Source organism: Monodon monoceros, unplaced genomic scaffold (genome assembly GCF_005190385.1).
Source record: "Monodon monoceros isolate NGI ecotype Baffin Bay Population unplaced genomic scaffold, NGI_Narwhal_1 Super_Scaffold_7, whole genome shotgun sequence".
Classification (NCBI taxonomy): domain Eukaryota; kingdom Metazoa; phylum Chordata; class Mammalia; order Artiodactyla; family Monodontidae; genus Monodon; species Monodon monoceros.
Genome location: NW_021703784.1, coordinates 18,127,055 through 18,199,143, shown reverse-complemented (window position 1 = coordinate 18,199,143; position 72,089 = coordinate 18,127,055). Strand labels below are relative to the sequence as shown.

Sequence of the window (72,089 nt, the reverse complement as noted above, 5' to 3'; positions counted from 1 at the left end):
TCTAGGCAGAGCTGTTCTTGGCACTGAACAGGGAGAATTTCACAAACACCGCCCGGGCCCACTCTCAGCAGACATGGGAGGCGGACAGCTGGACATTGTATACAGGACACACCAACGGCCAAAGAGGAAGTGCTAGGGGGCACCCTCCCCCCGGCAGCCCCCAGCCTTGCCTGTGCACACAGTGCGCCGCGGTCACCACCCAGTGCGGGGCCAGCACGGAGCCCCCGCATGTGTGCCGGGCTCCCAGGGCCACGCTGGCCTGCCAGGGCCAGCGCCCGGGAGCCACCGCCTGCCCGCCCACTACCTGGGAAGCCAGGGGCCTGGTCCCACACTCTGCAAACAGACAAGCACTGGTGAGATGGAAAGAATGCGGGGTGGGTGTCAGCACTGTGCCAACCATCGAGGCCTGTGGTCCAGCGTGGACGGCTCCCATTTATCATTCCTGGCCCTAAGCATGGGGCGGGAAGCTGGAAATGTTGCTTACACATCCACCTGCCCCATCAGGCGGTGCGCTCGCTGAGAGCAGGGGTGGTGCCTGCATCACCTATGGAGCCCCAGGATCTAAGAAAACGCCTTTCCCATAGGAGGGGTCAAATGGTGGCATGTGGACAGACGCGTGGAAGGACAGATGAAGAGATGGCTAGATGACTGGGAAGGCGGGTGAAAGGAACTCTGCAAACTGTCTCTCACTTGGCCCCTCTTTCCCCACCATCCTTAGTCTCCAGAAGCTGCTGTTTCCCCTTTGGGGCGCCCCCAGAGGCCGGGGAACATCAGAGGCCAGGGCGGGGAGTGAGGCAAGGAGGTCATCCACCCAAACCAGTGGCTGGTGGCGAATGGGACAGAGGTGTAGACAGGGCTCTGTTTGGGCAGAACTCTGTCTGCAAGAAGGGGCCCTGCAGGCAGGTGGGCAAGGAACCCCACCCCAGACCCAGCTGAGCTTCCCAGTGGGGATGTCCCACCCTGAGGGCACGGGGGAGACGCCCTCCTCCCACCGCCTCCTTCCCGGACCCAGGACAGGACTCACCAGAGCATCTGAGGGAAACCATTTGACCAGAAGTACAGCTGCCCCTGCAAAACAGAGGCAGCGCCAGCAGGAAGCTGGGCGGGGCCCACCCCAGGCTGCACACCCACCTGAGGGCCTGGGGGAGGGGGTCGTTGTTGGGGAAAGCAGCGGGGGCCTCTCTGTAGCCACAGCCACCTGCTTCCTGACCCCACCCAAGCCCCCAGGCCCCTGCTTGTAGCAGGTCTGTGGGACAGCAGCTGTGCTCTGCCCAGTCGTCCCGGGCACACAGGACTTCGTGGTCCTCCAGTTGGATTTGGGCAGGGCCCAAAGTTACAAATGGAGCGTTCGTGAATGTGAAAATCCGGCTGTTCCCACTAAGGCCCGTGAGTAATGTGTGCTCAGCGGACGAGTGGGTAAGAGAGTGAGTGAATGGACTCAGTTCTTCGTCCCGTGCTGCGGCCTCAGATGACTCCACTCTCTCCCAAGCCCTTCGCCCGGCCCTGTGTGCTCATATGCCTGCTCTCCTCTTTCCCCTCCTCTTTCTTAGCATAAACCTCAACTCCTGGGAGTTCCCTGGCAGTCCAGGGGTTAGGACTCGACGCTTTCACTGCTGAGGGCCCAGGTTCAATCCCTGGTTGGGGAGCTAAGATCCCGCAAGCCACATAGTGCAGCCTAATATAAATAAATAAATACAATTTAAAAACACACTGTTAAAAAGGAAAAAACATCAACTCCTTTTGGAGCAAAGCCCTCTTTCTTGACTTCTCTCTTGCCCCCAGCATCCTAATGCCTGGATTCTACTAGTTTCCCAAATCCACGGCCCCCCGGCTCTCCTGGCAGAGTCAGTCCCACGCCTACTTCCCTTTGCCCATTAAGGTATCTAAGACAGGGACCCCATGTTCCCCTGATCGGCCCACAGGGGACAGGAGCTGGACAGGAGGGTTCTGAGATTCAGACGGGAACAGTGGTGAAGGGGTGAGAAGGCTTTAGAGCAGGGACAGGAGGAGGCTGCTGGAAAGCTGGAGGACACCCAGGCTGGGTGAAAACCCGCTCAGCTTGCACCCACCCCCAGGATTTGGGGAAGGGGCCATCCCAGAGCCCTCTCTTCTCTGGAGGGTCTCCAGGTTCCAGACAGTTAACCATCTCTCTCCTGAGATAGCAGAATTATCCAAATAAAGTGCGGCAGGGGTGAGAGGGACTAGTTTGGAGACAGGAACCTGGTTTGGCTGCTTATCAGTTCTGTGACCTTGCACAAGGCCCTTTACTTCATTGAGTCTCAGTTTCCCCACCTGTAAAATGGGAATAGGAGTACCATTTCAAATCCTCTGACAATAACACCCAATCCTGCCGTTCTTGTGAGGGGCAAATAAGATGATGTATGTGAAACTTCAGTGGGCAGGGCTCCTGTGAGCTGAGTTAGCAATTTCTAATTGGGAAATATTCCTCTTTGTTGTCCTATCTTACACCTCCAGTGTCCTCGCCACCAGGCTCTCATGATAGGAAGATTTTTGCTGGATTTCTCACCAGGAAGTGAGGGGCATCACTCAGCCCCCTGAGAAGCCCTACCTGGGCTGCCACACCTCCTCCGGGAGGCCTCCCAGTCTAGGAGAGAGCTGAGCAAACTGCCTGGAGCTGTTGAGCCTGATGTCAGACAGGTTCACTGCCTTGTGGTCTGTGAGTCTTGGCAGGAGAAGGGAATAAAACGGGAGGAAATCAGCTTTAAACTGACGGTCAGCACAAGAGATGGGGGTTAAGTATAACCGGAATGTGATACTATACCAGTGTAGTGACTGAGCAAGACTTTGACAATGACCTCTTCAGGGATTTATATTTGTTAAAAATCAAGGATGTTCAAAGGAGAGAAACAGACTGGGGCACCATCATGCCCAGAGGCCAGGAGATGACCAAAATGACCTCCTGAGTACTTTGATGGTGACAGACAGATAGAGGTCTTCAATGCTCCTCCCCCACCCATCAGCTCTCCACCCTTCCCAGGCCCCACTTCTGGCCCCAGCTACCTGAGATGCCCAAGGCTCTGGCAGATCCGCACCCCCAGGGCAGAGCTCCAGCCCTCATGGCAGACCAGGAGCCAGTCTGGCCGGGCCCTCACCTGCACTTCCAGCAAGAAGTCCTCGGTGTTTATTCTGAAAGACACTGAAACCACAGCATGAAAGCCACATCCCACCTGCTGCGGGATGGAGGGGCGGCATGGGCAGGGCGAGCCGGACCTGGCCACCATGGGACCTAAAGAGGCCTTCACGATAGCATCTGGGTCACCCCATATCAAGCTCCCTGTTCCCCAGGGAGCCAGCCGGTTCCGAGAGCAAAATAACCCCTCTTTGCGCAGCTTTTTAGGCTTGTGTTTTAACCAAGTGCTTTTAAACGTGCTCCATCACTAAGTGTCACAGCAACCCTGTGGGGTGAGAATTCCCATCCTCCACATTCTGCAGAGGGAAGTAAGGCACGGAGGTTAAGCAACCCATCCTATGTCACAGGATCTGCAAGTGATGGATCCAGGTCTTCTGATTTCAAATCTCATGAGAATACTAGTGATGGTTCCTGTTTGTGGAGCATCTGCTTTTTCCACGCTCTGTGCTAAGCCCTTTTATTTTATGCTCTTATCATGCTTCCAACTTCATGCGGTAACTATTTTCATCTCCACTTCATGGAGAAGGAAACGGAAGCTCAAAGCAGTAATGGAACCAAAGGCGCACACAGCTAGCAAAAGCAGGCTCCAAGCTGACCCTAACTAACCTCTGTAACTGATTCTACCCACAGCCTTAGCAGCACCGTATCTGCTGACCCTCAACTCTTACCTGGAGGGGAGGGGACAAGGTTTGGGTGCGGGATGCGGAGACAACGTGGCGAGACGTTTCCAGCCCTCTGTGTGTTCTTTGCCCTGGACCCAGGCCCTTGCCAGCCCCGCGCTGGCCCCCCCCCACACACACACACCTGGCTTCTCTTCCCCACACCACAGCCTCACGCTGCCCAAAGGGCGAGTCGCCATCTCTCCTGGCAGCCTGGGGTTTTGGCCATGCCCCCGCTAGAGATCAAGACCGTCCCCCAGGAGTGCTGAAAGCCCTAAATCAGAGATCAGCTCTACAAGGCTGGGCTGTGGCTCCACCCTCACAGTACGGGAGACACAGGTGGGTGGCAGCGAACTCGTGGCCCTTCAGTTTGGTCCTCTTGCCCCCAGCCAGAAGGGAGGATCCCACAGCTGTGCAGGGGTCCGGGGCCCAGGTGGGAGTCCTGCGACCTTGGGGCGCGGCCCACCTGCTCTGGGAAGCGAGGGGAGCAGGGCTTCCTCACCGCTGGCCTCCGAGCAGTTTAAGCTCATATCCTCATCCTGCAGGGTCCCAGGAACAGGCTGAGGGGCAGCCGGCCACAGATACAGCGCTTCAGAGGACAAAGACAAGGAGAGGCTGGGGGAAGGAAGGGACTCCCCTAGGAGGGGGCCAAGGAGCAGAGCAAGGGACCTGCAGCAGAGGGAGGCAAAGGCAGCCTCGGGGGGGCTCCTCACCGCCCTGCCCGAGGCAGGCCCCCCGCAACGTGCAGAAGAGAGACATTGCGCTCTCAATGTCTCTGTCTCTGTCTCTGTCTCTCCCTCTGACTGGGAAAGATCTCTTGGAGAAGTTTGACAAGGGCCTCCCTGGATCATCCACTCGAGCACATTTCTCACTGTAGGACTGAAATGTTCTTTACGGAGAGCCCGAGTCCCTGCTGCTGGCCCTTCACCCCATTTCTACGTGCTGTCTACTCAGACTAGATGGAAAAGACGCTCATCCCACCTGCCTTGAACACCTGCTCAGCACCTGCTCCACTCTCCCAGCGTCCCCCAGATACTGTTCGTTGCCCCTCCCCTGCCACTGAAGGTCCCAGCACTGACCTAGGAGCCAGGAGCCAATGCTTGCACCAGCCAGCAACACCAGGGCTCCCAACGCCGCCCAGCCACGCCGCCCTGTGCACCAGCGCCCTGCCCAAGAGACTGTGGGGGAGGAGGGCAGAGGAGCATCTGGGGACCCTGCCTCCGCCTGCCAGCCACACTTCATCCCGAGGCACCACCCTGGGACCAGGCAGCCACCGACTCGCAGCGGTAGTTTACCCCACTGCACCTGCCCGCCTCCCCCTGCCCCATCATCCTGGGGGGGTAGGGGGCAGAGGTCTGATCACTGGAGCCTCGGAGCCCACTCAAGCCCCCAAATGGAAAACAGCAAAAGCAGGTCTGGGATAAATAGTGAGACAGCCTTTCACCATCAGTCATTTAAGGCTGACCTGGGAAGATCTGGGGAAAAAGAATCTGGAGGATGTAGGAAGATTGTCCCTTCACTGCCCCCACCCTGTCATTCCCCGATGGCCCAGTCTGGCCTACTGGGTTGCTGCCGGGCCTCGGGCCTCCGCAGTGGGTCTCCTGGCTCTGCTCTGAAGATCCAGGATCCTGGACTTTCCTCTGCATACTGAGCCTCCATGGGGGCTTGGCCATCCAGCATCAGGCTCTGGGGAAATAGCTGTCAGTCACTCACCAAGGAGAGAAATCACCACCGACCACAAGAAGTCCCCACTCTCTAACTCCAGCCGGGCCCTCGTTGCCACTTGTGAGCCTTTTTTCATCTTGGGGACTCCATGTGTGTTCCCATAGATGCCCCTCGGGCCTCCCTGCTCTCCTGGAGCCCCTAGCCCCACCCACCTTTCTCTCACACAGCCAGTAAGTTTCAGAGCAGAGACCTGAGCCCAGATTGGGCCAACTCCAATGCCCACACTCTTCACCACCCCCTTGGAAGTGGTGACATGGTGGCATGGAAGACATCCACTGAATCCCTGAACATCCCTCCTCAGATCCTAAGATCCCATCCTTCCTCTTTCCCTCCTATCTTGGAGGAAAAACTGCCCCTCCCCTACGAACCATGCATTCATTCACCCAGTAAATAGTATTCAGCCCAGGTGGACAGTCCACGGTGGGGGATACTGTAAGTTCAAGGTAAATTAACATGGACCTCCACAACCACCGCCTCAAAGAACCTACCTGTGAGTCCTGAAGATAAGTCATGTAAACAAAGCAGCACAAGTTCAGTGACAGAAGAGAAGTTCAGTTTAACTAACATTGGAATTCCAAAGGAGAGCTTACTTCTTGTTGGGGAGATCAAGAAAGGCTTCCTGGAAGAGGCAGCCTCTGAGACAGGCCCTCATAGATGAATAGGGTTTGAACTGACATATATGGTCATTGGGTATTCCAGGAAAAAGGTGTTGAGGAGGCAAAGGAATGGGAGTAAGAAAGCATAGAGTGGGGTAGGTCAGACATTTGCCTAAAATTCATGTGCCATGAAGAAGAGTAATGGAAAGTAAGATCTTGGCAAAAACACTGGACCAGCAGTTCAAAGCTAGGTCTGCAGCCTACTATATGAACTTGGTAACTCATCAGCCCTCCAAATTTCAACTTTCTCCTTTATGAAATAAGAGTGATAACCCCTGCTACGCATTGAGTAGTCTCCCCCATCTAGCTTTGTCTCCATTCCTTCTCCATGCCAGAGCAATCTTTCTAAAATGCAAACATTAGCAAGTTAACACCATCTTTAGAGTAGCTAATGATCTTTGTAGCCTTCAGGGTAAATCCAAATCTCCCTTGCATAGCTCACAGCATCCTCTGTGCTCTCGCCCCTCCTCACCTCTCCATCCTCACCTGGCAGCACTAACTCCTCCACAGCGTAACTCAGGGTGATACTAACACACATGCCTGTCCTCAGCATCCTCACACACTCTCACACCACGGAGGCATGGCACCTGCTGTCCCCTTCCCAGTATACTGTCTCCTATGACTTTGCAAGATTCAGCTTAAGTGTCATTTTTCCAGGAAGCTTTCTTCAACCCAGGTAGCACCTATTGTGACCCTCTATTATGCTCATTTACTTCTCTCTCTCTCTCCTTCCTCTCTGGTCTAGGCATCCCAGAGTCTAGCTCAAGGCCTAGCACAAAGTGGGAATTCAGTTAATGCACACTGAATAAAAGGAAGGAAGGAAGGAAGGGAGGGAGGGAGGGAGGGAGGGAGGGAGGGAGGGAGGAAGAAAACAGATTATGTGGCTGAAAGGGTTTTATAAAGTACAACACAAATATTAAGTATAATAAATAATATATTAATAAGAAATACATATAAACTATGGGTCCTTTCTTTAATGAATTTATAATCCAGTAAAGTAGAAAGAGTCCCTTAAAGTTGAAGTAAGTCCCGTCTCCCCTGCAGACCACCTTCCCCTGTCAACACAGCCTGGTCTAGAGAGAATTCCAGAACATGCTCAGCCTTTCTTCCTGTCTCAGTTTCAAGGGAGCCTGGCTTGAAGTTCAGCCTCTGAGCAAACTGGCCTCACCTCGGGAGCTGCCCCACCTCAACACTCACCTGTCCAAGGCCATGTGGTAGCCTGCAAAAATGGTCTTTAATGGTACAGGACTTCTTCATCCTTTTTTTGAGGAGGAGTTCATGTAATAATGATTTGCTAAGTGCTGCCTACAGGCAAAGTACCTGGCTAGGCATATGGGGGACAAGAGTGGGAAATAAAAGCCACACCTGGGGAAAATCAAACCAGGAGGTTGACCACACAGGTCCCCTCTAGAGCCCCCTCTCCTCTGCACCAGAGCTGCCGGAGGAGATTCCTTCCAAGAGCCTAGAATTCCAAGGGTGGGGTCAGGGGTGGGAGTAGAAAGAAAGAGAGGGCAGAGCAGGGTATGGCCTTACCATATGGGTCCGTGGCACCAATGCAAAACCTCAAGGTCTGCTAGGTAACGTTCTGCTCCTGTTCTTGGATCAGCATTGATTAAATAGCCTGGCCAGCTTGGTTAGAAGATGAGGGCTCCCTAGTTCACACATGGCTTCTCCCTTCACCGTCCTCCACACACACACACACACACACACACACACACACACACACACACACACCAGAAAAACAATGAACTCTGCTCAGAAACCATGAATAGATCCCTTGTCACAGGAAAGGGAGTCAAGGGCTAGCCTGGGCTGGGCAGCCCCAGCCCCTCCCATCAGCTAACTGGAAGCTTAGAAGCAGAGAAAAAGGTTAGGAGGAGGAGGGGAAGCCAGCTACTGTACCCTAGCAACAAGATCCCTTGTGCCAAAAAGTGTGCCCCATGCATGCTGGCACAATCCCCCCACTTCCCGCTGACAGGGCTGTATTCAAGAGACTAATATTAGCATTTGTTCAAATGTTTGAGTCCTCTGGACGATAACTCAATTCTGTGTGGGTTGGCTTTTCCAGCAGTCTGGGGCTATCACCATGTTGAAATTGGGATGTTGATGAGGGATCTTTGTGACCTGTCTCCTCAGGGCTGCACCGCTCACTCCAATGCCAGGGAAATGGGGCCTCTCCACCCCACTTCCCTGGGGACCAGTTCCTATAGGAGACCTCAGTGCTATGTTGCTTCAAAGCACAAGGTGGCCCAGCTGAGCCCGGGATGGGCTGAACACACCTGGGAGCCATATCTCTTTAGTCAAGGAGGAAGAAGAGGTCCCAAGGAAGGGAAAGACTGGTGTGGCTCCCCTTCCTCCAAATGCCTCTCATAGATCCCTCAGATGAGACAGTTAAGAACAGGGGCTTTAGAGTCAGGCCTTCATCCAACCCCAGTTCTGCCACTTCCCTTACTCAGCCTTACATGTAAAGTTATGATAATATTACCTACCTCATAGGGTTTATGCTGAAATTAAATGAGCTATTGAATATAAAATTCTTAGCTTTATAGCTAGTATCTAGCACAGACTCTATTCAGTAAATATTAGCTGCTATTATTATTAATGATTACTGTTGGACCTCACTCACAATGAAGGGACAGAGGTCAGCTATGAGTCATAGAAGCAGGAGGAGAACATGGCGGCTGGAGCTGAGAAGCTCTTGGCTAAGTGCTGAGGTCTCCTAGGACAATACTCTTCAGCCTACAAATCTGTATACTTGCTATGTGTCAGGAACTAGCCTGGGCATGAGGAATAAATAAGTCACAGGCTAGGAGCTTGCAGGCTGGGAGGAGAGACAGGAACAGATATAAAGAACTGTTGTTTTTTTATTTTTTTGTAAAAAGTGAAATAACAGAAGCTTGAACACAGAGGTATAGGAGAATAAAGGAATAGCTGACTCCTTTGCTCAGAGGACCCAGAGAAGCCTTCACAATGGAGGAGACACTTGAGCTCAGTTTTGAGAAATGAGAAGGCAATCACATAGAAGGGCATTTCAAATATAGTGCAGAGATGTCAGTGAAAATGGGCAAAGTCCCCCCCAAATTGTCTCTTCCATAGCAATGAGAAAACTGCAAAAAAATTTGTCAGAATTAACTTTTTTAGAACTCTGGAAATTAACCAAAGGCTTATAACAATATGGAAAGAGTTTATTAGAGAAAAATGACAGACCACAGCTAACGTCATACTCAATGGTGTAAAGCTATAAACTTTTCCTTGAAGATAAGGAACAAGGCAAGGATGCCCACTATTGCCACTTTTATTCAACATAATATTGGAAGTCAAGTCAAGTCAAACTGGGCAAGCAAAAAAATAATTAAAGGCATCCAACTTGGAAAGAAAGAAGTAAAAACTGTCATTATTTGCAGATGACATGATATTATATCTAGAAAGCTCTAAAGATTCCATCAAAAAGCTGTTAAAATAAATGAATTCAGTAAAGTTTCAGGATACAAAATCAATAAACAAAAATCTGTTGTGTTTCCATAGACTAATAGCTATCAGAAAGAGAAATTAGGAAAATGATCCCATTTACAGTTGCATCAAAAAGAATAAAATGCCTAGGAATAAATTTAACCAAGGAAGTGAAAGACCTGTACACTGAAAACCATAAGACATTGATACAAGAAATTGTAGAAGACACAAATAAATGGAAAGATATTTTGTGCTCATGGATAGGAAGAATTAACATTGTTAAAATGTCCATACTACCCAAAGCAATCTACAAAGTCAACACAAACCCTATCAAAATTCCAATGGTATTTTTCACAGAAATAGAACAAACAATCCTAAAATTTGTACAGAACTACAGAAGACTCTAAAATAGTCAAAGCAATCTTCAGAAAGAAGAACGAAACTGGATTTCAAACTATATTACAAAGCTATAGTAATCAAAACAGTATAGCACTGGCATAAAAACAGACACATAGATCAGTGGAACGGAATAGAGGGTCCAGCAATAAACCCATGGTCGATTCATTTGTGACAAAGGAGGCAAGAATATACAATAAGGAAGGGTAGTCTCTTCAATAAATAGTGTTGGGAAAACTGAACAGCTACATGTAAAAGAATGAAACCAGACCCCTTATCTTACGCCATACAGGAAAATCAACTCAAAATTTACTATAGACTTATATTTAAGACCTGATACTGTAAAACTCCTAGAAGAAAACACAGGGAGTGAGCTCCTTGACACTGGTCTTGGCAATGATTTTTTGGATTTGACACCAGAAGTAAAGGCAACAAAAGCAAAAATAAACAAGTGAGACTACATAAAATTAAAAGGCTCTGCACAGCAAAAGAAACCATCAATAAAATGAAAAGGCAACATGTAGAATGGGAGAAAAATTTGCAAATCATATATTTAATAGGAGGTTAATGTGCAAAATATACAAGAACTCATACAACTCAATGGCCAAGAAAAAAAAATCCAATTTTAAAGTGGGAAGAGGATCTGAATAGGCATTTTTCCAAAGAAGACATATAGATTGCCAACAGGTACATGAAAAGGTGTTCCACATCACTAATCATCAGGGAAATACAAATCAAAACCACAATAAGATATCACCTCACACCTGTCAGAATGGCAGGCATCAAAAAGACAAGAGATAACAAGTGTTGGCAAGGATGGGGAGAAAATGGAACACTTGTGCACTGTTGGCAGAAATGCAAATTGGTGCAGCCACTATGGAAAACGGTATGGAGGTTTCTCAAAAAATTGAAAATAGAACTACCGTGTGATCCAGCAGTCCTGATTTTGGGTATATATCCAAAGGAAATGAAAACAGGATATGGAAGAAATGTCTGCACTCCCATGTTCGTTGCAGCATTAGTCACAGTAGCCAAGATGTGGAGAAACCTGTGTCCATCAATGGATGAAATGGATACTGAAGATGTGGTCTATATATACAATGGAGTATTAATCAGCCATGAGAAAGAAGGAAATCCTGACATTTGCAACAACAGGAATGGACCTTGAGGGCATTATGCTAAGTGACAGAAGCCAGAGAGAGAAAGACAAACACTGCGTAGTATCGCTTACATGTGGGATCTGAATAAAAAGTCAAACTCACAGAAACAGTAGAAAAGTGATTCCAGTCTGGGGGTGGGAGAAATAGGGAGAGTTTAGTAAAAGTGTACAAAATTTTTGTTATACAATGAATAAGGTCTGAGCATCTTATTCCTCTTATAATTAATGTAAGTTATAACATGGATGACTATAGCTTATAACGATGTAATATATAACTGAAATTGGCTGAGACAATAGAACTTAAATGTTCTCACCAAAAATGAAAAGGTAAATATATGAGGTGATAGATGTATTAATGAACTAGATGGAAGATACAGATAGCAAATCATGAGGTACACTTTAAATATCTTACAATTTTATTGGACAATTATACCTTAATAAGACATTTTTTAAAAGACTGATTCTAGATTAAACTGAGGTTAGCCTCTTCCTGGCTGTTGTTTCTGCCTGGCTGTCCAAGAAGTCTCTCTTCTTTATCTCTCTGCTACTCCTTCCATCCAAAATGAACCATTCTGGGCTGCCCTGGCCATTTCCCTGGTTTGGACAGAATATCCACCTCTAGAGTGAGGTAGCAGGAGCCTAGGGTTCAAAATTTAAGGAGGCACTCACTAGCAAATGGGCTGCCAGCCCTTGATTACCTTAAGAGTGATGCCTTCTTAAATCATGTGCCCTAGTGTGCCTTATCGGAAACCAGCTGAATCAGAACCCCTCTGTGTTCTTCCCCTGGTAATTCAGATGCAGTCTCACCTTAGTCCTGTCCCTGTTCCCTGGCCTCCTCCCCACTGATACTCCCTGACTCCCCAATACTGCCTCTACGGATGAGCCTCGACTCCTGAGCCTTGAGACCCTTGCTTTCTCTCCTTCTTCAGCCACTACTCTCAAAAACAACAAGGACCATTTGCAACTGCCCTTCAGCTGTGCTCTGACACCTCCAGACAGATAACACTGTGATCTTTCTCCTCCACCCAAATGGAAAGACCCACGTGCAAGTTATACAGAATTCTCAGACGTATAAAATTCTTTTTTTCTTTAACATATTTATTGGAGTATAATTGCTTTACAATGGTGTGTTAGTTTCTGCTTTATAACAAAGTGAATCAGTTATACATATACATATGTTCCCATATCTCTTGCATCTCCCTCCCTCCCACCCTCCCTATCCCACCCCTCTAGGTGGTCACAAAGCACCAAGCTGATCTCCCTGTGCTATGCGGCTGCTTCCCACTAGCTATCTATTTTACATTTGGTAGTGTATATATGTCCATGCCACTCTCTTACTTTGTCACAACTTATCCTTTCCCCTCCCCATATCCTCAAGTCCCTTCTCTAGTAGTTCTGTGTCTTTATTCCCGTCTTACCCCTAGGTTCTTCATGACCTTTTTTTTTTTTCTTAGATTCCATATATATGTGTTAGTATATGGTATTTGTTTTTCTCTTTCTGACTTACTTCACTCTGTATGACAGTCTCTAGGTCCATCCACCTCACTACAAATATCTCAATTTCGTTTCTTTTTATGGCTGAGTAATATTCCATTGTATATATGTGCCACATCTTCTTTATCCATTCATCTGATGATGGACACTTAGGTTGCTTCCATGTCCTGGCTATTGTAAATAGAGCTGCAATGAACATTTTGGTAAATGACTCTTTTTGAATTATGGTTTTCTCAAGGTATATGCCCAGTAGTGGGATTGCTGGGTCGTATGGTAGTTCTATTTTTAGGTTTTTAAGGAACCTCCATACTGTTCTCCATAGTGGCTGTATCAATTTACATTCCCACCAACAGTGCAAGAGGGTTGCCTTTTCTCCACATGCTCGACAGCATTTATTGTTTCTAGATTTTTTGATGATAGCCATTCTGATTGGTGTGAGGTGATACCTCATTGTAGTTTTGATCTGCATTTCTCTAATGATTAATGATGCTGAGCATTCTTTCATGTGTTTCTTGTCAATCTGTATATCTTCTTTGGAGAAATGTCTATTTAGGTCTTCTGCCCATTTTTGGATTGGGTTGTCTGTTTCTTTGATATTGAGCTGCATGAGCTGCTTGTAAATCTTGGAGATTAATCCTTTGTCAGTTGCTTCATTTGAAAATATTTTCTCCCATTCTGAGGGTTGTCTTTTGGTCTTGTTTATGGTTTCCTTTGCTGTGCAAAAGCTTTTAAGTTTCAGTAGGTCCCATTTGTTTATTTTTGTTTTTATTTCCATTTCTCTAGGAGGTGGGTCAAAAAGGATCTTGCTGTGATTAATGTCAGAGAGTGTTCTGCCTATGTTTTCCTCTAAGAGTTTTATAGTGTCTGGCCTTACATTTAGGTCTTTAATCCATTTTGAGTTTATTTTTGTGTATGGTGTTAGGGAGTGTTCTAATTTCATACTTTTACATGTAGTTGTCCAGTTTTCCCAGCACCACTTACTGAAGAGGCTGTCTTTTCTCCACTGCATATTCTTGCCTCCTTTATCAAAGATAAGGTGACCCTATGTGTATGGGTTTATCTCTGGGCTTTCTATCCTGTTCCATTGATCTATCTTTCTGTTTTTGTGCCAGTGCCCTACTGTCTTGATTACTGTAGCTTTGTATTATAGTCTGAAGTCAGGGAGCCTGATTCCTCCAGCTCCATTTTTCGTTCTCAAGATTGCTTTGGCTATTTGGGGTCTTTTGTGTTTCCATACAAATTATGAAATGTTTTGTTCTAGTTCTGTGAAAAATGCCAGTGGTAATTTGATAGGGGTTGCATTGCCCACTCTCACCACTGTTATTCAACATAGTTTTGGAAGTTTTAGCCACAGCAATCAGAGAAGAAAAAGAAATAAAAGGAATCCAAATCGGAAAAGAAGAAGTAAAGCTGTAACTGTTTGCAGATGACATGATACTCTACATAGAGAATCCTAAAGATGCTACCAGAAAACTACTAGAGCTAATCAATGAATGCGGTAAAGTAGCAGGATACAAAATTAATGCACAGAAATCTCTGGCATTCCTATGCACTAATGATGAAAAATCTGAAAGTGAAATTAAGAAAACACTCCCATTTACCATTGCAACAAAAAGAATAAAATATCTAGGAATAAACCTACCTAAGGAGACAAAAGACCTGTATGCATAAAATTATGACACTGATGAAAGAAATTAAAGATGATACAAACAGATGGAGAGATATACCATGTTCTTGGATTGGAAGAATCAACATTGTGAAAATGACTCTATAAAGTTCTTTTAAAGAGACCACTGAATCTACCATCTCTTCTATCAGAGGAGAAAACTGATGCTCTGAAAGGTGAACAAGCCACAGCATATTGGAGGCCATCCAAGCCCAAGTCTCCTGACACCTGGTCCAGGGTCTTCCCCACTCCCATACATGCCCCACAAGCCACTTTTTCACTAAGCAGGCAGGCTTAGAGAGAAGAAATTCCGCCTGTGGACCACAGCTCCGGCCAGTGCCTATGGAGTTCCATCGTGATCATGATCTCCCCTTCGTGTCTGCCAGTGAATGACAGCTTCAGTCCTTGTTTGTAGATTTAAGCCTGCCCGTGATCTTCTCTGACTGCCTCCCATACGGTTTTCAGACTTGCTTAAACAGCCTCCATAATCACTCTCTCTTTATCCTCTGAAGAGGGAAATGTTAGTGCTCCAGGTGGAAAGCATGCATGATGTAAGATGCAGTCTAGAGATTCTGGAACACTCTGTACATCCCCCTCAGTGCCATCCTACTCCCTTCTTTGGCTTTGTCTACCAACAATACACCCCCCATCTTCATCCAGTCTATCTGTAGCATGTATGCATGGTACCCCTGGATCCCCTCAAACAGCCCCCACCTCCTTCAAGTTCAGTTTGGGTCATCCCACTGAGGTTAGTTCAAGCCACAGACCCTCTACTGCCAACCCACAGCCTAATGAGGCCCAGGCACATACCCTTTCCATCCAGCCCTCTGGAGAGTGGTTTTCTCAATGAAGAAATGAATGACTCCTAAGTATAATAAGAGGGAAGCTTTAATGAGTGAAAATTGGGAAAACGCTAGATCCAGTTACCTTATTCCAGACCATTACTGCATATCGATAAGCAGTGAAGAAACCCCAAGTGTCTGTTGCCATATTGCTTGCTTTGGATACAAAGAAATGGATAAAAGTGTATTTAGAAGGAAAAGAAATCTCTGTGGTCTCGTATGGTGATCAGCTGCTTAGTCGTTAGCGTACTGTCTCTGAGCACTCTCTTCTGTCTTGTTACTCTGACTGAAGTCTAGAATAGGGGATGCCCAAGGAAGTGTGGAGGGCAGCCCCTCAGAAGGGCCCTAAAGGGCCTGGAGGTGACACCTCCTCAGTCTTCTCCCCTCACTGCCCCCTTCCCTCTCCAGCAAGACCCCACTGGCAAGAAGTTTGAAGTTTTCTTGGCAAGTAGAAATCTGGAATATCTTGGGCTCATCTTTGCCTGCTCCCAACTCCTCACCTTCCATCAGTCATTCAAACTGGTCATCTCTCAAATCTACCCCTCTCCCAGACCCACAGCCCCCTGCATGACCAGCCACCAGGATCTTCCCCAGAATGACTGTAACAGCCACCCAGTTGATCTCCTGCCTCCAGTCTATTCCATTCTAATCAGTCTGTACCTTTACTTCTTTTCAGCCAATCCAGATGCTCAAGTATCAATATGGAAGGATAAAATAAATGAAAATGGACCCTTCTTTTTTCTACCGTGCTGCCAAAGTAACATTTCCTAGAGCAAGTCTAAATAGATGAAAAACCCTCCATGGCTCCCCAAGCTCCCATGATAAAAGCATTCATTCATTTACTCATTCATTAATTCAGCAAGTGTTTGTTGGTCCTACCAAGTGCCAGGCACTGTTCTAGATTCTGGAGATACATTAATGAATGAGTCAGGCAGAGCCCCTGCCCTCAAGGAATTTATAGTCTAGCTCCGTCAAGCCAACAATTAGAGTGCAGTCTCTGATGGGGAAGAACAGGGTGTGGTGGGAGCACCTAACTTGCACCCAGGGTGTCCTTAGCATGGCACGGAGTGTCCTTTCCAAGTTTACCCAACGTACTTTTCTAGCCTCATCTTTTTCCTCCCCTTAAGCCAATCACTAGTCCTTCTTCGACAAAACCACAGCACCTGTGTTCATGCTGTCCCCTATTCCTGAAATACCCTTCCCCCTTTTACTAATTAATTATTTTAGTCCATCAGTCAGCCAATGTATATTTATTGAGAATGTTCTATGTGCCAGGCACTGTGCAAACACCAAAGATGCAATGCTGAGCAAAACCAGACACGATCCCTGCCTGGTTGGAGTTTGCCGTTTAGTGGGAGGAGACCCACATGAATGAAAGGACCACAGAAAGTGCACAGTTACAGCTCTGAAGAAGTGCTATGAGAGGTACAAGGTGCTAATGAGAGCATGTAACAGGCGTATGACTGGGTCTGAAGACTCAGCAAAGACTTCTCCAAGGAAGGGGCAATTGGGCTGGGATCTGGGGGTGGCCAGAGGGCTCCAAGCAAAGGCAACAGGTAAATTCCCTGTGGCAGGAGAGAGTGAGGTGCCCTCAAGGGACTGAAAGAAGCCAGAGTGGGTGAGTGAAGAGAAGAGATGAGCAGAGGCTGGAGCGGTGGGTAGGCCAGATTAGGCAGAGCCTTTAGAGCCAAGGTAAAGATCGGTCCTTATCCCCAGAGCAATGGCAATCATTTTTAAAAAGCAGCCCAGGGACATGATCAGCTTGCCACCATCCTTTAAGACCCAAGTCAAATGTTCCTCTACCTTCCCAACACCCCAGACAGTCCCCACCCTGGATCGCCCCTCTAGCAGCCCATGTACCACGCACACATGTGACATGTGAGGGTTACTCAGTGACAAGTCCTCAACATCAGGGACCCTGTCCTCTTCATCTTTGTCCTCACAGCTGCACACGTGTCTAGCACATGGTAAGTACTCAGTAAAGATTTGTTGCGGCAATCAACCAATCAACATGTGTAGCTGTCAATTTTATTTCCTCCCCTCCACCGTCCTGCCCAGCCAGGAAAGTTCTACCCTACTGCCTTAGTTCAGACTCCTATGATCCCTCGCCTCCTAAGCAATCTCCCTGCCTCCCTTCTTTCCCCCTCACGATCCATCCTCCGAGTGGCTACCAGGTTTCCTTCCTAAACAAAGGTCAGACCAGACCACTCTGCTCCTTGCATAAGCCTTCACTGACTCCCCATTGCCTGCAGGATCAAATTCAAATTCTTTAGGCTAACTATTCAATGCACTTCATGATCTAATCTCAAACTAATCTTTCTAGCCTCATGTTTCATTGCATCCTTCCTTCCCTGGACCCTACAATCAAAATCCTAGAATATTCCTTAAGCAGACCTCCACTCCCACCCCCATGTCTCTGCTTAGGCTGTGCTTCCCTCATGTTTTCATAATTGGAAAACTGCTGGTGCTTCAAGATATAGCTCAACTGCTAACCTATCACAAAGCTTCTCCTCTCATCCCCCCAAATCCAAAATTAATGGCTTCTTTTTTGTATAAATATAGTTATTCCTAGCACCAGGCCCAGTAACCAACACATCACAGTCCCATTCTTTCCCTGCTCTGCACTCTCCCTCATCAGCCACTAAGGCAGCCCTGAAGAGTGGGAAGGACAGGAAAGCAGCTCTCTCTCCCCATGTGGGATCCTGCATTCCTAGGAGGAAAGAGAAACAAAGCCACCCTTGTTCAAATCTTCAGACAAAAAAAAAATGACCCAACCCATATTCTAGGAAATGATTTCGAAGTCTACAAAGGACCATCCATTGTTTCTGAACGATTTCTCAAGCTCAGAAATAAAATACCAAGTTTGTAATTTACACACTATAAATAAAAGTGATCCCCCCCAAATTGCTCATTTTGTTTAGCAAAGACTTCTTTTTCACTTTGTTTAAAAGCCATTAAAAAAAAAGCCATTTACTTTGGGAGCTGTTCAAATTTATATCTGAAGACCTAAACTAAACCTAAATGCTCAGCTGAATATGGACTGTGAGAAGAATTCCCCACATGGTGAGTCAGTGCTGTCACTATTGGACACAAAGGGCATTTTTCATCTGCTTTAATTAAGACACAAAGGAGTAGCAAAAAATATCAATTATGTGGTTGATTAAAAGTACTTTCCTGAACATCTTCTCCAGGTCATCAATAACTAACACTTCAAATCAATGTTTAATGACTGACATGACTGTAAAATCTCGTGCAGAGAAAATAAGTCACTCTCTCCATGTGCAACTTTCTTTGATACCCACTTTGGCACCCACTGGTCTTTTCTTTCTTCTCCAAGACTGGATTTCATCAATTATCCAAAGCCCATCGATGGCTGACTGCATGCAATGGGGGTGGGGCGCTGAGCAAAGTTCTCTGCTCTCTTGGAATTCACAGTCCAGCGCAGACACGCACACGCAGAACAGAGTCAACAAAATGGCCCCAGTAATATGTCATATTGTACACCTGCAAAGTCAGATTTTTCTTTGTTTTTACATCATCGTGTGTGGAGACAGCTCCTTTGAAGTTTATTTTGTTCACATGACCACCCTGGGAGGTAAGCTAAGAAGGGACTTCTATCTCCATTTTTTTTGTTGTTATATTTTTAAGTAATTTTTATTGGAGTATAGTTGCTTTACAATGTTGTGTTAGTTTCTACTATACAGCAAAGTGAATCAGCTATCTGTATACACATATCCCCCCCTTCTTTGGTTTTCCTTCCTGTTTAGGTCACTGCAGAGCATCGAGTAGAGTTCCTTGCACTATACAGTATGTTCTCATTAGTTATCTATTTTATACATAGTGTCAATAATGTATATATGTCAATCCCAATCTCCCAATTCATCTCCCCCTACTTTCCCCCTTGGTATCCATATCTTTGTTCTCTATATCTGTGTCTCTATTTCTGCTTTGCTAATAAGATCATCTATACCATTTTTCTAGATTCCTCATATATGCGTTAATATACGATATTTTTCTTTTTCTGACTTACTTCACTCTGTATGACAGTCTCTAGGTCCATCCATGTCTCTACAAATGACCCGATTTCGTTCCTTTTTATGGCTGAGTAATATTCCATTGTATATATGTGCCACATCTTCCTTATCCATTCATCTGTTGATGGACACTTAGGTTGCTTCCATGACCTGGCTATTGTAAATAGTGCTGCAATGAACATTGTGGTCCATGACTCTTTTTGAATTATGGTTTTCTCAGGGTGTATGCCCAGTAGTGGGATTGCTGGGTCATATGGTAATTCTATTTTTAGTTTTTTAAGGAATCTCCATACTGTTCTCCATAGTATCTGCATCAATTTACATTCCCACCAACAGTGCAAGAGGGTTCCCTTTTCTCCACACCATCTCCAGCATTTATTGTTTGTAGATTTTTTTGATTATGGCCATTCTGACCACTTCAAGGTCACGCTGGTGGGCCAAGTGACGGGGGCAACAGGTAAGCCAGAATCTTATGACTTTAGATCCAGAGCTCTCTCCCCCCTCTCCAGGGCTGCCTCCCACAGACCTGGAAAGACCACAGAGAGACTGACAACATCAGTGCCCTTGGAGTAAGAGGCAGGTCTAGGGCTGGGGTTTAGGTGGGGGAGACAGGAAGAGGCTTGAAGAATTTGGCCAGCTTGGACAGGCAGGGTGGAAGCAGCTGACAAATCCAGTTGAAGGGGATTTTCAGAAACCTTTTAAATTATGGAAGAGAACGGACTTGCTATGTGGCAAGATGAGGAAAGAGGCAGATGAAAATGCAAGGCCTTGACTTTGCCTGTGGTTCCCATATACTTTTAAAAGATACATCCAGGGTAGGAAATTCCAAATGCCAGTTCATCTTCCCTCTCTTTTCCTGCCAGAACAAGAGTGAAGTTCTTAGGGCTTGGAGCTGCATCAGGGATGCCTGGGATCAACAACGAGCTCTGCCAGTCTCATCTCTGATCTCTGCCAGTTCATGAGCCAGAGTTATGAAGCAGCTGTCCCACTAACTTGGCTAATTAAATTAGAGCCCGCTGAATGCTTTATTGACCTCAAGCTCACTCCAGTGAGCAGGCCCACTTGGAAGGTGACGATGTTCATGGCTGTTGGTTAACAGATTAAATACAATGGTCACAGACAATAAAGAGCGATAGGAAAAGTCACCTCACTGTAAACAAAGCATCTAAAAAGCAGCAGCTATAGTGTGACCTGTAGGTGATTTATCTGATGTTATGGGTTGAATTGTACAACCCCCCCCCCGCAAATAAAAATACTTCAAATGTTGAAATCCTAACCCCAGTGCCTCAGACCGTGAACTTATTTGGAGACACTGTCTTTATACAGGTAACCAAGTTAAAATAAGGTCATTAGGATGGGCCCTGATCCAATATGACTAGTGTCCATAAAAGTGGGGGAATCTTGGACAGAGGGAAGACAATATGAGAGACATGGAGAGAAGATGGCCAAGGAGAGAGACCTGGAACAGATCTTTCCCTCACAGCCCTCAGAAGGTAGCAATTCTGCCAACACCTTGATTTTAGATTTCTTGCCTCCAGAACTATGAGATGATACATTTCTGTTATTTAAGCCACCAAATTTCTGGTGCTTTGTTATAGCAGCCCTCACCAACTAATATATCTGGGGACATATGAGAGCCAGAAAGACCTCTGGGTGAGAAGGAAGTTGCATGAGAACAATGAAAAGAGCATCAGCTCTGGAATCAAACAAACTCGGGTTGGAACCCTGACTTTGTATTACCCACTGTGTGTCCTTGGGCATGACACTTAACCTCTCTGTGCCTTGATTCCTCATCTGTAAAATCAGGACAGTAGTATCTTTCTCAAAGGAGTGTTCTTAGGATTAAATGTGAAAACGTAGTCTTTGACCTCTACAGATCTAGGTCGCACATGGCCCCTCAGCAACTAGGTGCAGTCACCAGCATAAATTCTGACCAGCTAACAACAAAGATGATAATGGATATGAGTCACTTGTATAAAATAACTACAAAGTGGACAAGAGCCTGATATTACCACACCCTCTATGGGATTCTGTGAACATTATGATGAATGCTTCCCTTCTCTGTTTTTTCTGCCCCACTATATTTATCACACACTTGCTCTCTCTCCCTCTCTCTCTGACTGGAGACTTCAGATTTATGCTCAGAAGTCCCTCTCCTTCACTTATCCTGCCAGACTTGGGCCAGAGGAGAGAGTTCATTCAGCAGCCCCCAGGGCCTGCCTCTCACCACTTCACTCTTGAGTTCACTCCTGCAGACAGCCAATAGATTTTGAGAAAAAGAATGCATTTTGATTTGCCTTTTCGGTTGCCTGGTTTTAGAAAAAATAAAAAGCTTGTTACTTAAACCCTTCCACCTCCACCCCAAAATAATAATCATCATAACAAAACCAAATGGAAAACCACTTCCAGTAACAATAAGGTCATATATTAGTAAAGCCCTATTTGTCCAGATTTCTTGGGAGATTGGCTGTTTGGTTAACTGCCCATTCTATTTAAAAGTTATCCTGGAGAGGGCAGACAGCAGAAACAAGAAGAACTACAATCCTGCAGCCTGTGGAATAAAAACCACTTTCACAGAAATATAGACAAGATGAAAAGGCAGAGGGCTATGTACCAGATGAAGGGACAAGATAAACTCCCAAAAAACAACTAAATGAAGTGGAGATAGGCAACCTTCCAGAAAAAGAATCCAGAATAATAATAGTGAAGATGATGCAGGACCTCGGAAAAAAATGGAGGCAAAGATCGAGAAGATGCAAGAAATGTTTAACAAAGACCTAGAAGAATTAAAGAACAAATAAACAGAGATGAACAATACAATAACTGAAATGAAAATTACACTAGAAGGAATCAATAGCAGAATAACTGAGGCAGAAGAACGGATAAGTGACCTGGAAGACAGAATGGTGGAATTCACTGCTGCTGAACAGAATAAAGAAAAAAGAATGAAAAGAAATGTAGACAGCCTAAGAGACCTCTGGGACAACATGAAACACAACAACATTCGCATTATAGGGGTCCCGGAAGGAGAAGAGAGAGAAAGGACCAGAGAAAATATTTGAAGAGATTATAGTCAGAAACTTCCCTAACATGGGAAAGGAAATAGCCACCCAAGTCCAGGAAGTACAGAGAGTCCCAGGCAGCATAAACCAAAGGAGAAACATGCCAAGACACATAGTACTCAAATTGGCAAAAATTAAAGACAAAGAAAAATTATTAAAAGCAGCAAGGGAAAAACAACAAATAACATACAAGGGAACTCCCATAAGGTTAACAGCTGATTGCTCAGCAGAAACTCTACAAGCCAGAAGGGAGTGGCATGATATACTTAAAGTGATGAAAGGGAAGAACCTACAATCAAGATTACTCTACCTGCCAAGGATCTCATTCAGATTCGATGGAGAAATCAAAAGCTTTACAGACAAGCAAAAGCTAAGAGAATTCAGCACCACCAAACTGGCTCAACAACAAATGCTAAAGAAACTTCTCTAAGTGGGAAACACAAGAGAAGAAAAGGACCAACAAAAACAAACCCAAAACAACTAAGAAAATAGTCATAGGAACATACATATTGATAATTACCTTAAATGTAAATGGATTAAATGCTCCAACCAAAAGACACAGGCTTGCTGAATGGATACAAAAACAAGACCCATATATATGCTGTCTACAAGAGACTCACTTCAGACCTAGGGACACATTCAGACTGAAAGTGAGGGGATGGAAAAAGATATTCCATGCAAAGGGAAATCAAAAGAAAGCTGGAGTAGCAATACTCATATCAGATAAAATAGACTTTAAAATAAAGAATGTTACAAGAGACAAGGAAGGACAGTACATAATGATCAGGGGATCAATCCAAGAAGAAAATATAACAATTATAAATATATATGCACTCAACATAGGAGCACCTCAATGCATAAGGCAACTGCTAACAGCTATAAAAGAGGAAATCGACAGTAACACAATAATAGTGGGGGAATTTAACACCTCACTTACACCAATGAACAGATCATCCAAAATGAAAATAAATAAGGAAACAGAAGCTTTAAATGACACAATAGACCAGATAGATTTAATTGATATTTATAGGACATTCCATGCAAAAATAGCAGATTACACTTTCTTCTCAAGTGCGCATGGAACATTCTCCAGGATAGATCACATCTTGGGTCACAAATCAAGCCTCAGTAAAGTCAAGAAAATTGAAATCATATCAAGCATCTTTTCTGACCACAACGCTATGGGATTAGAAATCAATTGCAGGGAAAAAAACGTAAAAAACACAAACACTTCGAGGCTAAACAATACGTTACTAAATAACCAAGAGATCACTGAAGAAATTAAAGAGGAAATCAAAAAATACCTAGAGAAAAATGACAATGAAAACATGATGATCCAAAACCTATGCGATGCAGCAAAAGCAGTTCTAAGAGGGACGTTTATAGCTATACAAGCCTACCTCAAGAAACAAGGAAAATCTCAAATAACCAATCCAACCTTACACCTGAAGGAACTAGAGAAAGAAAAACAAACAAAACCCAAAGTTAGCAGGAGTAAAGAAATCATAAAGAACAGAGCAGAAATAAATGAAATAGAAACAAAGAAAACAACAGCAAAGATTAATAAAACTAAAAGCTGGTTCTTTGAGAAAATAAACAAAACTGACAAACCATTAGCCAGACTCATCAAGAAAAAGAGGGAGAGGACTCAAATCAATAAAATTAGAAGTGAAAAAGGAGAAGTTACAACAGACACCGCAGAAATATAAAGCATCCTAAGAGACTACTACAAGAAACTCTATGCCAATAAAATGGACAAGCTGGAAGAAATGGACAAATTATTAGAAAGGTATAACCTTCCAATACTGAACCAGGAAGAAATAGAAAATATGAACAGACCAATCACAAGGAATGAAATTGAAACTGTGATTAAAAATCTTCCAACAAACAAAAGTCCAGGACCAGATGGCTTCACAGGTGAATTCTATCAAACATTTAGACAAGAGCTAACACCCATCCTTCTCAAACTCTTCCAAAAAACTGTGGAGGAAGGAACACTCCCAAACTTATTTATGAGGCCACCATCACCCTGATACCAAAATAAGACAAAGATACTACAAAAAAAGAAAATTACAGACCAGTATCACTGATGAATATAGATGCAAAAATCCTCAACAAAATACTAGCAAACAGAATCCAACGACACATTAAAAGGATCACACACCATGATCAAGTGGGATTTATCCCAGGGATGCAAGGATTCTCCAATATACACAAATCAATCAATGTGATACACCATATTAACAAATTGAAAAATAAAAACCATATGATCATCTCAATAGATGCAGAAAAAGCTTTTGACAAAATTCAACACCCATTTATGATAAAAACTCTCCAGAAAGTGGGCATAGAGGGAACCTACCTCAAAATAATAAAGGCCATATACAACAAACCCACAGAAAACATCATTCTCAATGGTGAAAAAGTGAAAGCATTTCCTCTAAGATCAGGAAGAAGACAGGATGTCCACTCTCACCACTATTATTCAACATAGTTTTGGAAGTTTTAGCCACAGCAATCAGAGAAGAAAAAGAAATACAAGGAATACAAATTGGAAAAGAAAAAGTAAAACTGTCACTGTTTGCAGATGACATGATACTCTACATAGAGAATCCTAAAGATGCTACCAGAAAACTACTAGAGCTAATCAATGAATGTGGTAAAGTTGCAGGATACAAAATTAATGCACAGAAATCTCTTGCATTCCTATACACTAATGATGAAAAATCTGAAAGAGAAATTAGGGAAACACTCCCATTTACCACTGCAACAAAATGAATAAAATACCTAGGAATAAACCTACCTAGGGAGACAAAAGCCCTGTATGCAGAAAACTATGACACTGATGAAAGAAATTAAAGATGATACCAACAGATGGAGAGATATACCATGTACTTGGATTGGAAGAATCAATATTGTGAAAATGACTATACTACCTAAAGCAATCTACAGATTCAATGCAATCCCTATCAAATTACCAATGGCATTTTTTGTGGAGCTAGAACAAAAAATCTTAAAATTTGTATGGAGACAAAAAAGACCCCGAATAGCCAAAGCAGTCTTGAGGGAAGAAAACGGAGCTGGAGGAATCAGACTCCCTGACTTCAGACTATACTACAAAGCTACAGTAATCAAGACAATATGGTACTGGCACAAAAACAGAAACATAGATCAATGGAACAAGATAGAAAGCCCAGAGATAAACCCACGCACCTATGGTCAACTAATCAATGACAAAGGAGGCAAGGATATACAATGGAGAAAAGACAGTCTCTTCAATAAGTGGTGCTGGGAAAACTGGACAGCTACATATAAAAGAATGAAATTAGAACACTCCCTAACACAATACACAAAAATAAACTCAAAATGTATTCGAGACCTAAATGTAAGACCAGACACTATAAAACTCTTAGAGGAAAACATAGGAAGATCACTCTTTGACATAAATCACAGCAAGATCTTTTTTGATCCACCTCCAAGAGTAATGAAAATAAAAACAAAAGTAAACAAATGGGACTTAATGAAACTTCAAAGCTTTTGCACAGCAAAGGAAACCATAAACAAGATGAAAAAACAGCCCTCAGAATGGGAGAAAATATTTGCAAACGAATCAACGGACAAAGGATTAATCTCCAAAATATATAAGCAACTCATGCAGCTCAATATTAAAAAAACAAACAACCTAATCAAAACATGGGCAGAAGACCTCAATAGATGTTTCTCCACAGAAGACATACAGGTGACCAAGAAGCACATGAAAAGCTTCTCAACATCACTAATTATTAGAGAAATGCAAATCAAAACTACAATGAGGTATCAGCTCATACCAGTTAGAATGGGCACCATCAGAAAATCTACAAACAGCAAATGCTGGAGAGCATGCGGAGAAAAGGGAACCCTCTTGCACTGTTGGTGGGAATGTAAATTGGTACAACCACTACGGAGAACAGTATGGAGGTTCCTTAAAAAACTTAAAATAGAACTACCATACGACCCAGCAATCCCACTACTGGGCATATACCCAGAGAAAATCATAATTCAAAAAGACACATGCACCCCAATGTTCATTGCAGCACTATTTGCAATAGCCAGGTCATGGAAGCAACCTAAATGCCCATCGAGAGACAAATGGATAAAGAAGATGTGGTACATATATACAGTGGAATATTACCCAGCCATAAAAAGGAAAGAAAATGGGTCATTTGTTGAGACGTGGTTGGATCTAGAGTCTGTCCTACAGAGTGAAGTAAGTCAGAAAGAGAAAAACAAATATCGTATATTAAAGCATATATGTGGAACGTAGAAAAATGGTACACATTAACCAGTTTGCAGGGCAGAAATAGAGACACAGATGTAGAGAACAAACGTGTGGACACCAAGCGGGGAAAGTGGCGGGGGGTGGGGGGTGGTGGTGTGATGAATTGGGTGATTGGGATCGACATGTATACTCTGATGTGTATAAAATTGATGACTAGTAAGAACTTGCTGTATAAAAAAATAAATAAAAATTTAAAAAATAATAAAAAAATAAAAGTTATCCTGTCGCAGCTGAAGACCAACTTCCAGAGAATTAGAATGTAAATCAAATATGCTAAATTCCAAGTGCACTGGGATGGTTGGCTCTTTCCTGTTTCAGAAGCCTTGCAGAATTTGGCAGTGTTTCAGGGACACTGTCAGGCCTTCAGTTAGTGCTGAAGAGTCCTGATAACAAGAACTGTATCTCCAGGTGATATAAATTCTAAGCAAACAGGCTTTTATACATGTACAAAAATACAAATATCCACGCACAGCCAAGGGAAGAACATCTCCTGGGACCAAAATCAAACATTTCCAAAGTTAGAGATCTCATGGGCTCCTTACAAGGACACTCCAGCTCACGCCACAAAGATGCCCCACTTCTCTCTTCATTTGGGCCACATTGTCACACATTGTGTAGGGCTGAATTCAAACCAATCCATAATTATTTATTAAGTTTACTCTGTCCAAGAAAAGCATTCGACACCATTCCTACCCTCAAAAAGCTGCAATTTAGTTAGAGAACCACCTACATAATTAAACTCTAAATTGAGTGCACTGAGCTTGAAGCACTAAACACTAGAGTTAACATGTTAACACAGATCATTCATCTGTGCCAGGCCCTATGCTATGTGTTTTACATAAATTATGTCACAGAACTAAGTAAATGTGGACTTGGATATGAATCCCAGGTCTGTGTGACTCCACAGCCCACACTGGCACTTCACCCCCCAACCCTGCCTCCTCTGCCTTTCCTCTTATCCAAGTCTCAGTCGACCAGCTGGCTGCCACAAAGATCCTCCAAACGACCAGAGCTCGCTCTTCCCTTCCCTTTTCATCCCCACATACTCACCCATAGCTCCTACTACTCTTTTCCCAGAAAAGCAAACCAAAAAAGCAGAGAACCAAGATTAGGGGCTTCTCAGGAGCCCCTTTCTTATACTCTGAAGCAAACTCCAAGGGGAAATATACTTCAGTGCAAATCAAAAAAGGTTTTTACTGTTTTTGCTTCATGGAAGAATAACATTACTTTCTTAATGAGACCGTGACTTTATAAAAAAGTTAGTTGTCATATAGGTCTGCTTCTCCTCTAAATGAGCTACTCTTTGCTTCTTACTGATTTGCGGGCGGAAATTAACAAAAAACAAAACCAGAACGATTTTATTGAGTTCTCAGGGAATCTCAAGTTCAATTCTCATAGGTTAATAAAGTGAATGCTAAACAACCAGGCACTTGGAGTAAAGAGAAACAGAAAATTAGAAATAATGCTCCACATGCACGTACTATGGCACCACCCAGCCAGATGGAAGAGCTGGCTGATATTTTTTTTTAATAAATAAGGAGTTGACACAGGGATATAGGGGATTTCAGCTTTCCATAAGTCTACTAGCGGTCCCACTCTGCTAAAAACCAGAATGTCCCATGAGTTTTTTAATTGCCTTGCTAATAATCGCTTTTCAGAAAGCCAAAGAAGCAAAGAGGGGAATTTTTTATCCAAAACATCAGTTAGAGAATGACTGCAAATTTCACAACAGGCGAGGAAGAAATGATTTGGCCTAGGCACAGGCCCTGGCTTTAGGAAAGCATATTTCAAAGAGCACCAAAAAATGCCAGAAATAATCTCACGGCCACAGACTCTAAAAGAAAGACATCATCTAGCACTTATATGTGGAATCTAAAAATATAATACAAATCAACTTATTTACAAAACAGAAACAAACTCACAGACATAGAAAACAAACACACAGTTACCAAAGAGGAAAAGGGAAGGGGAGGGATTAAATTAGGAGTATGGGATTAATAGATACACACCACTATATGTAAAACAGATAAACAACAGGGATTTACTGTATAGCACAGGGAACTAAATTAAATATCTTATAATAACCCATAATGGAAAAGAATCTGAAGCTGTACACCTGAAACAAACACAATATTGTATATCAACTAGAGCTTAATAAATAAAATAAAAATAAAAAGACATCATACTCTACGGGCTTCCCTGGTGGCGCAGTGGTTGAGAGTCCGCCTGCTGATGCAGGGGACACGGGTTCGTGCCCCGGTCCGGGAAGATCCCACATGCCGCGGAGCGGCTGGACCCGTGAGCCATGGCCGCTGAGCCTGCACGTCCGGAGCCTGTGCTCCGCAACGGGAGAGGCCACAACAGTGAGAGGCCCGCGTACCGCAAAAAAAAAAAAAAAAAAAAAAAAAGACATCATACTATGAATGAAAGAGGAGGGGTGTATTTCAAAACTGAAAATCTGACTATATAATAAATATGACAACACAATTAAAAAAACAGGAGTGTGGCTGCAAATGAAAACAAGTGATGGGTTCAACAAAAACAGGCCCTTCATAAGCAAAAATATAAGAATGGCCTGGACATGAAAAAATAGTGTCAGGAAGATCAAAGCCCAGAATATGCTGAAGTTTATGAAAAACATTATCTCAAGGAATTTAGGGGCACAGGGAAAGAGGATGATCAGTGAAAGAAAAGGAACAAAAAGGATTTGGCTATACTCGAAGTTGATAATGTGATGTTAAAAAAATGACACAAAGAGAACTGAACAGCTCAAACACTATTTTGCTTCCCTGTTTCTATCAAGGAGAATTATCTTCCACCTGGAAAGGCTGGAACAAACATTTGAGAGGAAAATGAAAGCTGAGATAGGTGAAAAGATAGAAAAAGAAAACCTGGATTTTAAATGAGTTCACAGTTCTACACTCAGGGAAATTATATCTCATGGGACTTAGAAACTTCAGATGTAATCACAAATCCAAGTTACATAGTCCTTGAGATGAGCAAGTGTCCCAGTTTTCAAAAAGGGGGCAAAAGACCTACTGCTACTTCAGACCAATGCGATTAAAGTTAATATTACGAAAGAGAAGATTACTAAATAGATAGAGGGTGAACAAGAAGTCCTAATTTTTTAGTTTTGAATAATAATAATGTAGATATGGATATGGCAAACAAACTAGAGTATGCATTTAGGAACAGAACTTAATACGGAAATTAAATGAAATTTATAACAAAGTTAACCTGACATACTTAATGCTATGCATAATTTTTATCATGCTGCATGGTAATCAAGCATAAATGGAGCCCTTCATGCACATGAAAATAATTAATATTCTTTTGAGGCAGCATTTCTAAAGTCAGAGAGTGGGGTTGGGAGACAGAAGCCAGCCAGCAGCTGCTCCACTCCCGATTCCACTCCACCCAGACACCCCTTAGGGAAGGGGGTTGCTCTGCCTTAAACCAAGGCAGTCCCAGGCTCCAGCCAACACCCAATAGCTGGAGCTGGGTTGCCATGTCTACTGGGGTTCTCTGTGAGAGGAACCCAGGAGAATCTGATTCTAAGGGGGCAGGAGATATCCTCTCTGATGAAATAATCAGTAAGAGGAATCCTTTCCTGGGCAACTTTTTTTTTTTTTTTTTTTAAAGAAGATGTTGGGGGTAGTAGTTTAGTAATTTATTTATTTTTGCTGTGTTGGGTCTTCATTTCTGTGCGAGGGCTTTCTCTAGTTGCGGTGAGCGGGGGCCACTCTTCATCACGGTGCACGGGCCTCTGACTATCGCGGCCTCTCTTGTTGCGGAGCACAGGCTCCAGACGCGCAGGCTCAGTAGTTGTGGCTCACGGGCCTAGTTGCTCTGCCGCATGTGGGATCCTCCCAGACCAGGGCTCGAACCCGTGTCCCCTGCATTGGCAGGCAGATTCTCAACCACTGCGCCACCAGGGAAGCCCCCTGGGCAACTTTTGAACACCCAGAAACCATGGGATTGGGTTAGCTGGAGCAAGTGGCTGAGCAGAGGGAAGGAGGATGCAAAGGGGAAGTGGTAGTGAGTCAGCTGTCAACTGCATTTAAGATGTTTGTTATTTGATACCCAGTGTTCAGGGGATGGGAGTGGAGTGGATACAGGCTGAGCCTGAGTGGGGAACTGAGGTTGGGGAAAAAGGGAGGGAGGCGGGCAGCTAGAGGACAACTCCTGCCGGCAGAGGAGAGGGGGGATGACAGGGGCTGAAAGAGAGATGGAAAAAGAGAAAGCTTCGCAAGAAACAACATTCAGACTTTTCACAGGAATTAGCCCTGGGTTTAAAATGATATGCTGTCTGGCATTTGCTTCAACAATTCAGTGTATCTTTGCGGGAGCAATGGGGCGGAGGTGAGCGGGGGGCACAGATGAAACAAGATTGGCTGTATGACCACAATTGCTGAAGATGGGTGGTGGGTACCTAGGGGTTCACCACGCTATTTTCTCTTCTTTTACACATTTCCTTTTTTTTTTTTTTCTAAGCTACTAGTTTCCCATCTGACTCAGAGTAAAAAAAACCCAAAATCCTTCTAATGGCCTACACAATCTTGCCCCCTCCTCTCCTGTTATATCTCTCACCACCTTTCCTCCTCCTCTCTCCCTCATTCTCTGCTATTCCTTCACCAGACACACTCCTCCCACCTTAGGGCTTTGCAAGGGCTGGTCTCTCTGCTCAGAGTTGTCTGCACCCAGACATCCACATGGCTTACCCACTGTCTCGGGGAGGTGTCCTCTGACCATCCCATTCAGAATGTCAGCTCACTCCCCTTTCCTCCAGCCCTGGAATTCCAGAGAAGTTCAGATTTATCACCCTATGTTTATTTTTTCCATACAATTAAAATCTTCAGACATACTATCTAATTTACTTACATATTTATTATCTGTCTTTAGCACCAGAATTTAAATCACCAGAGAAAAATAATTTTTGTGGGGTTTTTTTTTGGGGGGGGGGAAAGGTTGTTGAGTGACTGGAACAATGCCTGGCACCCAATAAATGTAAGTAGAATAAAAGTAGGAAGTTTTAGAACCACTTACAAAGCTGAGACAAGGGAGGGAGAAGGTGTCTTCGGCCCTGGTACTAGTGCCTACTTCAACAGCAGGAGTAGCTAAGACCCATCCACTCCCACCTCGCTCTCTCGCACTACGCAAGAAATCTGGGGCACCCGATTGCTGAGGGGTGCAGAGCTTATACATAGCTCCTCAGAGTCATTGCCCTCCTCCCCAGACTTGAGGCAGAGATTTCATAACATGGTTTTGAGACATCTAAGCCTAGCTCCAGTTATGTCACGTGACATCACAAACTTCTCAACCAAACTCCTCATGACAAGGAGAGGAATTTCTGTCTAAACCGTATAATTGAAAAACTTCTCAAAATTGGGGCTTTGTAACTTTCAGGAGACTTTAGGCTTTAGCTAAATGCCTATTTTTAGGAGGAAGTTATCACAGAACCAATGTTCAAAATCAGTTCCATGATTAGGAAGAACGTGGGCATCAAAACCCAATTTAAAAAGGCTACTTTGTGCCAAGACTTTTTACATGGGAGGCAATTTCCAAAAGCCTTATTCCTTCCTGAATTTACAGCTACCTCCTTCACTAAGAAGTCACTCCTATACATGCCTTCATTTCTCCGTGGCACAAACTAGCTGTGGAGCTTGGGCAAACGACTCCTTTGGGCCAGTTTTCTTATAACAAAAACACCCCCAGAGGATGTGTGTGTACCTCTCAGAACTTTCAGAAGATAGACATAAACAATAGAATGAAACCCCACAAAAGGCTGGGAGTCGTTGCCTTAAGTGATAGCATGAGTATTTGCAGGCATGGGAAGAGGATTATCCGTATCCTTTTTAACAATGTTATTAATCAAAGAAAATACTGTTTGATCTATTCACAAGTGATTGTTCAGTGATATGTCACCGTTTATAATATAGATGCATGCAGAGTCTGGATGACCCTCCTGGGCTGATCAAGGCCAGAATGTAAGCCCAGGGTAAAATGGACAGGCTCCCTGCTTCCATTTCCACAGACTAGGCCTAGATGCCTTGTGCTGCTCCCAGGCCTGAGGAAAGATGCCATCTGGAGGATCCCCATTTCAGAGAGAAATCCAGTGCAAAACTGACCATGAATGGGTCTCCAACAATTCAGGATCCACAATGTAACAGCAGCCACTATCAAGTCACCTAAGGGATTTAGGTTCTTTTTAACAAAAACTTTCCTTTTTACTAATATCTTGGGGACCCTTTCTGGAATTTCATTTCCCAGTCATTTGTATAGTTCTGGGTGTAATTTGGGAAGAGGTTTCTTTCCGTTGGCCTACAGATCCACTGAATGAGTCAAGCCTCGTAAGTTTCCCTTACTCACATAATCCGCACGCGCTTTCTAGAGGAAGCAGGCTCCCCTCCGGTTCCGTCTCAGGTTCCCTATCTGAATAGGTACCTTCAAGGTCCCTGCAAGAGCTGCCAGACCCAACTCCCATGTTGCTAAGCCAGATGGCTCGTCCCTAACCAGAACGAATATCCACTTAACCACCAGCTGTCAATTGCCTTGGCCAGGGAAGAGGATGGAGTCCGCCCACTCTGTGTGCCGCGACATACAAACTATTCATCAGAGGAAGGAGTCCCGAGGGATGGAGTCTACAGGGCCTCAGAAGAACTATGATGCAGTTTTCTGTGCTAATGGGGGAAGGGAAGGAGAGAGGAGTGTGCTTTTCAGTTACAAGAGATCCCACCCCCCAATTGCTCTACCTGTCAAGCAACAGGAATAGCTTCTATGAACAGAAGAAATATGCTATGTGTGTAACAGTCCTGCAAGGCATTTAGTTCAGTTCTGTTCTTCGTTCCCCATTCCCTCAATTGCTGAAAAAAGAATGCTAGCTGAAATGGTGTGGATTTTCCAAAACAGGTATTTTTTTCACCTGTGCAAAGGGTCCCTTCCCCCTCTCAAGAAAGACAACTACTTTGTTCTCAAAAAACTAAAGTTGGTTCAGGCAAGTCTTTTTTCTGTGCGTTCTCATAGTAGGATATGCTGAGTATACACAGGTAGGTTGTCACTAACCACAGCTGAGTTCTCTTATAAAAAGAAACCAATCTTCTTTCTAATTCATTCTTCTATGACCCCTAAATAGGTAAAAGAAAAACTAAGCAACCAGAATGTAGGGGCTGAGCTCAAACTAAGGACAAGAAGGTGAAGGTGGAATGTGTGCCAGGGATCAGGGGTTGAAGCCTAAGGAAGCAGGCCCACTGTACTGAAAACATCCTCCAGACAGCATTTCCTCCAAGGCACACAAAGATCGATCGCACTCTTTACCCTCTTTTCACAAGCGGAATTCCACATTTCAGGGTGAAGAGAAACAATCCAGAGTCCTACCGAGAATAATTTTAATAGAATATAAACCTCCAATGGCTGCAAAGAGTTAAAAACACAGAAAGTTGAGCTGAAGGATTACCCACATCCACCAAATAAAAGATTAGGCTACCGAACCCAGAGTTAGCATCTCATGGCACATACATACCGAAGGAACACTGAAATTTAAAAGCTTTGCCATTTGATAAGGTACAGAAAACAGGGAATTTGAGGAGACAAAAGAAAAAAAAATCCAACCAATAAAATAGAATTTAGTCCGGGAATTCCCTGGCAGTCCAGTGGTTAGGACTCCTTGCTTTCACTGCTGAGGGCCCGGGTTCAATCCCTGGTAGGAGAACTAAGATCCTGCAAGCCACGTGGCTCAGCCAGAAAAAATATATAATTTAGTTGAAATAGCAAAAAGTGCCAAAACTTTATACTGAAAGAAATGTTAAATTATCAGATAGTGTCATGAAGAAAGACGGTAAGTCATTGAGTCCTCTGTGAGGATCATAAATGTCGATAAAAAGAATGGCACGAAAGATAGGAAAACTTGATGGTCTCTTTTGTCAAAGTTCCCATGTTATTAAAGACACTCACCCTTAACTCTGAAAAGCATTATTTATTGGAAAGAAATATTGAAGGAAGTCTTCTTAATTCCTGCAAGATCAATTTATGGTTCCCTTGCCCTCCAAAATATATCTCCCATCTCTCACAAATTCTTTATCCTGACTCTTGGAACGATCTGGATTCCTTGATCCAAGGCCAGGGCTTATATTTTCAATGGATACAGTTCCCAGAGGGCCCTGGAAGCAACATGAAACAATGTCACCCTATAGTTTCTTATTAAGGGAGGGTGGCTAAAAAGTCAACAAATTGAGGTGCTTCATTTGACATCTGATCCTAACAACCAGTTCTTCCACAAAGCCTCATACAGGCCAGGAGGTAAGGCGTTCTTAGGTGAAATCAAACTTCCATGATATATCAGTTCACCAAAACCAACGGGTGATTCCAAGAAGTCTTTAAAGACTAATAACACCAAGAAAGGAATCCAACTGCTCAAGACACGGCTTTCTCAGGAAGATGGAGCTATTTAATCTTGGCAAGGGCAGCTGCTCTTCTTTCTGTGTTCTGGAACAAGGCACGAATTAAAGCTTTTACTTCACTGGAAGAGAACGCAGCTGCCAAGGGCCCTTTTCCATCTGCCCACCTGCAAAATGAAAAACACAATTTCTATTTCCTATTAAGTATAAGCCAGATTTTTAAATTACGTATTTGATCCCAAGAGTGTATTTGTTTAAAATGGAAATAAAACAAATTCTGGCATTCTTCCCCTTCTTTACGAATCTACCAGTCAGTATCTTTGACATCTTCTACTTCTTGGCTGCATTTTGGTAACAGCATAGACAGACGAAGAGACCAAGTTAGGAGGATAAAACTGTTCTCCCTCATTCTATACTCACTAAGCCCGTTTGAACTTGACAATTATGACCACATCCTCACATGGTTATATAGAGTAATGGGATCTGTAACTACTTTAAAAAGTGAACCACAGGCAACACATTTTAACTGACAAAGGATAAGTATAAAAAATACATATGAAATCACAAACAACCCCGTAGAATAAAGGGTAAAAAATATGAATAGCTCAGAGATACAGAGAACAAACCAGTGTTTATCAGTGGGGAGACAGAAGCGGGGAGGGGGAATTTAGAGGTAGGGGACTAAGAGGTACAAACTATTGTGTATAAAATAAGCCTCAAGGTTATATTGTACAACAGGAAATATAGCCAATAATAACTATAAAGAGAGTATAACCTTTAAAAATTGTGACTCACTATATTGTATGCCTGTAACTGAATAATACTGTGCATCAACTATACTTCCAAAAGAAAAACACACAGAGTCCCAATATAAAAAAAAATAAACAGGCATTTTACAATAGAAGAAAAATGATCACTAAAAAGATGCTCAATGTCATTAGAACTTAGGGAAATATAAATTAAAATGACAATGAGCTACCATTTCACAGCAACTAGACTAGCAAAAATTTTAAAGTCTGATAATACCAAATACTGGTGAAAATGTGAAGCAACAGGATAAACCATGAAATATGCATCTATAAAATAAATAAGTCACAGGCAGGGATGTAACATACACATGAGGAATATAGTCAATAATACTGTAATAACTTCGGTGATGGATGGTAACTGATCTTACTGCTGTGATCTTTTCATAATGTATAAAAATATCAAATCACTATGTTGTACACCTGAAACTAATATAATATTGTATGTTAATTATAACTCAGTTTTTTAAAAAAACTATGAAATATTTATATAATGGAATATGATACAGCAGTGAAAACGAACTGCAGCTACAGATACCTTCACGAAAGAATTTTCTGAACAAAAGAAGCAAGTTATAGAAGACTCCATTTAGGGATATGTGCAAATGTGGTAAAACTATAAAGAAAAGCAAGGAGATAAATAACACAAAATTCAAGGTAGTGGTTACCCCTCTGGCGAGGACGATTTGGAAAAGGGTACATAAGGGTCTTCAAAGGTAGCGGTAATATTTTTAAGCTGAGCAATAGGTACATGAACATTTATTTCACTCTTTTTCTTTAAACTGTGAATATATGTTATATGTACTGTACTCTTTCACATGTATATTTTATAATTTTTAAATGTTTAAACTACACAACTGGAGATAGTTTCCTTGGTAAAAAAATTTTTCTCAATTAGTTATTATCCTTATATTTACTGAAATCTCTAGGAGGAAAAAAAATCTTCCTAGGCAGAAGAAAAGAAGCTGAGATATATCAGTATTGTAATTTTTCTCATAACGAAGAATTAACGATCATTCTTGGGTTGCAAGAGGGCCCTTTAACAGCCGAAAGAAAAATTCTTATCTGCTGCCCTCTGGAGTCTTACCTGAAGACATAACTCACTAAGGACTTGTAAATAACAAATGAATAAATCAAATTTTATACTAAATGTAGTTAGAGGTATTTTGATGTGATTTTTTTTTTCAAGCAAAAAATCTCATTTACCTTGTTTTAGAATGGATAGTATTTGCTGGGAACAACTCAGACACATCTAGGACAACTAGTCTAATGTAATTGGGCATCTATAATAAACCAAGCCAAAGCAGATAGACAAGTAGCTATAGGGATGGATATGGACCTTAATGCCTATTCAGTGAGTTCCCTATACAAGGTATGCATGCTTGTTAAAAATATACCAAGACAATAATAAAAGCGTCCAAGGATGTATAACTAGCCCACATCTATCCAGTTTTTGCATAGTATTAATGACCTTCACACACTCAGTATGATACAACATAGCATACAATTACAGAGCACAGCAACATTAACTGATGGTATTGAGAGAAAACATCATCTACTATATTTAAGAAAAGATGAATCCTTTCTATGTGTGTGGCGCTGAATCTCTAAAACTACTTTACTCCCTGTAGAAAAACTGCTGGTCAATCAAACAATGGTTTGATGCTGAATATTCTTACAGATAAAAGTCACTTCTCTGTTAACATATCAAAGCCAATCTTAAAATGCATCCACTGTTGATTAAAATGGGCAAGAATTTCCATCCAGGTGTCAGATGGTTGTACTCCTTTTAAGTGCAAGAAGTACAAGATCATACGTACAGCATGACAAAACAACGTGCTCAAGACCAAAATAATAGAAACAAGAAGTCTTTACGCTATCAAATATGAGAAAATGGTGATGTGATCCACACTATGATAGACCATGCAAAGGCCCCACCTACTGCTACTCAATATGAAACTTTCTTGAGCAATATTAAGAAACAGAGAGAAGCACTGCTCTCAATGGCACTAATACTCTATTACCGCTGTGAAGAGATATATAAATCCTATAGAAGGATTTTACCCACCGATCCCCAATTTCTTGCAGGCTGGCTTGTAACATTATCATCAATTCTTTGAATGGCATCCATTTTGGCACGTAGACCGGAACCTCTTCTTGATATTTCTTGTTCTTGTTTTCTTCAGACAGAGGTGCAAATACTTGAGGTCCTTCATCCATCACTGTTTTGCATAAGGAATACAATCTATCACCATCTTCAGTAGAGATGTCCTGATTTTGCACAAAGGGAACACAACAGAACAGAATTGGGCCAGCTTAGCAGTAAGTAAAAAGCAGATCTTTGGTGTAAACTATTCAGGGGGTCAGCCACAGCAAGATGTTTTCCAACCAATTTAGCACACCTTACTAGACACTAGATTTCATCAGTTCTGACAATACTCCTAAAGCTAGAATGACACAAAATATGTTTCAACAGATTGTCGGTAATTTAGTCTGCCTGCATGAAAAAATCCATTTCTCCAATAGAATGTGGTGCAGTTTGCTGCAAAGCAGGGAGTGTTATCACAAGGGTTTAGCCAATCTATACTTTAGAGGTATCAGCTGGCAGAGTCCAGGCAACTTTCCTGTAGGATCAAACATGTGTGTTGGTAAAGTGGTACCTGCACAAGGCTGCATTTCACTTTACTAAATTATTTAGTTCACGTACATGTTAAGTATATATGACTTCACACTTTACATTTTGGGAGCACTGCCCCATTTCCAACTTCCTCATTCATAATTTACACAGATGCTAGATGGAGAAGCAGCATAATCCTGCTTTCTTAAACAGGTATGAAAGATAGAGATTAGCAACTCTCCAGCAAAACAGAATTAAGACAAAAGTGAAAAAAATAACAGTATAATGAGTTAGACATGAAACATGAACAATTTCTTCTACCATCTGTGTTGACTAAAGATGAGACTTCAACATCACTTCCTTAGGAAAGTGACAATCTGGAACAAGAACTGCATCTCAAGTCTGGTGAGACATCTAATGGCCCTTACCTCTAGGGCAGTGATTCTGCCAATGATCTCAGAAATTGTTGTACTGAGTAAAGTCCCCATAGCCTTGCAATATATGTTCACTGGCAGGACATCCTGCCACACAATTCCAAGTCTCTTTAGTTGGTGCAATACCTGTCAGAAGAATACAGATATTTACATGGAAGAGAGATTGTTACAACTCACATTTTTCTAGACTTACATTTATTGTGTGACTGCTTTTGTGTGTGTGTGTGTGTGTGTGTGTGTGTGTGTGTGTGTATGGGAGAAGAGGTGTTATATAACGGTGAGGTAAAGTAATCAAGAACATGTGCTTCTTGAAATTTCACCCTAGTGATATCTCTGCTAGATGAAAAACTGACTTATTCTGAGGATGGGAAAACTAGTAAAAAGATAAGTCACTTAGGAGAGAGAGGCATTTTTCTAAGATGAAAGCTAGTATTTCAAATTTCCCAAACCTAAGTTCATGGGTTAAATACTTGCTATGACAGACTTATTATTCCCATCACTAGTGGCTTGATGGGAAGATAGCTTCCTGTTGACTTGGTGGGGTAGGGGAAGGGAAAGATCGTATACAAGACTGTAAAAGGTAGCCACATTTTCCAATGGGAGTTCTGGGGCATGAACTGAGCTACCTGTTACATACTCTTTGCTGCTTAAAAAACAAGGTGGGGGAGCATCTAAAGGAAGAGTACAAATTCCAGAGGGAACAACAGCCTCCCACCTGTCGGACTGCTTTACTTGCTGCAGAATAATTGTCCTCATCGTCCATGTTTGAAAAGTTTCTAGCACTTGATAATCTTTCCAGAAGTTCTCCTTTCTGTGCCCGCATTTGGGCCAAAAAACACTCTGTCCCTATAATAAGAAAAGAGAATAAAGAATTCTAAAAGTTGTTCAATTACACAATGCAAAACCAGGGTGGAAGAGGAGAGACAAGCATGAACCAAATATCAGATTCTGCCTATTTGAAAACAACTGCTTGTTAGATAACATCATAAGGTTGCCCTAAGGTTACTAGAAACATCACTGCTAATACATTAGCCGGTCCCTCCAAGCCCACCCTCAGGATAGTAAGTCTTTTCCAACAGTTTGTCCAGAGTCAGATAAGAAAAACTGCTTATACAGTAGAAGTAACTGCTTATTTTTCTGATATATCTACACCACCTAAGGGAAAAGTCAGGAATTGAAAAGCTAAGTAAATCATATAGATTCTCTGCTTTTCTTAGGCTATCATTATTGACTTACCCCACATTTCTTTTGATTTTTAATAATCAGAAGTAAAGCTAAAGGAGGTATAAGAGAAGGGAGCTAGTTTGAGGTTTTGCAAAAGAATAAGCACTGTCATTAGTGAGCTCTTACCAACAATGCTAACAGAATTGTCACACTACATCTTAGTTATGTGTCACTCTACTGACATAACTCTGATTTGGTGAATTCACTGCACACCAGCAATGCAGTCTGGAACACTAATGTACCACGAAATCACGTCATGAAAAAGTAATGCTTTCAAAAGACTGCATTCACTTTATAAAACTAACGGGGAACACCTGCAAATTAAATGCCCTCCCACTTTCCAATACAGCTCAGGACCACCACCTAATTTCTAACTGCTGCATTCATAAATTACAAAGATACTAGTCTGATAAGCTGCATTATCAATATGCTTCCTAAATTTAAAATATCAGTTACCAAGTCTCCTGAAGCCAGGTACAAGATCCACAAAAGTAGTAGTGCCATCACACAGAATGGGGGCAAGACGTAATCTGAACTGATGCCCGAGGGTCAGCAAGTGGTGAGCAATATACATACAGTTGTTGAGGTGAATGGCAGCCAACTGGGGCAGTTTCTGAAGGTTCTCCCTAGGTCAGGAGGAAGCGTAGGAAAAGAAAGAAATCTCCTGTTATTGAAGTTGGGGTTGATGAAAAGTTACCCTTTTAATGTATTTCTAGGTGCTAATCATTGTCTACTGTATAAATGCTGTACATAACAAGGCATAACCTCAGCACGCCCACTCAGTCACTGAGGTTGTTCTGCCTGCATGGGACCTTATCCTTTAAAACTATCCTAGTGATTAACAAAAAACAACAAGGGAATCAAGATGTTTACCTGTGTCAACTCTTTATACTAGAAACCTGTCATAGCTGTACATAATAATTCCCTTGAAATCTAACACTGATAAGTCTGTGGAAATACATGTTTGCTTCCCCTTTCTCCAAATCCCCATTTCATTTGTATAATGAAGCACTCAACTATTTTCTAATTCACTAGTTTTCAAAGCTGGCTACAGATTAGGGTCACCTGAGAAATTTTAATATAGAGACGCTTAGACTTCACCCCAAACAAATTAAATCACAACCTCTGAGTGAAGCCAGGGCATTTATATGTTTTAAAATCTTCCCATGTGATTTTAAATTTTCATAAAAGATTGAAAATCACTGCTCTAATTCTTCTGCACATATTAGTCTACCTACCCAGCTTGGGAAGAGATCTTGTCTTATACCTCTGCTACATATCCACTAGCAGTCATTCAATTAATACTTCCTAGTTTGCTGATTCAATGTCAGGCTAGAATATACAAAATTGGAAACTAACAATCTTAAGACAGTTGTCCTCACTTTGGGCTACACATCAGAATCATTGTAGGGCTTTAAAAAACAGAGATATGTTTAATCTTAAACCATACCTATAAATCAAAATCTCTAGGGGTAGGGCCTAAGCAAATATATTCTTCAAGGTCCATAAAAGAGTCTAAAATACTGCCAAAGCTGTGAACGCTAATCTAGAACGGCGGTTCTCAAAGCGTGGTCCCCTGACAAGCAACATCAGCATCACCTGGAAATTTGTTAAAAATTCTAGGCTTTACCCCAGCCCTACTGATCAGACACCTCAGGCATGGGATCCAGCAATCTGTAGTTTAACAAGGTTTCCTGGTGATTCTGATACACACTGAAGTTTATAAACCACTGGTCCAGCATAAAGTTCCCAGATCATACAATGCGGAAAAAGAGGCAAATCTAACTCCACACCAGTGTGAAAAATATTTCTAAGTGTGAAAACCCCTAAGCCAACTGTCTCTGAATCCCCAAAGACGTGGCTATTAACTGGCCCAAAGATGTTTTTTTTCCTTTACCTAAGTAGGAAGTGAAATAAAAGTTTTAAGCCACAGCAAAGAGAATACAAATAAAAATAATGTTTACAATAAATAAGCTGTCTTTTAGAATAAAAACAATAACTGGCCCTACTTAAAAACATCTCAATTGTTCAAAAATCTGAACTAAAAAATACTACAAACAATAAACTGATTTTTTTCTTTGAAACCAGAGTCCTTGACTAAGGAATAGTTTTGTTGACATATTATTTTAAAAATTTGTAAAAGGTATCCAAAACACTTAATTTGGATAACAGAGAGAACTCCTGGAGGCTTAAAGTTATGAGTAACTTCTGAGATTAATATTAAGAGAAACCTTAAAAAACCAAGACATTAGGTAAATACAGCTTAAGATTGCTAAGAGCAGCTGATCGACAGTTAAATAGCAATCTCTTGTGGTATTAAGTCTGCAAAGCTATGAATGCCAAGGGAAAATGTGGGATGTTTACTGGATAGCAATATGGAGTGATGGATGACCTTTTGTTTTGTAACCAAATAAAGTGAGGCAGTTCTGCAAGTACCTACCATCAGTAACAGGGTAAAGTCCTTTTGAGTCTTTAAATCTGTGTCACCTACTATACTGCAAGATTACAGTACCCTTATTAATTTATTAATAAATGACCAATGTCCTTTAAACATGTAATGTAAATGTTTACTGCATTTTATTGTGAATTTTAGTAACCAATTATCTTTGGTGGGAATATAAAATTACTGGTTTTAACCTGACTCACAAACATTTTCGATCTACAATATTACACAGAAGTCAGACACAGCGGCACATACTTGTGATATGTTGGTACAACATCATGGAACAAATGGAAGATATTCCTCACTGAGTAGAAAAGTTGAACAGCACTAAAAGGAAAACACAGTTTCAACAGAAATGCAGAAGGATATATTGGCAATGAGAAAAAAAATTCAAACTCAGTGCACCTGAAGGGAGAGTCAGCAGCAAAAACTACACCTGGAGAGAACAGATGCCTTGGTCACTGCTGAGAACAACATTCCTCTAGATGGCATAGATTCTCAGCGGTTATTCACTAACCAGACTACAGGTCTAAAAACCTGGACCCATTAATAATATTAAGAATAGCCACATTCAACCCAAAGCCTCTTTTCCATTTGTCAGTTTGTGTTCTGCCAGTACCCAGAGTACCCCTTCAGTGACAAATGGAGCTAAGCCTCGAGCAAATGTCACCTCCTCACTGACACACTGTGCAAAGGGCAAGGTATCAATAAAGGCACTCACTGGTGCTGTCGGAACCAGCCTGCCTTTCAGCCTCCACCTTCCCTCCTTCTCACCCCAATGCAAGGAGATGAATCAACATTTCTAGGACAGAATCCAACCTCAAGTTTTCTTGCCCTTTAAATCTGGTCTTAGAATGCCTAAAGATCATTATTAAAAAGCACTTAGGAAGAGCAAATATAAGGTTTGCGTAGCTTACTTCTACATAAGAATATTTTAAACTATGTACCTTGAATACATCACAGGAATTCCACAAATAACTTTTAAAAATTAGTCATGGTCACTATACCCCAAAACACTGTTACAACTTGATTACTATGATACCTGACTAAATTATTTCATGTTATTTTTGTCGCATGTGTTGCTGTTTGAAGTTTGATAATAGGAAAAGTGAGTTGTTGTAATGTAGTTGTGTTTTTGTTTATCCTGTTAAAACTATTTTTTTGGTGGGAAGAATGTCCATAGACATTCAGTATACAAAAATATTGTTTGGTATTCTCTTAGGAAAAATTACCTTGCATCCCTAACTTCTGCTCTGGTACATTTCAGGTGAATGCCATGTAATGAAATAGTCACTCCTATATTATTCTGCCAAAGGAGTGCATAATTCCTTTTACATGTATTTTTCTTCCTACTTAGATTTAAAACTGGATGGACTTGTGAATATAATGATTCATTCAAGTCATGGAAGTATCTTAGTGAACATGTTCTTTCTAGAGCAGAATGAAATAAAGGGGTTAGTTTGTACATGGAGATAAAGACTGAAACTCCAGAAGCCCATCGGAAGACACAATTTAAGTCAAGCCCTAACTGAAACTGTTTTCTACTATGAGGATGAAAAGTAAAAATACTACTACACACAGATCCAAACTAAAGAGGCTTTTTTAAATCTGCTCTATAATCAATTTGGGCTACTGGCTACCATTTTCTCCTCAATTTATAAAGTTTAGGAGTATGGGAAGAGCCTACTAAACAAAAAGAGATTCAGTACAAATGTGCAAGTATATGGATTGAGTTTGGGTACCTTGAATACAATATTGATTAGAAGAAAGCTTCTTGAAAGGGAGAAATCAGAACTTTGGTGCATTCCATTCTTTTCCTTCTACCTTTGGCTACCCAATAAACTATTACTACTTTACAATTAACATTTAAAATGTCAATTAATTAGGGCCTAGATTTCAAAAGGTAAAATGGACGTTAAGCTAAAGGGCCAGAGCTGCTGAAACAGATGGTACAACTATCACTGAGGCCACCACCACCAGTACTGATAAACACCTGAGTATTAATTATTTCCCAGGTAGCATTCTAAGTTCTTCACAAGCACTTTCTCATGTAATATCACTGGAGTCAAATAAACTTAAAAGTAAACAAAAATTAAAGGGCTTTTTGTTAAAAAGTGATTAACAATTTTTAATGTCAAACCCATTTGTCCATCCATACAATGCTTTTATTGCTCATACCTTGTTGTAAGATTGTATGTTATTGTAAATAAAAGTTAATTGTCAATACATACGTGTGTACTATACTTTTCTCTAGGGAAAAAAAATATTAACTAGTAAGATAAGAAAACCCAAAGAATTCCAGTTAATTTTCTTAATAAATGTCTAGTTTAGATACACATTTAACCAAGTCATTGCCATTTCCAGAAGACTCAGAACTCGTACCATTGATCACTGCTAGTTGTTGCCTCCAGTAAAGTCTGATAGGCGAGTTCCATTAATTTCTTCACAGATTCACTGATGCGGCATGTGGGCAAAGAAAAGGAATGTTGGTCCAACGTATTTTCAGGCTCTAAATTCATCACTTCGTTGTACTGAGTTGTGGACACTTTCTGTACTTGCAGCTTGTCACCCTCAGCAGGACTAGGTAAATCTGGCACACTTATCTTAGAAGCAGGAGTAACCTAAGGGTCAAATACAGAAGCAAAGAAAACGCACTGTCCTCAGAATAATCCAAACGCAAGCGTACAGTGAGGAATAAGATACCGGTTGCTTCCATGATGATTAAGCTGTAGATCCACAGAATAATTAAAAGATTTGAGTAAACATGGCAGTACTTCAATGGCTACTCGATCTTGGGTGAAAGCACGTCATGAGAAATAAGCAATCCCTTTACTGTGCCATTCTTCTAGTTCTCCTGTGCGCTCTCACTCTTGGTGGAAACAGCAACGCTGTGAAACTGGCCCAAGATTTTAGGTAAATGAAAGGACCTTCGAAAATCCTCTTTCTCAGATGAGACTATTAGATTAACACACACCAGTATGACTTGTGTTCCACTGTCATTAAACAAATTATTTCCCACCAGAAACACGTGTTGGCTTACTCAAAGAAACAACACATTCAGGCTAGCTTATACTGCTCTTAAAAACAAAATTCCAAACAAAAACCAAAAAAGCTTCCCTAACATTTATACAGAATGAAAATTCCCAAACTTGGTCAAGACTAAAGGAAAGAACACTAGGCTTCTACTTGGGAAACATCAGTGATATTTTCTACCCTAACTTTTAACAAAGTCATTTAACCTCTCTTGACCTCATTTTCTCATTGTAATATGAAGAAACTGCACTACAATAATGGTTTTCTAACCTTGCCTCTCGAAGATGCCTCAGGGACCAATAAAAGGAGAGATTAAGCAGGTGGAAGCAGCAGGTTCCCACTGCAAGAAGAGCAGCTCTGCTCTGCACATACTGGACCTCTATGGAAAATTTCTGACAGAAGAAGCTCCAAGTCTAATAAAAGTGTTTAAGTCATGAGACTTGCCATCTGTAAAATGGTATAATAATGTCTGCTTCATAGGGCTGTTATGACATTTAAATGAGAATACAAACATCACAACTGGGAGAGGTGCTACTGGCATCTAGTGGGTAGAGATTAGGGATGCTACTAAACATCCTACAGGACAGGCCCCCAGAGCAAAGAATTATCTGGCCACAAATGTCAACAGTGGCACTGCTGAGAAACTCTGATCTAGAGGAAGCTACATCATTAGGATTTGGGTACTTGGGGGGAAAATACAGTCTTATAAAATGTCAGAACTAGCTGAATAGGGAGTTCAGAGATTACCTAGTTCAATTCTGTCATATTACAGAAGAGGAAAATGAGGTCCAAAAAGGTTAAAAGATTTATCCCAGAGTCACAAAGTGATCCAGTAACAATCCTATTTATAACAAGGAGTTATAACAGAGTTAATGGGATATATATTAATTCATTTACCAAATATTTACTAAGTACATAGTAGTATGCACCAGGTATTTTCTTGATGCTACAGATACAACAGTAAACCAAACAGTAAAGAACAAAACAAACAGGAAAAAAAAAAAAAACAACCCTGCCCACATAGAGCTTATTTTCTAGAGGGGAAAAACAATAAATAATTCATATAGAATATTTACTGATAATAAGTGATATGACGAAAAATAAAGCAAGGAAAGAGTACAGGAAATAGCGGGAGGTCACAATCTTAAAAGAGTGGTCAGGAATGGGAGCACGTCTGTGGTAATATCCCAAGCAGAGGGAAAAAGAGGTTCAAAAGTCCTGCAGCCGAGTCGGCCTGGCAAACGAGCAGAGTGACTGAAGAGGAATGCAACAGGAGATGGAGTCAGAGAGGCAACAAGGGGACAGTTCACAGGAGGCCGTGCAGGCCACTGCAAGGCTACTGGGTCTTTCTCTGAATGAGACGGGAAGCCACTGGATTCTGTGCACAAGAGTGACATAAGTGATATTCATGTGAAAAACACCTGCAGCCCAGTTCCCGGTACTGAGTGCATTTCGGCTCCCTTAACCACCCAAGATTACATCAAAATGTGCTAATATCTGTGCACCTCAAATGGCTAATTTAATATTTTACTCAAGTGGACACTATAACAGGGTACCTAGCCCCAGGAAAATGGGGCATGACAGAAAGGACAGAGGGAGGAAGAGCACAGTCCTCTCAGCGATAACAGATAAATGGCTGAGGAATTTTCTATTAAGGGATTACTTTAGTGTATGTCTTCTTTTAATCTAAGTAACACCTTACATTTGTCAAATATTATTTTATATATGTAAGATGTTAAAAAAAATACACAGAATAATTTAAGGTCAAAGGAGTAAATTACCCTCAATGCAAATTAATTTGTCCACGGATTTTACAGGTAATTGTTTATACCATACAAAGATCACATCTTTCTGTTTGTTTTTATTAACTTCAAAACTAGCACCTCTATTAGCGTAAGCAATAAAGTCAACATTTCACAACAGGATATAATCTCTGGATATAACAATACCTGTCACGAAACTGTGTACTAAAAATTCAAGTGATAAAGTTGAGAAAACTCTATAGGTTGATATACTCTCTGATTTCAACAATAATCTATTACATTCACGTAGACTTTTTTAATTTATACAATGCTTTTATGTGCATTATCTCATCTGGACCCCACAATACCCTACAAAAGACGTAGGAATTAGGACCCCTTTAAAGATGAGAAAACTAATGTTTAAGAAGTTTAATAACTCGCCTCAATGAGCTCAGCAGTGCTCTTCCACTCTATCATAATCATCTCAAAAATGAGCTGCTTCCTAATACAAGGTAACACCCTGTAACCCCCAATACCTTCACAGTGTTGTGAATTTCAGAGGTCATTAGGTTTCTAGCTGCCACAATCACATCCTGACACTTCTTGTTAGCAAAATGAGAATTGATGTTACGGGCATATTTCAGCAAATCTGTAGTATTTCCTTTTAGAAACCTCATCTCCTTTAAGGCATTTTCAAATTCTTCAGTGGACTGTATGATCTGAGAAAGAAACGCAAGAGAAAAAAAAGGAAAAGAATCAAATACATATGTTCCTTTCCAATATTAAAATTTCAAATCCAATGTATAGGAAAGAACAAGGACCAGCTGGTCATTTAAGTTTTAGAAAAGATCATCAATTACTAGGTATAAAAATATTATTCATTTTTTCTAGCCTTAAATTCATGAGGAAGAGCACCTTCATTAGAAGTTTTTGACTCTGCTTAGTAAAGGCGCAAACATTTTTAAATAAATAGACAGTAGGTCCCCCCTTATCCTCGGCTTCAGTTACCCACAGTCAACCATGGTCTGAAAATATTGAATGGAAAATTCCAGAAACAAACAATTTCTATGTTTTAAACTGTGTGCTGTTCTGAGTAGCATGATGAAATATTGCGCCGTCCTGCTGTCTTGCCCAGGATAGGAATCATCCTTTTGTCCAGCATATCCATGCTATATACACTACCTGCCCATTAGTATAGGAAAAAACATAGTACATATGTGGTTCAGTACTATCCACAGGTTCAGGCCTTCGCTGGGGGAACTGGAACGTAGCCCCAGAGATAAAGGGGGACTACTGTAGTGTTCGAGGAAACACTAAAAAGAAGCCAAAAAGTAAAGCGTCACATAGTAGCTACTATAGCTGACACCAATAGAAAAACAATTGTTTTTCAAAAGTATCTTACTAAAGAAAACGTACTTAATAACGAAACATACTTCCCCACCCAATCAAAAGGTAGGAAGCCAGAAGAGACATGAAGTCAGAGGGAATTTGCCTCCACACTTTATGAATAATTTTCTTAAAGATGTCACTAAAGAACAAAAGATCTCCAAGGTAAACAAGTGACACCAACAGGAACCTACGGTCTCTTCAAACCCTCTGTGGCACCTCTGCTCTTACCTCCTCATACTGCTGTAACTTGCTGCTATTTGTTGGGATAGAATAAACCAAACAATTTTTAATGAGGCACTCGGACAAGTCCTCCCAGATCACGTCACCAAGCATCTCGGCCAATACGATCTTGCATGTTTTTTCATTTTCTACGTCAGCAACAAGAGGCAAATCTGAATCCAAAAGAAAAAGTTTTAAACAAGAAACTCTTCACAGTCTGGACATATTCTCAAATTCCCTAGTTTTCTAGAATTCTTTCATTTTAAGATGACAGGGCAGAAAACAGCACAAACAATTCTCTAGCTGTCTCAACAGACTACATGGGAAGAGCATGACACACAATTATTATTTTATTTTCACTGCTCAGATGAATCATCTGCCTGTTCTCTCTAACAATAAGGTATTAAGCCGCCTACGTTATCATCACCTACTGCTGATCCACAGACCTGATTATATGAAGCGCTCAGAAGTTCTGCATACCAAGGCGAAACTAGTCTAGAATAAAGTCCAAGTTGTCCAATAACAAATACATTTCTTTCATCTCTGCAAAGGATCTGAGTGTTTATCCCAAGTAAAATATCAATAAACACCTTACATTATAGCATAATATCTGGCCTACCGAACAGAATACTTCAGTATCTCTTCCACGGTATATTTTATGGTGGCTTTTTCTAACACATTTTGAGGGAGTTATATTTAGAACATACCATTAATTAACTAAACAATATATAAGAACCTTAAAAGAAAGTGACCATATTACCTCGGAGCCTTGAGATATCTTACAATATCTGAAGTCTAGGCCTGCACTGTCCGATATGACAGCAACCAGCCACATTTTGCTACTGAGCACTTGAAATGGGTCTGGTGTGACTGACGAACTCAATTTTTTTTTAATTTTAAGCAATTTCAAATTAAGTTTAAAAATGGAAGCAAGGGTGTGTGGTTACAATGGGTAGCACAAGGGAGCCTATATCTTGATCGTGGTGGTAGTTACATGAATCTACACATGTAATAAAATTGCACAGAACTATTCACACATACAAATGAGTGCAAGTAAAACTGGAGAAATCTGAATAAGCTCTGTGAATCATAACAAAGTCCATTTCCTGGTTCTGATACTATACTATGGTTACACAAGATGCTAACATTGGGGAAAACTGGGTGAAGAGTACCTGGGACCTCTGTACGTTTTTTGAATTAAAATTTTAAACTAAAAAAAAAAAAAGAGGAAGTAGCGCAAAATATTTTTCTGTTAAACACAATTTTGTTGCTTTGAAAAGACTATGCCTCACTTTAACCATCGCATCATATAAGCTATTGTGTGTACTGTAGTGCTCACATCAGGCATGTGTATCACTTCTAGTATTTCTTATAAACACACCTTCGATGTAGATTCATTCCACTGGAATGACTTTGTTTTCCTATGCACCAGTGTAACATTGTAATGCATTTATTTGAATATTTTTCACATACAGCACAGGTTACAGTGATACCTATAATAAACTGAAAACGGTAGTAAAATTGAAATGCTTATTATTTTCACCATGATATATTTTTCTAGCTTAAGAAAATGATTATAAACAAACTTTTAAATTTAAAACTAAGGTACACTATTGATGCAGAATCAAGTGAAGGTGCAGAAGCTAGAAGAACTGGTAGAACAGAAAAGGAAAATACAGACTGGAAGAAAATATGCCACAAATTTTACAATAAATGGCAGCTGCAGCTTGCTAAAACAGAGCAAAACAAAACTTTTGCTGTGCAAAAAAATTTTTAAGATGATAAAGCAGACAATATTAAGAGAAATTTCAACAAATACATTAGGAATTTGTCAAGTTTCCTCTCAAAGAAGAATTGACAAAATTAGTCACCTGAAATCACAATTAAATGTCCAACCCCAAATGTGATTTTAAGGGGATCTGAGCTTGTAAATTTAGCTAGCGATAAAATGACTTGGTAAAATCATTCCATACATTTTGGTAGCAAATTTATGCTGGTTTTTAAAAAATTAATTAGAGCACTTATCCATCTTTTTCTATTCACCAAAAGAGCTTGATTATCAAAGGGATTATCTGTAATTTGAAGAGTACTTAGAATGTAGCCACAAACCGTATGTGCCTGATGGTGGCCTTTTTAGTGGAAAATCTTTAACAACCTTTCAAATTTCTTCTACAACTACTTGTATGTTCAGAGTCTCTATTTCTTGGTAAATTTTAGTAGTGTATACTTTCTAGAAAATCATTCATGGCAAAAGCAAAATATGCTTGTTGTGACAAAGCGAACACCACGGAAGTTTACAAAGAGAAAGCCTAATTTTCCCTCTCCATACCCACAAGCTTCTCTCTCTCTCTCTGTGTCCAAGTAACCAGAGTTAAGAGTTTGGTTTGTATTCTTCCTCCCTTACATTAATAATACACACACGCACACATGCATGCACGCACGCACGCAGACACATGATATAGACTAAACTGTGTCCCCCACAATTCATATGTTGAAGCCCTAGTCCCCAGTGTGACTGTACTTGGAGACAGGGCCCGCCTTTAAATAGGGCATAACGGTGGAGCCCTAATCCACTATGACTAGTGTCCTTTTAAGAAAAGGAGAGACACCAGGGATAAGCATGCAGAGAAGAAAGGCCATGTGAGGACAGTAAGAAGGCTGTCTGCAAGGCAAGGAGACAGGGCTCAGGAGAAACCAAATCTACTAACACCTTGATCTTGGACTTCCAGCCTCCAAAACTGTGAGAGAATAAATTTCTATTGTTTAAGCCACAGAGCCTGTGGAATTTTGTTATGGAAGCCCTAGCAAACTAATATAACATTCATATAAGGGGCTACTTCCTTTTTTATAAAATGGGTTTATGCCATAGATTTTACATGTAACTTTTTTATCCCTTAAAAATAGATTGTGGCCATCTCTGAGGTCACTATATCTAGCTCCACTTCATTTCTTTTCAACAGCTGCACCATTCTTCAAATGATGCACATTCCAGTATGCAAGTATATACAGTACTCATACATGCAAACATATACACTGTTGATATCACATAGTAAGGAATTAAAAAGTGGGACACCTGGGTCAAAGCGATGTATATTTTAGCATAACTATAGAGCTGCAGATTACTTTCTAAAAAACTCACTAAAGCGATGAAGGAGACTACCTTTGCATTTTCTTACCAAAAGTGTCTTACACAAATCTTTGAATTCTGTCAACCCTAGGGGTGAAAAGTTCTACTTTGATGGTGTGATTTCCACTCCACTATTAGGGAGATTAAGCAATACATATCTTTATGTTTATTAACAACTTGCACCTTTTCTTCCATAAACTGCTTATTCATATTTTTTACCCTTTTTCTGTTATTATGTTCTCTTTTTCTTTGTAAAAAAAATCTTTGTATTAGCTCCTTGTCTGCCAATGTACTACAAATATTTTCTCCCAGTATAATATTATCTTTTGACTTTGTTTATGGCATTGTTTACCATACAGAATTTAACATTTATATGTAGTCAAATTTATCAATCATTTCCTTTATGCATTCTGAGCTTCCTGAGAATATTTAAGTCTTCTTGTAAATTTTCTTCTAACATTTTTATTGTTTTACCTTTTGCATATAGGGATTTAATTTATCTGGAATGTATCTCTGTATGAAGTACGAAGCAGGAATCTAACTTTGTCTTATTCCATATAGCCAATTTTGCTAGCACCGTTATTTAATAAACTATCTGTCTCACTAAACTGAAATGTGACTTTGATCAAATGGTAAATTCTCATTTATTCTTGGCTCTACTTCTGGACGCTTTTTCATTCCACTGATCTTCTTATGTCAAGAACATAGTTTTAAGTATAAAATTCTCCAACTAGTGTTTTGCAAATCTTTATTAGCAGGTCTCATAAATATATTTTTTGATGTAAGCTCTAGAGTAATTAATTTGTCAAGTTGGAAAAATATATAACAAGAATCTGATTGGGAATGTTTTAAATTTATACATTATTTTGGAATGAGCTGACAATTTTTTGAGACTGTCTTCTAATCCACGATAGCCTCCCCTTACTTTACGCCCTCAATAAGTTTTATGCTTTCCCTTACATGTATTCTTCCCATTCTTATTAAATTTATCTTTTAAGGATTTCATAGATTTTATTGCCATTATAAATAAGATATCTTTATATTTTAATTTATAACTGATTGTTACTAGCTTGGAGAGAAACTGATTTCTATAGATTTATACTGTACCTAGACAACTTAGTAAATGTCTTACTAATTATTAAAGTTTTAGTAGTCTTTCGTTTTTTTAGGTATACAATTACACCATTTACAAGTAAAGATAAATTCTTCTCCTTATTTTAATACTCATACTTATTTTCTCTTCTTTGCATCAGCCATAACCCCTAAAACAATGTTAACGAATATTAATAATAACGTGCATTCCTGACTTAAAACTGATTTTAATGGAAATAAAGTTTTTAATCCTTTAATAGATGCTTGTTGCTGGCTTTTTAGAAGCAATTAGCTTCAAAATTAATTACTTTAAAAAAAATCAATAAAGTATAACATAATTATGCAAAGTGGTCTATTATACAGCTGTATACTTTACTTCATCATTTCCCTATTCTTCAAGATTTCATGACTTTCCAGTATTTCAATATTATAAGTAACATTATGACGAACATCCTTATACATAAATGGTTTTATATATTTAAGATTATTTCTTCAAGGCAGACTCCTAGAAGTTGAAACCTTGGTTTAAAGGATATAAACATTTTAAGGCTTTTTATATATTTTGCCAAATTATTTCCAAAAGAATTTTTTTTCTCCTCTTTTCAAAGCTCCTTTGCTGTTGGTACAATGATGCTTAGTAATACAGAAAACTTGGGAGAAAAAAATACATATTTAAAAGATGAAAAGAGCATAAAACCAAAGACAAACATAAGACGGAAGGTAAAAATCTTTATGAAGTTTCAGAATAACTAAAATCCAAAGAAAGTAGAGGATTCCAAAAAGAACTAAGGCCACAAAATATGATCCTCAGGTTTTATTTAGGGCAAGAAGATGAAGGAAGGGAATACTGACTGAAAGATAGTAAAGAGATTAGAAGAGCACCTAGTAACAGTGAGTTGTCTTCTGCTCTGAATATCCTAGGTACTAAGAAAACTTACAAATAAAACACTAGGTTGAATACTTAAATGCACCAACGTCAAACTGGAAAGAGGTTTCTACTGGAATTCCCCAGAGCACCCTCTGACCTAGCCCTATCCTAGGTAATAGTACCATCACTGACTCAGATTAAACTGTAAGAAAACATGATTATCAATTATGCATTCGATATGAAGTAGAAAGGATAATGTAAAATTTTCTCAAGTAAAATTTAACAAAGATTAATGTTAATGCCAAAAAATCAAGTACAAGATGGGAAAGCAGCAGTTTGCACTGAGTATGACATAGGATTTTCACTGACGTCAAGCTCAGTAAGTTAACTGTGTAATAATACCCTTTGGCTATACTAACAGAAGCATGAAACTGAGAATGAGTGTGAACAATCCCATACTATTCTGAATTGGTTCGGACTATACTTAGAATACTTTGTTCTGTTTTGAACACCATACTTTAATAAAAGGACTATGGAAGAAATGGAATATATTCACAGAAGATCAGTGAAGGTAAGAGGAACTTACAAAACTATTTCATTAAAAAAATAAAACTAAAGATGTTTTATATTGTTGATAAGATGTAGGCAACATAATAACAGCTACTATAAAGAATTTGAAAGTCCATCACATGTAATAAGAATTAGACTTCTATATAGCTCCACATACTAGAAACAGCATCAGTAAAGCAGATATTACAGGGCATATATTTTGAACATATTTTTTAAACAACTACCCTAAAGATTTAAGTTCCAAAATGGTCATTTTGGCAATAGCATTTAAGAAAGGAGATACAATTTTTTTAAAAAACCAACAAACAAAAACTTCATAGAACTCAGAGTTGTCCAGAGGTAGGATGGAATGCCTCAAGAGGAAGTGAGTTCCCTCTCACTAAAGGTGCTCAAGTTTGTTATACGACCAATTGATGGGAGTGTTACAGAGGAGAGTCGAGCATCAGAGATATCTGTATTGCGTCACCTTTCTAGTTCCTTCCAATCCTTGGATACTTTGCTTACAACTCTTTTTTTATATCTAATAAAAATAAGGGTGGATTGTCTCCCTAAGTAAAGGAATAAGAAGAAAACTACCTTGGGTTTTTGTAATTTATGCAAGCCTTAAAATTTTTTATTCTCTGCTGTCAAAACTAGAAAGAATTCCTTGCTCTACATATAAATTATTTATATATAAATAATGTCTGTATGTGTATAACTGAGTCACTTTGCTGTACAGCAGAGATTGGCAAAACATTGTAAATCAACTGTACTTCGATTTTAAAAAAAATAAATTTATATATAAATAAATTATGTTGACTGCCAGAAAGGCATACAAACAATAGCAGCGTTTCTTTTTCATTTTCTCCACAGCAAGAATGCTTAATTTGTCTATTCAATAAGACAACTGAGAAAAGCAAAAAGAAGGTAAGTCAAATAGACTAAAACCAACAGTATTATAACAAAACACCAGAAGAAATTTTATTTTTAGTAGTGTGACAGCCAAAAAATGATTCAAGCAACATAGAAACTATTTCAAGGGTGAATATATAAAGATCTAACCAGTAGGCTGAGACGGAATGAAATTCATTGCCTATGTTAAACCTATTTTGTTTATATCAACTAGGTTGACGGGGATTTTCCCAACAAAAGATATAAAACAGCACTTGGTTCATTTCTGCTTCTCCGATAACTAAAGCAAGAGTCCCAAAATGTGATGTTCCTAGAAGTCCCATGAGGGAAATGCATCCCAAAATTCAACTAAATATTACAAACACAGACTCTAGGGCACCACTAAAGACCCTACTTGTCAACACAGGGCAGAGAAGGAATGCAAAATAGAGCAAGAAATAAAAAGGTAACTACTTTGTTCCCATGACATAATTTACTCACGTCTGATCCGCCATTCACTCAGATTGCTGACATTTTTATCCACTTTAAAATAATATTTGCTTTCAAACACCATATCGACTTCTCTAAAATATAAAAGCACTGCCTTGGGGATACATACCTAGAAGTTGTTTCTGGACCACTTCCAGTACCAGTCTGATCTTGGCAAAAACTTCAGATGGCGATGGATGTTCCAAGTCAGTCATCACAGATTCAAAACGAATGATAATGATGTTAGGTTGGCTTTCTATCACAGCAAAAAGGGATGGGCAAGATGCCAGAGGCCTAAGGATATACTTCAGCAGCATCTGACCTGAAAGTTTTATGAACACTCATAAAAAATAAATCACGTCAAAAAAAAAAGATCTTCGAGCCTGACAACAAAAATACATATACCATGACATTACACAACACCCATTATGCACTGCAGGTTTGCCCACTGAAGTTTCCCAGGTTGTCTACAGATCTTTATGTAAATTATTCAAAAAATCAAATAAAATAAATACCAGCAGCTACTTTAAAAAAAAAAAAAAGAAAAGAAAAAAGGAAAGGATCTAAGCCCTTAATGAAAAGTGTAATATTTATACAATTCCACTTGATAAATCATGAGGCCAAACCCTATGATCCATCATCAATATTATTCAGAGAATACTGATAATTTTTCTGTCATTCCTTTAACAATGGACCTTCTGAAATTTCATGTAAATGAAACAAAGTATTATGTTTACCAAATGACTTAAGCTTGGTATGTAGCTCCCCAAGAAGAGAAAATGCCAAGAGGACAGAACTGATGGGTGGCACGGGGGTCTTCTCTTCTTTCTGAGATTGTTCAGCGCATAAATGAAGTTCTGTTTGTAGGCAAGATTCCAAGTTGCTGATATCTAAGAAAAAGGGAAAAAATATCAGCTGTCTCAGCAATACAAGATGTTCCCATTTCTATTCCTGAGAGCCCACCGTCTACTAAGGGCCCTAAATATGTGGTTTTACTACAATACACTTCTAATGCAATCAAATATGAATTACTACATACATGTCCTTGGCATCACTTTAAAACAGGAAATTACTTCCTTTGGTATGTTCAAAGAATCAAGCTGAGTGCCAAAGTAAGATGATGTGCATACAATAACTGCTTACTAAATATGTGTTGAGAATGGATAAACAACAAGGTCCTACTGTATAGCATAGGGAACTATATTCAATATCCTGTGATAAACCATAATGGAACAGAATATAAAAAAGTATGTATTTATATTTATAACTGAATCGCTTTGCTGTATGGCAGAAATTAACACAACATTGTAAATCAACCATCCTTCAATTAAAAAAAAGAATGTGCTAAATGACAGAATGAAGGCAAAGAATAAAAAGTGAGATCCTAGTTTCAATTAAGGCCTCCTATTCTATGTTCCCTCTTATGAAGTAAAGAGAACAGCCTGCCAAACAAGTTTAACAGGGTGTGTTACAACAAAGAATTAACACACCTGCCACCTTCTGTTAATTTTACAGTCTGCTTGGAAATAGAATCTAAAATTTTCTAGATGACTTCCTTGAAAATACCTAATACATAAAGGGTGGGGTATGTGTATGTGAGTGTGTATGTGCGTGTGTGCACGCATGCGTGTGTGTACACACATACATATACAATGTATTTGAAGGCCATAGTGGATATGGGAAAGGGAGCAAGGGGAGACTGTGAGGTTTCCCCTGAAACAGACTAAATTTCAAGATTAAATGCTGGAAAATATACCAGGTTTAATGGCACGTCCTTCCCATATACCCTCAGAGGTTTTACTTTGTGTAAACAAGATATCAAAGAGGGCTCACACCCAGAGGTGGGCAGAGGGGCTGAGAGCCAAGTAGTATAAATAAAAGCCAGGGCCAGAGTTATCCTGTTTCTTCATCTTGCAAAGCATCCCCCATCTCATGATTTTGTCACCATTTTTCTCCAAGGACTGAAGAAAACTGGGCCAAACTCCTATCCCTTTCCTTAGCAAGAGAGAAAGAATGGTTGAACAGCTTCTTTAAGCCTTCTAGAAAAGATAAACTGTTGGGATTAGAGCTTTGGGAATGGGCACATCCTACGATGCAGTGGAAACTGTGTGGTCTTAAAGTGCTACCACCTCCTCTACCACAGCCTCACCACCTGGACCCCTCCCAGTCATCTTCTCTCTTCTCTGCTCCTTCCCAGTGAAAGGGACAGAAAGAGAAATGCACGGGAAGTAACAAGCATTTTGGTCCTAACAAGCATTCTGCTTAACATGAGAACTCAATATAGAATTGCAAAATTAATTAATGAAACCTTCCTCTCTCCCAACATAAAATATTTGGAATATATTCAGAGGCCAAACTGGTTCAGGCAGATTAAGCAAAGCAGTCCACCTGAGGTCAGCAGCACCTTTTGATGGTGGGAACTTCCACACAATCAGCTTCTGCCACTCTTCTCCAAGGTGATAAAGTATGTTCTGTTTCTGTATTGTAAGCTCCATGCTGAGAGATTTCAGTATTTTTAAATCAAAGCATTTTCTGGATTTTAATAACTTCAAGCATATCTGTGCCTGGTAGTGAAATGGAATCGTTGTTAACATTTCATCTGGACTCTAGGCAATTAGAATATATTTGTATAATGATAAGGAATACATGCAACACAAAATTTACTTAAAACAAGAATAGTACTGGACTTCTCTGGTGACACAGTGGTTAAGAATCTGCCTGCCAATGCAGGGTACATGGGTTCGAGCCCTGGTCCGGGAAGATGCCACATGCAGTGGAGCAACTAAGCCCGTGCGCTACAACTACTGAGCCTGTGCTCTAGAGCCCGCGTGCCACAATTACTGAAACCCACGCACCTAGAGCCCGTGCTCCACAGTGAGAGAAGCCACTGCAATGAAAAGTAGACCCCGCTCACCACAACTAGAGAAAGCCCGCGCGCAGCAACAGAGACCCAATACAGCCAATAAATAAATTAATTAATTTTTTAAAAAAAGAATAGTACTAATTGCTCATGCTTTAGAGAAAGTGTTTAATACCTCTTCTAGACGCTGAGCAGCAGTAACATACTTCTTCTCTGCCAATGCACAATTATAGTCCTCAATAGCAGTAGAAAACTGAAAAGATAAGTATAGTTATCAGGTATTTTATTTTATACATCCTACTATTTCAAATCTGTCTGCTTGTTTATTTTTAAACTATGAAAGAATACCACATAGGGGATACCCATTGAATGATAAGACAATTGGAAAAAAAAATAACTTTCTCACCACCAAAACACTAAAGTTTGATCTGAGTATACTGACCTCGTGTAGCTGTCTAAGTAAACTTAGGACTACCGAGTCTCTTTCCAGCTGTTGCTTCAAGTCTGTAAATTCAGCAGTTGATACGTGAAGATCCCGGCGGACCTAAGTCACACACCAAAGACAAGTACTTTTAAGCTATACTATACTTAAGAAATGAAACTTTTACTGTAATCAATAAGCTTTATTAGGTGAATATAATTCATGATGAAATTTAAATGCTGGTTAAGACTGGAATAAAAATCACAGAATGTAGTAGGAAGAGACTTTAAGTGATCCACTTAGCCCAAACCCTTATCCTATGCAGGAATACCCGTTCCCATCAACATAATATCCTCGTGTCACCATGTATTCTTAGTTTAAGCAGTTATCTTTCATCAAAGAACTCATCCACCTGGATTACTGGTATCCCCCCTGCCAAGTGATAATTCATTCTTCAGTTGAATAGTTCTAACTAATAGAAAGATTTCTCTACATTGAGTGAGAATCCGCCTCCCATTCTGTCCCACCTTTTCAGGGACTTTGCACTATCGATTATTTCCTCTCTTCTCTATCTTTTACTTCTCCCTAAGTCATTCTCCATTCCAATTATGTGAATACCTATTAGAGCATGGCTCCTCCCATCAGATTTAAATATGATTTAAAATCTCCCCCAACTCTATGAAAAAGTATCCTCCACCTTAGCAACCACCCTATTTCTCGGTAGCTACTTGATTTCTCTCCTCCCTCTCACAAACAAGCTTCTTGCAAGAGTGATCCATACTCACTGTCTTTACTTTCTCACCTCTCATTCACTCTATAACTCACGTGATCTGCTTTCTACCCCTGCCATTCCACCAAAGCTGTTCCAAAGCAGTTGGTGCCAAAATACCAAGCAAATCCTTGCTGCTAAATCCAAAGCATATGTCACCAGTATTACCTTGCATCAGTACACTGCTACTTTCCTTCCCTTAGTTCTATGACACCAATATCTACTCATTTTCCTCCTGGTTCTTTGGCCATTCCTTTTCATCTTCTTTTGGGAGCGAAATTTCCCCTCTGATCACTTCACACACGCTGATATTCCTTTCTCCCTGGCCCTCTCATTACTCTGAACCAATGGTTCTCAAAAAATAAACGTTTTTTTTTGAACCCACCCCGATCCAGGGTCGTTTGGCAATGTCTAGAGACATCTGGCGTGCCACGATCGAGGGCGCTCTACTAGCACCTAGTGAGTAGAGGCCAGGGTTAGTACTGAACACCTTCCAGTGTACCGGATAGGCCCCCACAGCAAAGAACGTCCGGCCCCAAATACCAGCTGTGCCTGTACTGAAAAGCCCTGCTCTCCACGCTCTCTCTGGGCAATCTCATCCATTCTCATAGCTTCAACTTCTAAGTGCAGCTATCTCATGTCCACACCATTTTCCTAACATCCAAATATATATATGGATGGCATGACATGCAAACTATCCTCTAAAATCCATTCTCCCACTCTCCCACAGTAACAGCGCAAGGCTACGCAGCTAGACTATATGTACTAGTGCCCTGCACAGTCAGGTGTGACCACGTGTCTAAGATCCCACCAATGCAGTATAAGCAGAAGTGATGTGTACCATTTCCAAGTCTTAAGAAAACAGATGTGTCTCCTCTATTCCCTCTATTTGACCTTAACCTGCAGCTATAACTAGACATGGGGAGAGACCAACTTCAACCATGCAAACAACAAAATCCTAGAGCAGTGTTTCTCAAACTATAACATGCATACACACATATTGCTTGGTGAATCTTATTAAAGAGCAGATTCTGATTCAGTAGGTCTGGGATGGGGCCTGAGATCCTCCACGTCTAACAAGCCACCAGGTGTTGCCGATTCCGCTGCCTTACAGACCGTTGGAAGACAATTCTTTAGGAGTCTCTCACATTTCTGCACTATCTTGCAAGTGAAGCAATTGACTGTCTTTTGTTCTGGACTATCTTTTCAAAAACGTTTGTGTAGTAAACAGCTTGAAAAATAGAGATGGCGTTTTCCTCCATAGCAAAAAGCCAGCATGCTCACTGCCCGTTAGAAAAGGTTCAGGTTCCCTTCTATCCATACAGCCCACTGCACACTGCCCTGTAGAAACTGGGGCTTGCAGCACTGTGCAAAAACGTTCATCCTCTGGCTACCGCTGTGAGTAATAAACTGTCCTTCACAGTTCTTGACACAGACTACACTACAGTAGCCAGGCCCCGGGTTGTAGAATCACCCTGCTAGCCTAGGCACTACGATTGAAAAATATGTATCTTGTTTAAGCCACTGCATTTCAAGTTCCCGCCCGGCCCCATCTTTCTTTACAACAGTCTAGCCTCCATCTTCATACAATCCAACCGTGCAGCTCCATTTGTATACCCCACAGGCACCCCACATTTAAACTCAACAAAAACCTACTCCTCCTCTAGATTCTGTTTCAGTGAATGACACATCAATGACCTAGTTCCCCAGTTATCTTTGACTCCGTAGTCTTTCACCCCACATATCAACAAATCCCAGAGATCCTATATCTTTTCAAAGTCCCTAGGATTCGTCCGCTTTTCTCCACCCCCACTGCCATTGACGATGGAGCAGGTTGCATCCTGTCTTGCCTGATTACTTTAACTGCCTCCTAATGCTTTAAGTGCCTTCTCATTTCCCAGTCTCTTTTCCCTCAAGTCCTTTCTTCAGACTGCAAGCAGAATGGGATTCCTAAAACTCAAATCTGACATCACTCTCCTGCTTAAACTCTTCCATGGCTTCCACAGGGCAATCAAGATAACGTCCTTACTCCTTAAACTGATACACACAGTCCTTGCTTACCTTTTTAATCTCATCTCATGTCTCCTCCCGCCACACTAAGTATCTGTCATATGGAATACTTGCAGCTCTCCAAAAGTGACACCTCTCCACTACCTCCATGCCTCTACCATGCTGTCCCCTATGCCTGCCTAAACATTCCTCCTTCATCTTTTGCTTAATTACCTGCCACTTCAGATTTTGGTTTGGACACTACTTTCTACAGAAAGCCATCCTTAGCTATATCTGCTCTCTTTAACTGGATTATTCCAATTTTAGTGTATATCACACTATGTTATTCATCTATAACAGGCATAAGATTCACATTTTGAAACAAAACACTGTCTAGTTCACCAACTACCACAGTATCTGGCACCTTGCAGATGCTCGATAAATATATCAAATATATATATAAACAAATATATATATAAACTCAATAAACACCTTTATAATGTCCACCTATTGAATCTAATTCCCCTTCTCTAGCCATAAATTTGAATCTTTCTCCCATATGAAAATACTGGGCTGCAAATATTGGAAGTGTTTTTCATTGAAGGTAAACACCCTGAGTTTCGTCATTGTTCTTCAGATGGTACAGTGTTCAGGCCTGGACCCTCTCATCGAGACCAGTCACCTTTCAAAACGTAACAACCAGAACTGAATAAATGTCACCAGCCATAATCTGGCCAGCAAAACGTACAAAGAGCCCATTACTCTCTTGTTCCAGACACTTCATTTCTAACAGCACAGTCGAAGATTGCACTGTTGACTCATTTGTCTGACAATACACTTTGAAAATATTATTTGAACTGCGCCAGAGTTGTAGAGTAATGGATTTATTTTTATTCAAACCTCTAACCAGAATGACTGGTAAACTCACTGTTAAATAGATTTTCTAGGTAGCTAGTGGTTTCCCCACTTGTGATTCAAGTTTTTATAGAGAATTTTAAAAAATACATCTGTTCTCTTTCCTTCTTTGGTAACTATCACATAGAGAAGAGACTTGGTGTCTTTCCTTTAGGACCTTGAGAATACCTCAACATCCTGATTTTGGATATCAATGCACCCTGACTGATAATTTAGAAATTGAGGTACAAGACACCTACTTTATTTAAATCTCTAATATCAGCTTGATTTTTTTCAACTGCTTTTTTTTTCCTAAAAGGAAACAGCAAGGGAAAAATCCTGGTGAGATAATATATGTGAAAAATATTTTTTAAATTATAAAATGGATATTCCTGTTTCCAGACAGGCTTACTTCTTTGCAATGACAGCGCTCTGGCAAACGTGATGAACATTCTTAAAACCTGCCAAACTTTCCATAAGAAGTATAGCAAGCACTAGCCCCACAAAGTGACACAGTACAAGACGGGCAGGGATTCAGTGCATGTCCAGGGAAAGTGGCTTTATGACAGGAAGTAGAGTGGTTGTGATTGGCGATCTGAGCCAATTTTCCAGAAGAAGGCCGAAAGAAAAGATTGTGCTGAAGCTTTAATATGCTGAGGCCAGCTGCAGATATAAGAGAATGCTGGCCATTAAGAGATAAGCATTTTAAAGTAGGAGATGATAAGGGAAAAGGCCAAATTACACACTTCTATGCTTCATCTGTTTTTGTTTTATTATGAAGACAATAAAATCCTGAGATTATTTTTTAATTTATAAAGTGCTATTAAAATGCAAGACATTATTATTATAGCTTAAAATGTTTTTTTTTTTACCATAAAAAAGAAATTGTTTAAAGTATAGTTTTGGAAAATATTTGTATTTTAAAACTGGACGTTACCCTAAAATCATCTAATTCAACTTCCATTTACCAATAAGGAAAGCGAGGTCTTTAAAAGTTGTATAAAACTGAATTGTCTTAGAAATCAGGAAGTTGAACTGCCTCCCTACAAACCTACCCTATATAACAAACTATTCTTACCTCACTCTCTATCCTGGATTTCAGCAGGTCAATGTCATCAGATAGCTTATCCACTTGGGTAACCAGGTCCTGTGCACTTTGCATGCTAGGCAGGAATTCACTGTACTTCTTGCTGATCATACTGCATACCTCGCCCTATTATACAGGATGGAAAAATTACAATGAGATGAGTAGGGAACTCTGTTAAAATACATAGCTCATCTTCTATTAGGTATCTTCCAAGTTAGGGCCTTCTTGCCAGTTACCAACACCCATTCACTTTCCCTCCAAGTCAACGGGTTTCCTCAAAAAACACATTTCTCCCACTGTTAAGAGTCCCATAACACGACTAGGGTGCAAGAAGGCAATGATCACCAAATGCCAACTGTGCCCAAGAGTTGTACAAACACTGAAAAAGAGAAACGAAGAGACAAAAATTCTCATTTTGAACTATTATCAGCTCAGACTATAGCCACTAATTTTAATCACACCTAATAGAAAAAAAAGTAAATGGATAAATTAAACCCATAACCTGTATACCTCAATGGATTTATGAACTTCTATTCTCTTGCTTATAAAATTGTAAGGCCTAATCTTAAAACCCTAAATTTTCTCTTAAGATTTTTTTTTGATATGGACCATTTTTAAAGTCTTTATTGAATTTGTTACAATACTGCTTCTGTTTTATATTTTGGTTTTTTGGCTGCAAGGCATGTGGGATCTTGGCTCCCCAACCAGGGATTGAACCCGCACCCTCTGCATTGGAAGGCGAAGTCTCAACCACTGGACCGCCAGGGAAATCCCTTAAAACCCTAAACTGATTTGAGTTCCATTATCTCCTTTAATGCAAACAAATTATTGAATACTTTGCACTGAATTAGTCAATGTTTTGAAAGACACAGGAATAAATTATGCTTGCACACAAATAAATTCCTTTTAGGAAAGACAGTATGCACTTAAGTAATCAGAATACAGAATAGAGAAATGTAATATAGCAACAGAGTTAATGTCCTTCAGGAGCACAACTGGGAAACAGAGCACCTCTGCCTGAGGGAAAATGGGGATATTTTTCATGCAGGGAACTATATTTGAGATGGAACTTGAAAAATGAGTAGAAATACTAATAGGTTAAACATGGAGAAACGGCAACGTAAGTAAAATCTGGGAACTAGGAAAAAAGTGGGCCTGTTTGGAGTACAAAAAGTAATTCTCAACTGTCTGAAGATTCAAGTCAGGGAAAATAAACTAGTGAAAGGAAAGTTAGGTCCAGAACAGGGAGGAGCCTTGAGTGCCATGTTAAAGTAGCTTAATAGCCTGCCCTCTTTCCATCATATAAAAAGTGATGGGGCTTCCCTGGTGGCGCAGTGGTTGACAGTCCGCCTGCCGATGCAGGGGACACGGGTTCGTGCCCCGGTCCGGGAAGATCCCACATGCCGCGGAGTGGCGGGGCCTGTGAGCCACGGCCGCTGGGCCTGCGCGTTCCGAGCCTGTGCTCCGCAATGGGAGAGGCCACAACAGTGAGAGGCCCGCGTACCGAAAAAATAAAAATAAAAAAGTGATGAAAAATCCTAAAGCCATATTAAAGAAGAGATGCCAGTGACATGAATACTTAACATTTAGGAAATCATTTTGGTAAAATAAAAACATTTTTGTGCCTTTATGGTACAGTGCCAAAATGGCTCCCTTAAATCCAGACCTACATGGTACATATCTTTTTATTTTATTTTTTTAACACCTTTATTGGAGTATAATTGCTTTACAATGGTGTGTTAGTTTCTGCTTTATAACAAAGTGAATCAGCTATACATACACATATATCCCCAAACCTCCTCCCTCTTGCGTCTCCCTCCCACCCTCCCTATCCCATCCCTCTAGGTGGACACAAAGCACGGAGCTGATCTCCCTGTGCTATTCGGCTGCTTCCCACTAGCTATCGATTTTACGTTTGGTAGTGTATATATGTCCACGCCACTCTCTCACTTTGTCCCAGCTAACCCTTCCCACTCCCCGCGTCCTCAAGTCCATTCTCTACATCTGTGTCTATTCCTGTCCTGCCCCTAAGTTTGTGAGATCCATTTTTTTTTTTTTTTAGATTCCATATATATGTGCACATCTTTTTAAATGAAAGCAACAAAGATGTGGGCAAATACAAATGTAGGGTAAAGATAGCAGTACAAAGTGGAACTGCGTGTGGTTTGTGCCTTTTGTTTTTGTATCAATCTCAAGACAGCAGGGTCCAAAGAAGTGCTATTCACGTGTTTTATAACATCGTAGTCTCAAGGGCCTGGAGGTGGAGAAAAGAGTTTAATAAAATATCGATAGGTTTTAATAACAAAAATTTCAGGGATGGAGGAGAACAGCACAATCCTCCCAAAGCCATTATATTCATCCACAAATCGGACAGAGGAGGAAATCACACACCGATGAGGGGTGGGCGGGATTGCCCTCATTTCTATCCCGCTCCTATTCTCCCTCCCTAGAAATCTCGGGCTTCCAGTCCCACTTCCCCTGCTCTGCTTGTCTCCTCGGCCTTCGCCCTCGACCCCCCAATCCCTCCCCAGCCTAACCCCACTCCCAACGCTGCCCCAGTCACCGCCTCTTCCTCTCCACTGTCCCGCCTCCTTTCCTCCGCAGTCCCCAACCCCGGTCTGGGCTTCCCTCTAAGTCCCCTCCCCGGCCCACATACCTCCCAGCCCTCCCACTCCTCATTCCTCCCACTCGGCTTCCACGCCTGACCGCTGACATCCACTCTGGCTGCCATGGCTCTACTCCTCCCTCCGTCCCTTTATAGCCAGCCGCCAGCTGCCCCGGCTTCACCTTAATCTCCTCCACCCGCTGGGTCAGGCGGCTGATCCGAGTGCACAGATCCTCCTTTTCCAGCCTCCCCGAGTGTGCCAGGACTTCCGTCACGAACGAGGCCATCGCTACCACAAGAAGCAACCCGGGCAGAGTCACTCTCTTGTAGCCAGCGCGGCAGCTCCAGTCCCGCCGGAGGCCTTGGCGCGCGGCCTGCCGGGAAACGGAGTCTCGCGGGGCCCAGACCTCCGCACGAAAGGCGAGGCCCGTACTACAACTCCCAGTAGGCACCGCGGCTATCCTAGCGTGGACTTTTCACGGTGTCCCGTAGTTGGCAAACTGTGCGGAGACGCGTTTTCTCCTTGCTCATTTTCAAATAGCTTGCCTTTTCCCGCCGGGTTTTCACTAGAAGAAAAATGTTTTTATTTAATAACCAGTCACAACTGAATTTTTCTCAGCTTCAAAACGCTTACCTGTGAAATTTATCTAGCCTGAAGACCTAACGAGCCCATCTTGATATTTTTTCGTTAAATATTCATTCTCATGGGCCTCAGTGGCCATCAGAGTTTATGTGAATGGTGCCCTCTGTAGTTGTGCAAGGAAGTGGAATCACCTCATTATAAATAAAAGTATGCTCATAATTGCACTCCTTTTATATATAGTATATATATATACATATATAACATCTATTAAATATATTATAAGTTTATATTATTTATATTACCTAGGTATAAATAACATTAGTACTGTATGGACTGGAACATGATACTTAGCACTTTCTATCAGCGATTACAAATCAATTTTATCAAAACTTAAAAAAAATTGTTTCATTATTTAAATGTGTTACATACATACTATAAGATATATGTATGTATGTATACATATATGCATATAAATGCGTTACATACTAAAAGATTTTCACAATATACTATGTACAGTATTAAAAAATAAATAGATATAGATACATATATAGAGGTAAAGGTAAAGGAAGTACACCAATTTAACTCTTAGTGGTGAATTTATGGTATTTATTCTCTTCTTTTCCCTGTTTTTTTCTACAATAAACATGTACTGCCTTGATTAAAATGCTTTTTAAAATTTTTTTAAAGGTACCTTGTGACGGTGGACCCCCAAGTAGATGCTGACACTAAGGTCCCTGTCAATTTTAAGTGCCTGTGGAACGATCTGCTTATCCTAGTGACGCAGGGGCAGCTTCCTGTGACATGAGCAAAGGGGGTTGAGACGGGAAGCCATAACATCTTGGGAATCGCCTCTCCCTAGAAAACCAACCAAACTTCTGTTTGGTAGACCTGTCAGCCTCTCTTTGAATTCTAAATGCTACTAATAATAAATGCCCAGTGAGAAAGAAGGACATGCAAATGAAATTCCTGAAAATTTGTATCACATATTTATTGAGCAACTATTATATGACGGACACTGTGCTAGGCTGGGAATCCAAAATATGTGAATAAATAATCTCAGGAAAATATGATCATTACTATCCTTGAGGTAGATGAGGGACTGATCCAGATGTGGTAGGGCCTAAATTTTTTACACTTGCCAGGAGGCAGAGGACTCTTTAAGGAAAAGAATATAAAATAACAAATACAAAATTAAGTGCAGGCCTCGGAAGGGGTCTGTGCAAGTAACAGGCCTGGAAGCTTAATCCACCTCTAAGGAGGTACAAAGGGCAGAGGAAATATTGGGGGAGGAGCACCCAGTCACTGATTGAATCAGGGAGGTTCCACAGTAATAAGTAATCTGAACTAAGAATGGAAGGAGGTGTCAGGCTGAGGTTCTGGAATCTTCCTCCAGGAAATTAAGCCATGAATACCCACAAACACAACTGCAGAAGCTCCACCTCTCCCTGAGCACTGGATAAGCTAAGGACTATCCCTCAAGTTTCCAGGAAGAGACAGGGGAGAGCCAGACTTAGGAAGGAGAAAAAAGAGCATAGGGAATGGAGTAGGATTGCTACACACAGACAGACAATGCATGCAGGCATGAATGAACACTTGAGTAAATAAAAAGAAATTAACAGCTCTTGGATTAGAAGAATTAATATTGTTAAAATGGCCATACTATCCAAAGCAATCTACAGATTTAAAGAGATCACTATCCAATTACCCACAAAATTTTTCACAGAACTAGAACAAATAATGCTAAAGTTTATATGGAACCACAAAAGGCCCAGAATTGCGAAAGCAATCCTGAAGAAAAAGAACAAAGCTGGAGGCCCAACCCTCCCAGACTTCAGACAATACTACAAAGCTACAGTAATCAAAACAGCATGGTACTGGCACAAAAAGAGACATATGGATCAATGGAATAGAATAGAGAGCCTAGAAATAAACCCACTCACCTATACGGTCAACTAATCTTTTACAAAGAAGGCAGGAATATACAATGGAGAAAAAAAGTCTCTTCAGCAAGTGGTATTGGGAAAGCTGGACAGCCACATGTAAATCAATGCAGTGAGAACACTCCCTCATACCATACAAAAAATAAACTCAAAATGGCTTAAAGACTTAAATATGAGACATGATGCCATAAAACTCACAGAAGAGAACATAGGCAAAACATTCTCTGACATAAATCATAGCAATATTTTCTTAGGTCAGTCTCCCAAGGCAGCAGAAATAAAAGCAAAAAGAAACAAATGGGACCTAATCAAACTTACAAGTTTTTGCACAGCAAAGTAAACCGTAAACAAAATGAAAATACAACCTACAGACTCAGAGAAAATATTTGCAAACAATGCAACCAACAAGGGCTTAATTTCCAAAGTACACAAAGAGCTCATACAACTCAACAACAAAAACAAAAAAACCCAATCAAAAAATGGGCAGAAGACCTAAATAGACATTTCTCCAAAGAAGACATACAGATGGCCAAAAAGCACATCAAAAGATGTTCAGCAACGCTGATTATTAGAGAAATGCAAATCAAAACTACAATGAGGTGTCACCTCACACTGGTCAGAATGACCATCAGAAAAAGTCTACAAATAACAAATGTTAAAGAGGATGTGGAGAAAAGGGAACCCTCCTTTACATTGGTGGGAATGTAAATTGGTGCAGCCACTATGGAGAACAGTATGGAGGTTCCTTAAAAAACTAAAACTAGAGTTACCATATGATCCAGCAATCCCACTCCTAGGCATATATCTGGAGAAAACACTAATATACGAAAAGATATATGCACTCCAATGTTCGCAGCAGCACTATTTACAATAGTCAAGACATAGAAGCAACCTAAATGCCCACTGACAGCTGAACGGATAAAGAAGATGTGATATATATATACAGCGGGATAAAAAGCCATAAAAAGGAATGAAATAATGCCTTTTGCAGCAACATGGGTGGACCTAGAGATTATCATAGTGAGTGAAGTAAGTCAGACAGAGAAAGACAAATATAATGTGATATCAATTATATGTGGAATCTAAAAAAATGTTACAAATGAACTTATTTACAAGAGAGAAACAAACTCACAGAGATAGAAAACAAACTTATGGTTACCAAAGGGGAAAGCTATGGAGGGAAAAATTAGGAGTTTGGGTTTAGCAGATACAAACTGTGTATAAAACAGATAAACAACAAGGACCTACTGTATAGCACAGGGAACTATATTCAATATCTTGTAATAAACTATAATGGAAAAGAATTAATATATATATATTTATATATATATATATAGGTAGATATAAACCTGAATCACTTTGCTGTACACCAGAAACTAACACAACATTGTAAATCAAGTATACTTCAATAAAAAATAAATTAAAATTTTAAAAAAGAAATTAACAAATGAATGGGTTCTGTTTTCCCTCACTAATCTGACCTCCTTCATATTTCACGCTTATCGTGGTTTGTGTCTCTCCTGACTCACCGATTTTCATAAATTACCAAGAAAGGGCTCTGAAGAAAAGCCAAAGAAATAAGGAACAATGTCTGAAAGGATTCCTCCTGACCAATCATGTCTCACACACATGTGGCATGCCTGGATTCAGGAAGCTAAGTAACAGACACAAATCTGGATGGATATAGTGCAAGCAGACACTTTCCAGAGATGCATAGTATTTTGCCATCGTTTTGATTAGAACATGCGCTTGTTATAAAGGCAGCAGAAGGAGCCTACAATTTAAAAGAGCATCCCATTTGCTTCAAGATAGGATTAAGGGAGGGAGGGGGAGTGGTGGATGCAGGTATGGGTGAAAACAGATTGGTATGAGTGGATAATTTCTGAAACTGGGTGATAGTACATCAGATTTCTTTATACCATTTGCTCTACTTTAGTATGTGTTTGAAAATTTCTATAATAAAACATGAAAGAAAAAAGGCATTCCAGAAGTTTCTGCTCACCTCCTTCCACCCCTACAAGACTGATAAGCTAATCAGGCTGCTTAGGTGTTGAGACGTCATTCGGGTAAAGTCAAGATACTGCTTTTTCAGATGCTTCCTCCTTGCTGACTATCCCATGTCCCTTTTTCACATCGTAGCGTACCACAGGGCAATCAGTAGGTTAAAATATGTACAGGAGAATACATCGGTCAACATCTATGTCTTCAATATAATAAATCCCAATTTTCTTCCATATTTTGCCATAAAGAGGAGCCCATGCCTGCATGCTGTGTCACCAGTGGGCAGGCGCAGCGCAGGAGGCATCTCTGTTCTGGTGCTGGAGACAAGAATAGGAAATGTCACAGTCCGAGCCTCCTGGCTCAGGAGTTGGATCTGTTGCTTGCCAGCTGGTGCACCTTGGCAAGTTACCTAACATGTATCTCACAGCGGTGGTGTGAAAATTAAATAAGGATAAAGAATCTAGCCAATTTACATTCCCACCAACAGTGCAAGAGTGTTCCCTTTCCTCCACACCCTCTCCAGCATTTATTGTTTCTATATTTTTTGATGATGGCCATTCTGACCAGTATGAGATGATATCTCATTGTAGTTTTGATTTGCATTTCTCTAATGATTAATGATGTTGAGCATTCTTTCATGTGTTTGTTGGCATTCTGTATATCTTCTTTGGAGAAATGTCTATTTAGGTCTTCTGCCCATTTTTGGATTGGGTTGTTTGTTTTTTTGCTATTGAGCTGCATGAGCTGCTTATAAATGGAGAACAGTATGGAGGTTCCTTAAAAAACTAAAAATAGAATTACCATACAACCCAGCAATCCCACTACTGGGCATATACCCTGAGAAAACCATAATTCAAAAAGAGTCATTACCACAATGTTCATTGCAGCTCTATTTACAATAGCCAGGACATGGAAGCAACCTAAGTGTCCATCAACAGATGAATGGATAAAGAAGATGTGGCACATATATACAATGGAATATTACTCAGCCATAAAAAGAAACGAAATTGAG

The 72,089-nt window shown here is 40.8% G+C and overlaps 2 protein-coding genes across 3 annotated transcripts in view; both read right to left on the bottom strand.

Moving 5' to 3' along the window:
* Window positions 1–6,729, bottom strand: part of TMPRSS5 (transmembrane serine protease 5) — a 12,202-nt gene extending 5,473 nt beyond the window's left edge. Inside the window, exons 1-8 of the mRNA XM_029207978.1 lie at window positions 6,664–6,729; window positions 5,373–5,496; window positions 4,890–4,988; window positions 4,277–4,399; window positions 3,022–3,157; window positions 2,570–2,683; window positions 1,025–1,068; window positions 171–333 (exon numbers count right to left, since the gene is read on the bottom strand). Of these exons, the coding sequence (XP_029063811.1) occupies window positions 171–333; window positions 1,025–1,068; window positions 2,570–2,683; window positions 3,022–3,157; window positions 4,277–4,399; window positions 4,890–4,988; window positions 5,373–5,496; window positions 6,664–6,729 (869 nt within the window). The remainder of the gene's footprint in view (window positions 1–170; window positions 334–1,024; window positions 1,069–2,569; window positions 2,684–3,021; window positions 3,158–4,276; window positions 4,400–4,889; window positions 4,989–5,372; window positions 5,497–6,663) is intronic.
* Window positions 6,730–34,569: 27,840 nt separating this feature from the next.
* ZW10 (zw10 kinetochore protein) lies at window positions 34,570–66,911 on the bottom strand. Of its 2 annotated transcripts, XM_029209621.1 has the most exons (16): window positions 66,736–66,911; window positions 63,940–64,074; window positions 59,231–59,332; window positions 58,964–59,041; window positions 58,333–58,492; window positions 56,666–56,818; window positions 56,059–56,250; window positions 48,922–49,085; window positions 47,841–48,023; window positions 44,912–45,150; window positions 42,785–42,856; window positions 40,543–40,712; window positions 39,578–39,708; window positions 38,857–38,988; window positions 37,880–38,082; window positions 34,570–35,172 (listed from the first exon to the last, which is right to left on the bottom strand). In XM_029209621.1, the coding sequence occupies exons 1-16, from the start codon at window positions 66,838–66,840 to the stop codon at window positions 35,052–35,054; spliced, it is 2,340 nt and encodes a 779-aa protein (XP_029065454.1). In that variant the 5' UTR covers window positions 66,841–66,911; the 3' UTR covers window positions 34,570–35,051. The 2 variants fall into 2 exon arrangements, with proteins under 2 accessions (XP_029065454.1, XP_029065455.1); XM_029209622.1 differs by lacking the exon at window positions 42,785–42,856 and having other exon boundaries at window positions 66,736–66,899.
* Window positions 66,912–72,089: the final 5,178 nt, after the last annotated feature.

Coding starts and splice junctions, on each gene's coding strand:
- ZW10 (XM_029209621.1), bottom strand. CDS start 66,840: ATGGCCTCGTTCGTGACGGAAGTCCTGGCACACTCGGGGAGGCTGGAA. Junction 59,042..59,230: donor TACTTAGACAGCTACACGAG/GTCAGTATACTC, acceptor TTATCTTTTCAG/TTTTCTACTGCTATTGAGGA. Junction 45,151..47,840: donor AAATTCACAACACTGTGAAG/GTATTGGGGGTT, acceptor TTTGACCCTTAG/GTTACTCCTGCTTCTAAGAT.